Genomic DNA, 72,089 nt, shown 5'->3' on the forward strand with positions numbered 1-72,089 from the left:
GAAAAAGGAATTACATAGAAAGAGCAAGAGGCTACTCAAGATATCATTCAAATGCTGAATGCAAAGGTTGCAAAACCTACACCAATGACACCTATACAAGATGTGATATCTACGCTAGTGCAACAACCAAAAGAGAGATCAAGTGAGAAAGGGAAGAAAATATAACTATCACTTCTGAGTGATACACCCCCAATATCTCAAGCCGTGAATCTTGTAGAAGAAGAAGATGATGAATCCATAGAACTTAATGAGGTAATTACTTTACCTACATATGATTTGAATAGCCTTACATTAGAGAAAATGCATGAACTACAAATATTGTTGAGTTGAAAGGCCAAACAAGAATATATGAAGAGAGAACATAAGAGAAGAAAGGTATTGCATACTGTTAGAGGTATTTTTAATATATTATTTTGGCATTAAAGATGTCAATCTTTAGCATACAATTTTGGATCAACTAGTATATGTTGTTGATAAAATTCAAATATAGGAAATATAAACAAATGATAAGTTGTTACAATGGTCTAAGAGGAGAATTGAGCATAAAGTTTTGAAGAAAGTCTTGCATGAACTTGTATAATGATATGTCAAGTTTTCTAGTGTAAGGAGGGATGAAGTAGCTAGGGCCAAAGGAACATCCAACTATCCAACCACCTCTTTGAGTACACACAATGAAGGAAAAACACAAAAAAAAACACCAAGGAGAGAGAGAACAAATAATTTTATTGATTCATAAAATGTTTAGCATACATGCCCAGTTGTAAGACCTTCTGAGTTATGACCATATACAAAATATAACCCTAAGTAATATATTTAGATTCAAACTCTTAACATATGCTTTGACTCCCCAATCCTCTTAGTTTTATCTCTAAACTAAAACAAATATCTCTACTTATACTTGCCAAAATGGCTTACAAAAGATTCTAGAAGATTACATCAAAGAATGGCCAACCTCAAAAAGGTCAAAACTCATCCCTAGACAAGATCTTATCATTGAATTCAAAATTTAAATTAAATATAAGAGTTGGCTCCAACTAGGAACTAAAATACAGATAACTCAGACAAAGGACCCAAGCATTAGCAATATAGAATTAGTCGATGAATGAAGAAACACTCAATCAACATAGGAAAAACTTAGTTCACATTAATGGAACTTGGTCACCAAAGGAACAAATTGGCTCATACTAATGGAAATTGGTCAGCAAAGGAACAACTTAGTTCATACTAAAGAGCTCGGCAAGGTTTGAAAGAACTCTATCAAAATTGTTTAGAAAAGTGCAGGATAATAAGGCAACCTAGGATGCTCCTACATTAGACAACTAGGGTTGTGTAGGACCAAAAAAATGGGTTAAAAGCATAAAACACTATGAGAAAATCACAAAATCAATCAACATTTATTAGCACCCACTAGTCTACCATGAAAGCCAAACTAATAGAGAAAGCAATAGAAACCCCCTTTTTCGTTTGTACCTCCCATGTTCTTCTTTCTTCTCCAAATGATTGTAGCTCCAAAGTTGCCTATAGTGCACAAAAGGTTGAAGCCAAAGCCTATGATGTGGATCATGCCATGAGAATACTTGAAGTGTGATTTTATGAGAGAGAGAGAATGCAACATGCAAAGAAGTAGAGACTCAAAGACTCAAAGATTTGGATTTTCAAAAATTTAGCATTCAAGGATTCGAGATGAGAGGAAGGGTGTCCATTTTATAATTTTCATGTAGGGTGAGAGCATTGGATTTTTCACCCATAGACATGCGATGTGGCAAGAGATTCCTATGACGCACATGACAGAATATGCCAAATGTAAGATTCTATGACACATGAGAGTCAAATTTGGAAGAGAATCTATGACATGTCATAAGATTCCTCAACCCAATTAATGTTAGAATTATTTAGAATAACTGAGAGGGGGGGGGGGGGGGTGAATCAGTTATTCAAAGTCCAAAATTCCCTATTAATACCTTTTTACTACTTTTAATGAATCCATATACTTTTCATCCATCCAATACTTAAATCAATCATATAAGCAAGTTACAGTAAATCAATATGCAATGACAAAACATCCAAAATCAACACATGACGCAATGATTTATGTGGAAACCCAATTTGGGAAAAATGACCAGTAACATGCTACTTGATTTTCACTCTTCTGAAGTGATGCCCTGTTAAAAGCCTGCCCTGTTAAAGGCTTACAACACACTATTAAATGTGACCCTGTTAGAGGATTTCACCAAACTGTTAGGAATGGGCCTGGTTAAAGGTCTTTAGAACATTCACTTGGAATGTCACCCTGTTAAAGGATTTATCTTATGGCTATTAAACCAACCTAAGTCCATAGGATTTAGACTTACTGTTACAATTGCTAGAAAGTAATGATAATAGTCTTTTGATCTGATGTAACTTACAACATACTTTACAAATTTCAGATCACACTTTCAATTCAATCCTTATGCTTGGCTTCAATCACTTCAGATCTAACTACTTGTCTCCCTTTCAAGCTTCGTCTCCTTGAGTCTTCTTACTCATTCTACCAATGCAATCATTCTTGTGGTCATCTATTCAAATAGAGTTCCTATGCTTTCTTCTCCTTAGCACATTCTACAACACTTCATGCTTTTATGCTTGACCACCGCTCTCTCCTTATTCCTATTTTTCACTCTACTTCTTCATTAACTTATGTCTTCTTATATAGAAGTCTGATTTGACTTTTTCTGCTCAATTCTCCCTTTCCAATTTTAGGGTTTCAAGATGGATTAGGTAGGATACAATGTATCTACCCCATATCTTGTTTTCTTCTAGAAACTTTGCCAGTTGTTTCTCTAAAAGAAAAATGTTTTACATGGTGTTCTGTGCCACCAACTCATCATTCTTATCTTCCTTTTAATTCACAAACTTCTAGATAACAACCTTGTCAGCTTAGATATGGCGAATCTTTGATTTCCAAAATAATGCAGCAACTCAGCATTATTAAGTTACTGGTGCTCGACACCTTTGTGTTACTCAGCACCTATACCTGCTCGACACTTGGTTCTGCTCGACACTTGATTCTGCTTGACACTTGGTTCTACTCGACAATTGATTCTGATCGGCACTTGATAATACTTGGCACTTGTTAATACTCAACACTTGTTAATACTCGACACTTGTTACACTCGACACTTGTTAATACTCGACACTTGTTACACTCAACACTTGTTAATACTTGGCACTTGTTACACTCGGCACTTGTTAATACTCGGCACTTGTTAATACTCGACACTTGGTTCCACTCGGCATTAACTAGGAATTTGCTTGGATCTTACTAGCTTGCTCGGCTCCTTCTCTCTAATGAACTTAGTTTGAGCTTTACAAAAGACTTAGCTAAAACCTTAAATCTTTGATATGTTTCACTGTGCCCATTCTTTGTAATATGTCATCAAATACACTTTTTCATCAATGGCTTAGCTGATCCTTGTACTTCATTACAACATCATAACTTCAACCTTTCTCTAGGTGTTCTAGTTACATCTTATTGATTGCTTCCTCCTTGACAATCAATTAATTGATAGTATTTGGATCACTAAAGCAATTGTCATTCCTGCAAGTAGCAAGTTTAACATCAATGAAAAAATAATGATTGAGGACATTCTTTACCAGTTCCATATATTATTCCAGCAACTTTTCTTATGATCATTTCAATAATTTCCAACACTTAAAGCCAAGAATCTATGACGAATAAGCCAAATAGGGACATGCATAAGAGGTAATAATACTTGATTATGACAAATCTTAGCCAAGTGTCAAAGGAGGATCCACAAGGTGTCATATCCAAGTGTCATGACGATGGAATATTTTATGGAATATTTGAATTAACAATCCTCTTATTCCACAAAATAAGAATTAGGAGAAAATGGAATTAATGATGGAAAATGGAACTTAGGAAATTAAGAATTTCCATGGTTTGCAGATGATAAACCAATTAATTAATAAAATTAATTAATTGAGGATGATACTTAAAGGAAGAATAATTAGAAAGAAATAGGATTAAGTTATGGGTTATTTAATCCTATAGAGAAAATTAGTAGATAATTGGCCAAATTGATTAAATGAATGCGACCGTATCCTTTGATGAAAATGTAATGATGATAGATATGGAATAAGATGATGAATAATAGATCAAAGCCATGATTAGATTGATTGATTGAATTTGATAACATGCCAAGGACACATGACATGAATTGGTTGATATGTAACATTTAACCGACATTGTAAATGCTACAAGATTGAAATTGATTGATAAGGTTTGATCATAATAACATCGATGAACACTGTCAATATTATTAAAATGGTTAATGATTCCATGATCTGACATTGAAAGCCTCAACAATGTCAAAGATTGAATGACATGAATGATATTTTGAGCTAGCATTGAGAGCCATGATGGTACTAAGGTCAGATTGATAAGATTGATAAGTTGATAGGTTTCCAAGGCACTGAAAGCCACAACAATGCTTAGGAGTAGATAAATGATGATTGATTTGAGATGTTTGATATGTTTTGAGTTGATTAGGACCAATTTTGAGTTGATTTGCAGTGATTCTGAGTTGATTTGATATGATTTCGAGTTGATATGAAATTGATATGAAAGGGGATACAAATGACAAAATATGGTCAATCTGGCCAAAAGATTGAAGTTAGTAGAATGAGAAAATGGGACAAATTAGTATGAATAAGTGATGAAGTCATAGATGCGAACCATTTTTGAGCGTCTATAGGTTGAATAAATGATTCTCTTGAATCATGCAAGTGTCACAAACTAAGCTAAATCTAACTTAGATTGAGAAATACATGTAGCATCTTTGACTAGTTTATTCTTCCACTTTACCAAGTACTTATAGTAATATTTTCCTCTTGTGCTCTTACCCACTCTTTGATCCAATACCCATTCAACCTCTTCAATTTGCTTCTTAGGATAATCACCAGATACAACAACTTCATCATTTGACTCATAATACTTATGCAAATCAACAATATTGAATATAAGAGATATATCTATGTCATTAGGTAACTCAACTTCATAAGCATTTACATTGTCAAACTTTGTCAAGATCAAGGCCCAAAATTCCTTATCTTCAACTTATTGTATGTTACAATAGGAAATCTACCTTTCTTCAAATGAACCATCACCTCATCACCAACTTAAAAAATATGATGTCTTCTAGACTTATCAATGTTCTCCTTATACATTTGATTAATTTGTTCCAACCTCAACTTCACTTCCTTATGTAAAGACTAAATAAAATCAACAAATTCTTCCCTTGTAACACTTCTCTTTTCTTCACCAACAATATCCCTTAAATATAATATTCCTCTAGGCTGCATTCCAAAAATAATCTCAAAAGGTGGTTTCCCTATACTCCTATTCAAAAAATTATTATATGAAAATTGAGCTTGTGCCAGCTCCCAATTATTTGGTTTCTCTCCAACTAAGCATCTCAATGAATTACCCAAGCTTCTATTCACAACCTCTATCTCTCTATCTATCTATGGATGGAATGTAGAACTAAATCTCAACTAAGTACCCATTTTCTTCCACAAATTCCTCCAAAAGTAACCAAAAAACTTACTGTCTCTATTAGAAATAATAATTCTTGGTAATCTATGCAATCTAAGAATCTCCTTGAAGAAAATTTCAGCAACATGATCAATATCTAATGTCTTCTTACATGGTATAAAACGAGCCATCTTAGAAAATCTATCCACAACAACAAATACATAATCATACCCCTTTACTGTCTTAGGTAATCCAAGAACAAAATCCATACTAATGTCACTCCAAGGTTTCTCAAGAATAGAAATAGGTGTATACAAACTAGTATTTTGACACATTCCTTTTGCAACTTGACAAACTCCTCAACTCCTTACAAACTTATACATATGTGGCCAATAATGCTTATCCTTCAACAAACTCAATGTCTTATCAATTCCAAAATGTCCAGCCAATCCACCACAATGTTTTTCCTTAATCAAATTAACTCTCATAGAAATTATTGGTATACATAACTAAATTACTTTGAATAACATACCTTCTTGAATTAAATACTCATCATAATTACTCATGCGATCTAATAGATTTGGTGCTCTACATTGTCTCCATGCATTAGAAAAATTAGGGTTAGTATCATACAATTCTTTCATCTCATCAAGACCAAGAACTACAACCTTCATCTCAGTCAATGAAGAATGTCTGCTGCTCAATGAATCAATAACTCAATTAGTAACTCAATGTTTATGCTTAATCACAAATGTGAAACTCTACAAGTACTCAAACCACTTAATATGTCTCTGATTTAATTTATACTGAATTCCCAAGTACTGTAAAGCTTTATGATTAGTATACAACATAAAATCCTCAGGAATCAAATAATGTGTCCACTTCTTCAAGGCTTGAACAATAGCATAAAAATCTTGATCATATACAAACTACTTCCTTTTAGCATCATTTAACTTCTCACTAAAGATAATAACTTTTCTACCTTCTTGACTCAATACAACTCCTATTGCACTACTACTTGCATCACATTCAACTTGAAATATCTTATTGAAATTAGGAAAAACCAATATAGGTAACTCAATAACCTTTTGTTTCAAAGTCTCAAAACTCTTATCAGCTCCATTTATCCACTTGAAATCCTTTTTATCTCCTCTCATTGTCTTAGTCATAGCATTACAAATAGAATTGAAATTCTTCATAAACTTCTTGTAGAAACTAGCCAAACCATGAAATGATCTTACCTCACCCACATTTTTAGGTGTAGACCATTCCAAAATTGATTTAATCTGCCCAAGATCCATTCTCATACCATTAGCTAAAATCACAAATCCTCCTCTTGCATTAAAGAACAAATTTTCAAGTTAATCATCAACTTCCCCTCCAATCTCTACAATACTTAGCTAACATGCTTAATATGTTCTTCCTTAGTCTTACTAAATATTAGAATATCATCCAAATAAAAAATCAAAAAATTACCTAAGAATCTCTTGAGAAATTCATTCATCAACCTCATGAAAGTAGTAGGTACATTAGTCACACCAAAAGGCATTACCAATCATTCATACAAACCATTCTCTGTCTAGAATGAAGCCTTCTACTCATCACCTTCTTTGATCCTAATTTGATGATAACCACTCTTCAAATCAATCATGGTAAAAAAATTCCCACTCAAACAATCCATTATGTCATCCATCCTTGACACAGGAAACCTATATTTCATTGTGATCTTGTTAATAAATTTGGAATTAGTACACATTCTCGATTCTCCATTCTCCATTCTTCTTAGGTGCTAATACAATAGGTACAACATGTGGACTCAAACTTTCTTTGATCAAACCTTTCTGCAAAAACTCATATACTTGTCTATTAAGCACTTCATTCTCTATATCTATCAATCTATATGGTGCTTTATTTGGAAAACTAGCTCCAAGAATTAGGTCCACACCATGACTTATAGTTCTTCAATACTACTAGCTTCTATTGTCACTTGGTTTCCACTATCTGTTACTCGTTTACTACTAGGGTCTTCCACTTGGATGACACATCTATCACTTAGTTATGACTAGCATAATTTGGTCTTCTCAAAATTATGGAAAAACATACTTGATTCATCTACCTATCCTTTTAAAAATTCTTTCTATTAAATATGCAAATTCTCACAGTAGTACAAATAACCTTATTTGGACTATCAATCAAAGGCAACAATAATTTCTTTCTCCCATTCACCCAAAGAGTATATTGATTCAATCTCCAATCATGCACAATATATCTATCATATTGCTAGGGTCTACCCAAAAAAATATGACAACAATCCATAGGCATAATATCACACACAACCTCATTAAAATAATGTCCAATCTTGAACTTCACAATACATTGTTCACTTACCAATATCTTATGGTCACCTTTGATCCATGAAACATGATAGGGATTAGGATGCTTTAGCCTCTACAACTATAACTTTTTAACTAGCCCTTTTGATGCCAAATTTGTTGAATGCAACATTTTCCAACCATCTTATATCTGGTCTTGAAAAGACTTCTTGTTAGAACAGGCTCCTCATCACTTCCTTTATTACATAAAGTTCTTCTCATCATCAAATTTTCTCTATCCTTAGGTCCACTCAGTGAACCCTCAATATGTCTTTGAAGAATAGAACTTTTGTTACCTTGTTCATTCTCAGAGGTTCTGCACTCAAAGGATCTATTCCCTTCTTTGACATATTTGAAACAATTACTATGAAAACCACCTCTAGAATAAGAATTAAATCTTCCATGGTAAGAACTAGTACCTCCTTGTTAAGAACTACATCCTTTCCACTTGGTCTTTCCTTTTTCATCTTTTTCCCATTCAGATTTACCCTTATCTTGCATAGTATTTTTAGATCTGCCACCTTCTCCATAAAATCTACCTCTACCTCTTTGTATTTTTTCATGATTATTTGTCAAGATCTCCTTAGCTTTCAAGGTACATTGATATGCTTCCTCCACACTTTCTAATTTTAGAAAACTTATTTCATCTTGAATTCTAGATGATAATCCATTTAGGTACCTTGAAACTTTCTCAACATCATCATCCACATGTCTACATTTGATGTAGAATTTATTTAATTCCTTAGTGTACTCCTTCATAGTCATGTCTCTTTGTCTCAAAATTTTCATTTTCCTCAACAAGATAACTTGGTAATAAATAAGAAGGAACTTTGTTTTCACCTTGTTCACCATTTACAACCAAGTCTTGATCATCTCCCTTCCTCTTGTTTTTCTATTAGTTTACAAATTCTCCCACCATAGTGAGGCATGGCCTTTCAACCTAGTAACTACAATTTTCACCGTCCTATTATCAAGAGTATATTCAAACTCAAATAACTTCTCCATATTAGAGATCCAATCCAACACAACATTGGTATCCAATTTTCCATCATAAGGAAAAAATTCTACAATAGGCTTTGAATGTGCCCTAGATAATAATCTCAATAATATTTCCTCATATTGATCTTTTTTAGGTTTTGGATTAGGGTTTGGTGCTCTAGCTTCATCATCACTCACATCATCAAGATATTCTCCTCTCCTTTGGGCTATCTCCACAACATCTAATATGGATTTAATTTGTCTCAATTTATCCAATATGGCATTGTCAATATTTCTTCTACCTCAAGTCATATTTATAATTAGGTTCCTGCAAGATCATAACCCTTTGCAAGTTACAGGTTAAATCCTTAGATCTGCTACCCTATAAAAAAATCAACTTAGGGTTCTACATAATCCAATATTCACAAGGATGAACCTAAATCTTTGATACCACTTGGCGCAAGGAGGGATGAAGGAGCTAGGGAAAAAGGCACACCCAACTATCCAACCATCTCATTGAGTACACACAACAAAAGAAAAACATAAAAAATAACTCCAAGGAGGGTGAAAAAATACTTTATTGATTCATCAAATGTTCAACATACATGCCCAAGTGTAAAGCATTTTGGGTTACAACCAAATACCAAATATAACCCTAAGTAATATATTTAGCTTCAAACTCTCAACATCTTCTCTGACTCCCTAGTCCTCTTAGTTCTACCTCTAAACTAAACTAAATATCTCTACTTATTTATAGTTGACAAAATGACTTATAAAAGATTCTAGAATATTAAATCAAGGAAAGGCTAACCTCAAAATGATCAACACCCATTCCTAGACAAGATCTTATCATTAAATTCACAATCTAAATTAAATACAAGAGTCGAATCCAACTAAGAACTAAAATACAGACAACTCAAACAAAGGAGGACCCAAGTATTAGCAACACAAAATCACTTGAAAAATGAAGAAATGCTCGGTCAACACAGGAAAAAATCAGTTCACACAAATGGAACTTGATCACCAAAGGAACAACTTGGCTTATAATAATGGAACTTGGTCCCAAAATGAACAAATTGGTTCATACTAAAGAGCTTGGGAAGGTTTGAAAGAACTCGATTAGAACTCTTTATATTTGAGATTGTATGATGTAGATTTCTTTACAAAAAATGCTCAATGCTCATTATAGTTATTAAATTCAAGTATGAAGACTAATGTTCAATCATTGAGCAAGAAAAAAAGTTCAACTTCATCTTCATTCATTGAGCTTATATTTAATTAGACAAGATTAGCCGATCTCACAACTAAAGATGTAAAAATATAGACCAAGTTGGCATTAGTTCAACTTCAGTTATTGCCATACATAGAGATAATTCATAATGTTTTTTTTTTTGCCAAGGAAATTTTGTAGAAAGACAAAAAATTTGTACACATTAGAAGATTTATTGACCTAGCTGCCATGCTAGAGACTCAGTTTCAAAATTTGGACAAGGTATAAGACAAATGGAACCAAGGCTATGCCAATATTGTAGCAAGTCATCAGATTTTTTTTGACAAGTTTCAACTCACCTCAATAGCCCTCACTACCATTAGTGACAAAAAAAAGGGGGATATTATAGTGGTAAGACGGAGAAGTAACAAGGGGGAGTCACAAGTCAAAAAGTTATGAACAAGATATTTGTTAGAAAATAAATTTTTTGGTCGCAAGGGAGAATATATTTTGTAAGGAATGATTTCATGACAAAGTGTTTTTGCCACTAATGTCAAAGGGGGAGATTATTGATCTCTAAGCCTATGTTTCTGATTAGTGACCAAACACTTAGTCATTTGCAAGTTATTTACTAGGCAAGATTACAAGGTCTTCATTGTGATTGAGTTATCTAGTAAAGGCCAAACAAGTTATGCTTAGACCAAGTAGAACAATGATTGCCAAGCATTAGTAGAGACTGCAAAGATATGTGAGCCAAGGAATATAGTATGAGCTAAGCAATTTAATTATGATTGAGCATATTGAGAAGTTATCAAGTGCCGAGCACATAAACTTATAGAAGAAGAGAAACAACATACGTGACTAAGCATTAGAAGCACTCAAATGTCAAGCAATGCAGTTTTTTTATGTGAGTTTGTAATGGAACAAACTCATATATGAATGATTTTGGATAAAATTTCTATAAGATTTAATATCTGTAGAGGTAGATCAAATTCTATTTATGTGTCATTAGTAGAAGGTGATGATCCCTAGGCAAACCATTCAACCAATCAGAAAAGGGACATAAATGATAAAAGATGATGAAGTTAAATGGTTGATCAAGATCTAGAAGCTTCACATGAAGTCTATTTAAGGAGGATTATAATCCTAGAATTGAGAGAGAAGTAGGATGAAATGCAAAAGGAAACACACATGTGAAGGAGTTGAAGAGTCAATTCTAGCAGAGAAAGCAATCAAAGTAGTGAAGGATTGGACATGTTTATTAGATTAGGAGAATCAAATCAGAGACAAAGGGAAGAGGAGACCCAAGATCAACTTATAGAGCACACTAAGGGTCAAGTATTGAATTAGTTATTTTGCAAATAAGAGAGGGATAGTCTCTTACCACAGTGGTCCTAATAGGCCTGTATATGCTACTTTAGTATGTAGGAAACACTAAATTAAAATAATCAAAAAGCATTTACATACTAATTTAACATAACTTCATGAGAGACGAAGTGAAGTCCTCAAATGAGAATATGAGCCATGGATAGGCTCTCTCAATGAGGATGATCACTTGATGTAGAGGTGTGTCTTACAACTAAGATGGCTTGATTATGTATGTATGCTCAAATGCTCAAATGGGTTTCAATGGAGGATTTTTGATAGATTTTGGTGAATGGATTTGATGTAAAAATGGCTTCTCAAAATGGCATTATGGCTTTACTTTCTAGATTGTGTTAAAATGGCTTGGGAGAGGATTCCTTAAATAGGCAAAGGGCTTGAGGGATCAAGGGCTAGGATGCAAGGATGGGAGAAAGCTTATGGAAGGTTTAGATTGAATGAGAGGAGAGCACATGGATTGTGCTTCCTTACAGCCAAACAGGGAGTGACACATGTCATAGGGTCATTGGTTAGAGCAAGAGGGGTTGAGGGTTCAACAAAGGAGGCTCAAAGCTCATAAAGACCCTCATAATGGCTTGTAAGAGCAACGAATGGTCTTGCTAGAGTCATTTATGGGTTTGTGGGCTTCATAAAGTTTTATTGTTGGGATATTTTGAGGGGATAGACTTTGGCTTGGCTTAGAAAAGTCTTAAGCTTGTTTAGGATTGTGCAAATGATTAAGGGTAGGATTAGAGATGGCTTAGGATTAGATTAGGGATGTTAGAGATGGGCAAGTGTATGGCATTTAATGAGAGTGGGTGAAGGAGGAGATATTTGTTAACTTTGGCTTGGGTTAGCAAGTCTTAACCCATGTTTAGGGAATGTGACAAGGTTAGGAAGGGATTAGGATTAGGATTAAAGATAAGGATTGACATCTTCTAGAAGAGTCTAGGCTTTGGATGAGGATGAAGACTTTCTAGAAGAGTCTAGAACTTCCTAGGATGAGGATAAATAAGGTTTTTAGGAAATAAATAGAGTTTTATTTATCTCAAGGGTTTGGGTTGAGGAGATATTTATTAAAATATTTTTAATAAACATGAGGATTAATATTTAATCTTAATTAAATATTTTGAGTTGGGATTAGGGGTAGGAAATGATGATATTAGCCTTTAATCAAAATTAAAGTAGGATTAGACGATTTTGGAAGAGGTTAGTGGTCTTAAAGAAATTGGCCAAGTTTTGGGCAAAAAAAATTTATTTATTTATTTAGGGATTTTTGGTCAATTTATTAATTAAATAATTAATAAATAAGGAAATAATGTTTAAATAAGATTTAAACATTTTTGGGAGGGATTCCTTAATTAAATATTTTTAATTAAGATAAAGGGATTTAATGGCATAAAAATAAATAAATAAATTAAATAATTAATTAATTAATAAATGATGATGTCATCAGAGACTTTTTTTAGAAAATAAAATTATTATTTTCTAAAGAATTTTTAGGTGTCTACAAGGCCTGTGTAAATCTCCTAACATAGTCTTCACTTTATTTTAAGTGTCAATTCCTCTAACAAGGAAAGACCTAATAGTCTTTTAGTATTTAACAAGAAAAACCTTTCACTGGGTAGATCATATGTTATGGTTAGAATTGTAACCTTAACAGGTTAACTTTATTGTTGCATCAATGAAGATTTGTGGGTTTCATCCCCACCCCAATTTTACCTTCATTTTGAAGTGTTTCTGGGTAACTAAATCATTGTGTTATGTGTTGAACTATTATGGATGTGATGAACTAATTTTATGTTTCACCATTACAATTTTAATGATGAGTTAGGTATGATTTAATGAGAATGATTTTAAAGTCAAAGGTTTAAGATCCTCATTCACCCCCTTCTCAATATCTTTTTTTCGATATATATGTATATATATATATACATATACATGTATATGTATATACATATACATGTATATGTATATACATATACATGTATATGTATATACATATACATGTATATGTATATACATATACATGTATATGTATATACATATACATGTATATGTATATACATATATATGTATATATATATATACATGTATATATATATATATATATATATATTCCAACATGACTGTCATGGCCCCTACTAAAATCCCTAATTTTAATGTTCTCCTAAGAGAAAGATAAGTAGATGATATTAAATAATCTTAATATATGTTGTTTAATATATTAGTATTGATAGTTGATATAATAGTAAGAAAATATAACAATTAATAGAATATGATATAATATTATATATGAATATAATATAATAATATATATCAAGTATCATAGTATTATAGATTAATATAATATATTAATAATAGTACAACAAATATTATTATGATATATGCTAATCTTACAATATACAAAATAAACAATAAATAATATTGAATTGGAAATGATATAATATAAATTAATTCTATAAACAAATATAATAGTTTTTAATTATAACTAATCATAATATTAAAAAAAATTCAAATTAACATAGGGACTTTAGTAGAGTCACATCCCTTCATGCATAGTAACTATATAAATAATTTCAAATAGGATTCTTTGAGGATAGAATATTTTTACAAATTTGAGAGAATCAACATGAGGGACATTATGGTGTTGAAATATTCAAAATGGGAAGAGTACTTTTGAGAGGGGGGGGGGGGTGGGGGGTGAATCAAAAGTACCACACTTTAGCCTTTTCAACTCCTTTAAAACAAATAACTGAAAATAAACTGCATGCATGTAAACATATTAAATAAACATAAAGCAAACACATGCATTAACACACATAAGACTAGATTTGGTAACCCAAAAACCCTTCAAGAATAAGAAGGTAAAATTGGGGTGGGGATAATACCCACAAAAAAATACTATAGCAATAATTTTTTGACCACTTCTGATGGTCTGCCCTGTGAAAGGCCTGCCTTGTTAAAGGCTTTACACTATGTCAATAGTGACCTAGTTAAAGGATTTACAAACACTTTACATGAAAAGTCACCCTGTTAAAGGATTTAGTCACCTCCTTAGAGAATCTACAAAATAGTTGTTAAGTTAACCTATCATCATAAGGTTTTCACTATCTAATACAATGGCTACAGAGTATTATAAATCTTTTGACCTAATTTCTTATAATCTTCAATTGCTAATTTTAGGCATTTGATCTTCTCATTCTGATGTGATCCTTGCTTGATCTGATATCTATTCTTATCCCTTGCTTTGTTTTGATCAATTGGATGTGTAATTGCTACTCAATTCACTAAGTCTTTGATGCCTCTACTATTTGCCCTGTTCTACAATTTTGCTTATCTTCTTAGCAACTTTCTTTACTTCTCTTCAACAACATAAAATCATGGGGTCTAAGCATTCTTATAAAGAATTTATAGAGTTAGAGTTAGGTATGGATCTACGATCCATATTGAATCTTTAATTCTCGCTCATTCCTTGCATTTTTCTCATTGGTTGCATGCCTTTTCATGTTTTTGATTGGCTACATGCTGATTGCATAGATAATGTAAAAGATTCATCCTTATCCTTGTTATCCTTCAAAATCCTTCTATGTCAGCTCCAAAAATGGTTTACATCTGAGTTTGTGAGGGCACAAACTCATATGCTAATTCTATGTTACTTGGCACATACTGGACTATTGGTGCTCGACACATATACTATCCTGCTTTGCTTGACATCTATTGCATTTTGTCTTGCTTGGCACATGTATGACTCTAGCTTACTTAGCATATGTAGTGTTCTCAGTTTCTTGACATCAACTGTGACTCGGCACCTATATATCACTTGACACCTATATAATGCTTGGCACCTAAAGTCACTCGACACCTATTGGAATTCTGACTCGGCACATACTATGGCTCAACATCCATAGTGTACTTAGCTTCAATGTAGAAAGTGGTTAAGTGTGTTGACACTCAAAATGTCAAAACCATTCTAAGACCAACAATCTCCCCCTTTGACATGAAAAACACTTAACTAAACACTACTAATCTGTCCTTATGAGTACCCTTTCCAATCTATTTTGGATATGTACAAAATTTCCAAATTTGTTCAAAAATACCTTATAACTCCCTTGAGCTGATTGTGCCATTTCATTCTTGTACCCCAAAATTCTATGCTAGATGTACCTGATGCTCTTTGTCTTTACCCTATACCTATGTGCTGAGTAGTTTTGTCAACTCTATATGTACTTGCTAGTTTTATTCATATTTCCATCAAAACATTATTTCTCCCCATGAAATAATGTAATTAGAACTTAGTATTCTATTCATATTTCCCTCAAAACATTATTTCTCCCCATGAAAGAATGTTATCAAAACTTAGTATTCTCCCCCTTAGATATATCTTCCTTACTATTATTTCTCCCCTATCTTCCTTATTATTTCTCCCTCCTTTTTGACACTTATGTCAAAGGGCTCTAAGGAGTAATACCATATTTTACCAAAAATGTGCTGCTTACCTCCATTATTATTTTCAGAGTTGCATCCCAATTCTTCAAAGAAATTTCTAATGAATTGTGTTGGATGGAAGTCTCTACAACAAGATGTACAAGTCCATCTAATGTAGAAAGACTAGGATCTTTCTTTAAGACAATTTTAGCATAGACTTGGTCTTTGTGGAGGACCTCCAAATGTGGGGTTATGGAGGATTGAATCTACATTAATTTGGCCTTTATATTGGCCTCTTCACTTGCTAATGTAGCTAACTCTCTTTGAGAGTGAAGTGATTGGAAACAATGCTTCTCACTTTGAGTTGGATCCCTTGGCAGTTGCATGCTAGAAATCTTTAAATTTCTCTCCAAGCTTAATATCCTTTGATTTGTCTCTTGTGTGAAGTTGAAGAAATCACATAGCTTTTTGTACAATGAGAAAATGTTCTCAAGTATAGCTTTGACCTTGTCAATTTTCTTGGCCAATTCTACTTGTTCAAGTGCTATACCAATTGATATTTTCTCATTCACCTTCCCTTGAAATTTCCTTTTAGACCATTCCATAAGTTTAACATTTGTATCCTGGTCTTCACTAGTCACTTGGTCAACTATATCAGATAGTTATTCTATTATGTGCTTTACTTCATCTGGTGACTGCAAGTTGAAGGCATCCATAAAGATGTCCTTAATCTCATGTAGTTCTTGCTTGTGTTTATACTCTTTTATGAGTAGTTCTTGCCTCTTCCTTCAATTTAAAGCATCTTGCATTCCTATGATCTAATCCATGGTGATGGTCTTTGAGTCATAGGTAGGTATGACTATATCTTTATCTAGCTTAAGGTCTCCATAGTGAAGTAACTTGGCCACTCTGGTTGAGCTTGAGCCTAGTGTTGAGATTTGTAAAGGTATAGCTTCAGTGCTTGAATTTTGAAGAGTCTTTGTAGGCGTGCCTATCTTTGGTAGTTCTACTAATGTTTGAATAGTGGCCAGCTCCTTTTCCTTTGATATATCCTCCTTCTCTTTAGACTTCCATTCTTCTATGCTTGGATTCTATAAAGTATCACCTACTGCTGTAGGTGGTGGAAGCATCAAAATTTTAGTACTAGTAGCTATATAGGTGAAAGGTGGTTCTTGTGGTTTCACCTTGTCTCATTTTGGTTTTGCTACTGCCTTTTGTAGCTCATCTACACTCACCAATATAGGGTTTGTGCATAACTATTCCTATAAAGTGGATTGGTGAAGGATCTTGGAGAGATCCTCTATAGTTAGGGGATTGATGTTCTAAGCTAAATTGTGAGGAACATCCATAATAATTATTGTGTCTACAGGTGTGATGATTACATGAGGTGGGCTAAGAGGTGGCATTTGTGTGTCTTGCACACTCTATTCCTCTTCTTGATGCTGTTCAACTATTGCCATATCTTCTTCCTTTTGTGTTTCTTCATCCTCACCTTTTTCTTTTTCCTCCTTAACTTTCTTGTCTTCCTCCTCTTTCTTCTTTTCTTCATCTATTTTTTCTATTGCTTCCTTCTCTTCCTCTAGCTTCTCTTCCTCTCCTTTCTTTGATTCTATTCCTCTTTCCTTGTTACTGGCCTCCACCTTATTTTCTTCCTCTTCCTTGTCATCAGTTAGTTTGTAAATCATTTTCCACAATTGTGTGGATTTATTTACTACATCCTCAATCTTGTTTTGTAGGATGTTGAAGGCTTTATATTTAGGTGCAAATTTTCCACCATGTTTTTTATTAGCCTTTGTTATTTGATCTCTTATTAGGTCAGGCATCACTTGTGCTAAGGTAGATTCTCTAATCTCCTTTTCTATTTTTAGACAATAATGCCATTTATTTTCAATTATCTCATATAACTTTCTAGGCATGGTATTGTCTAGAGGTTTATTCTTAAATTTAGCCATCATGGCATATACTGATTCCTCTATTCTATTTTGTTCTTCTCTACTTAACTTGTTGAAATCAAGACTTTTTAGATCATTTAAATCTACATTCCTAAAATTTTTACAAATTTTGTCTAAGGTAGATATGGGAGGATGACTTACCACTCTGAATTGGCTGATATCCTCTAACTCTGTTCTTTCCTCATCATCTGTGATTGGCTGTGCCACATATTTTTTTTCTCTTCTTTGGCACTTCATCAATCTATTTAGTGGCCTTCTTCTTCTCTTTGTTTCCTCTTTAACCTTTTGTATGGATGCCCTTGTGGTAGCTCTTGTTGTTGGTGCTGGCTTGGCTTGTGTAGGCTTAGTGACCTTCTTGGGCTTGGGTTTAGCTGGAGGCTAAATTTTAGCCTTTCTTTTCTTTTTCTCAACTAGTGTAGGTGTTTCCTTGGCTTCTTCTTCCTCAAAACTTTCCTCCTTGTCTTCTCCTAAGCCCTAGGTCAACTCCATTGGGCCTTGCCCTTGCTCTTCTTCTTCTTCACTTTCTCCTCCTCCTCCTCCTCCTCCTTCTTCTTCATCACCTGCTTCTCCTTCAATATTTGCTCCAAATTTCTTCTTTATCTTCTTTACTAATTTATCTTTCCTCTTAATAATAGAGGCTATCTTCAGTTTAGTTTCAACTTTGGATTTGACAACATCTTATGTGCTAAAGTGAGGAGTCTCCTTATCTATCTCTTCTGCAAGAAATGTTGTGATTGTTCCTAAAGTTTCATCTATATCAAGCTCATATCCCAATGGCCTTAGCCATCTTACTCTTAGATGTAGGTATAATCAATGTCAACCAAAAAGCATATGTCATTGATGTGTTTTTCCACTAGGGAAATTGGTATTCTCACCCTTTGCTTCATGGATTTCTTAAAATCTTCAAAATAACTTGTCATTTGGACCTCAAAATTGTCACCCATCTGATCAATGAACTCATTGATTTGTGTAATTGTAGTTTTGTTAGGGTTCTAATTCACCTTTCCAATAGAAGGAAACTCTTCCATAACATAAAAGAATATACACATAAGAACTAAACCAAATTTGCATTGAGCACCTTTTGATCTCCTTATTGCTCCTAGATTTTCATTTATTTGTTGCAACATTAGTTTTGACAGATCATATGTGTGATCTTTCTTTACTAGTTTGTAAGCTACATCAACATCTATACATGGCATACTGTTCAATCTGCTAGATTAATAGAATTTATGAGAAATCACTCTCATTGCAAAATCTAGAAGAGGATCAGTTATAGTATCAATAGTCATACCCGTCTTATTACATTTGGCTCCTGTATTCCTTTCAATGATCTGCTTGGAATCATTGCATAGGGTCCTAGGGTGATCTAGGGTTGGGAAATCTATAACCCTACGTACTATCCTTTTTGTAATCTTTATTGGTCCTGTTTCCAACCACAAACATCCATTGTAAATTCTGCTAAGGACAATCCGTAACCATTCAATTTTGAAACTTGTAGGGTAAACTAGGGCATTGGTCAAACCCTTTTTCTCGACTATTTGGAATTCATCCTTCAAAATTTTGTTTTCATACAGTTTTTCATAGGCTTGGAATATCTCAAGATCACTTACTGCACCTATCTTGTACCATGAGAACTTTTGGTGGAATGATGGACAATGTGCCAACTGGATCATTTCTGTAGGTGACTTTAGGGATTGGCCTAAACTTGAGTTGTTTTACCTCATTACTAACTAATTGGACCTCATGACCTTCCTTTCCTTTGGGGTTTCTTGAACTAGAAGCCATTATACCGAACTAGGGTTTTAATGTATTAAAAACTTTAACACTACATAGCTCGACACTTGATAAGTACCTTAGATCGTTGAAATGTATGTTGAATCACTATTGAGATCAATGCAAATGGCTTCAAGGTTGCTATATTATTACTCCTACACTCCTTTTTGTCTTTTCTCTATGTTTGAGTGGCATGAAAATGATCAAAATTTGACTTTATACCTATCAAAACCTAGCAGTAAATGCTTAGTACATACAACTATAAACTCGACACTTGAACATTTCAACATGACTCAGCGTCCATTGTATTTTTTTTACTCAACTTCCACTAGATTTCCACTTCACTTGGCATCAATTATCAACTCAGTCACTATTAGAAACTTGGCATCTATTGGAGCTTTACTAAACATCTAAGGACAATTCGATAGTATTTGCAAAAACTTCAAATTTTGACTTGGCATCTTTGCTCATGCAGATTTCTTCCTTGCAATACTTCTTTGTCTTGGAATTGATGTATGATATAACTTTGTATATCAGTTTCATACACCTATTCTTGCTTAGTTGAATGAGATGTGATCACTTAACCTCTTGGGTGACGTGGTCTCTCCATTTGATGTCTTACACTCATCTTTCTTCTTCCAAGTCTTGTTCATTTGCCCTCTTATTTGTTCAACATCAACCTTCTCTTTTCCTTTGTTGACTTCTGTCTTGGGTGCTTTTGACTTTTTTGGGCAATTCTTGCTGATATGACAAGTTTTCAAGCAACTAAAAAATGTAGTTTGACTTAACCATCTACTATAATTACCTCTAAAATGTGTCTTTATGCAATTTTCAGGAATGTGTCCATACTCTTGACAATAGTGTCAGCTATACCTAGTGTTGTAATCCCAGTTGTAGTGATGACCATGGTTGGCTTCTTTGGCAGGCTAATTAGGTATCCACATAGGCTTTGATCTACATTCAAATGCTTTATATCCATACTTTTTATAGTTGTAGCAATGACCTTCAAATCTTGGTGTCCTCATGATCTTGGTTCTACATTCATGTGCTTGATGTCCTTGCTTTTTGTGCTTGTGAAAAAGCTTGCATTTGTAGGCTTATCATGCCGATGAATTTTCTTGCTCCTACATACATTAGAGGTATGTCCCTTGTTACCACAAAAATGACAAGTAGGTTTAGTATTCTTACCTTTGTTACTATTCTCCTTGCTTAGTGCTAGTGTAACCAAGTCCTAAAGTATCATTACTAGTCCTTGGTGATTTTAGTAGTTGCTCAAAGTACTTGATAGCCTCACTGGGTTTATTGAAGCTTTCTTCTATCTCCTCTCTTTTCAATTCATTCTGAAATTTCTCATTTTGCATTCTCAAAGTGGAAATCTCAATGTCCTTTATGTTTAGCTCATGATGAGCATTCATCATCTAACTTAAGGTGTCTAGCTGCATGTTTGAGATTCTTTCAAACTCAATTGTCTTTTCCTCCAGTCTATTAGTAAGATTTCTCTTGTCATCTTCTATCATGACCTTGTCTTCAATGACTCTCTTCTTTTTTTTTCAGTTACTTCACAAAGCATTGTGGCTTGTGATTCTTGTTCAAGTTTGAGTATTCTAATTTCTTTAGCTTGTGCTCTATTTTTCTCCATTAGTTCTGCTATTGCTGCATCAAATTCCTTGGAATCTCCATTGGAAAACACTTGTGTGCTATCAATCTCCTTGTAGTTTATGTCATTTTTAGCTATGGCTATATCCTTCCTTATTTTAAAGGACTTTCTCAATTCCTCTCTATCTTCTTCCAATTTGTGTAGAGTGAGGTGCACATCAATCACCTAATTGTCTATGATCTTCCCAAGTTTGAAGACTTCCATCTTCAAACTTTTCTTTAACCTGATAGGCTTCTCCTTGTGAGAACCTATGCTCTAATACCAATTGTTGAAATATTCAAAATGGAAAGAGTACTTCTTGGAGTGGGGGTGGGGGGGGGGGGGGGGGGGGGGTGAATTAGAAGTACCAAACTTTAGCCTTTTCAACTCCTTTAAAATAAATAACTAAAAGTAAACTGCATGCATGCAAACATATTAAATAAACATAAAGCAAACACATGCATTAACACACATAACACCAGATTTGGTAACCGAGAAACCCTCTAGAAATAAGAAGGTAAAACTAGGGTGGGGATGATACCCACAAAAATTACTGTAACAATAATTGTCTGACCACTTCTAATGGTTTGCCTTGTAAAAGGCCTGCCCTATTAAAGGCTTTAGACTATATGAATAGTGACCTAGTTAAAGGATTTACAAACACTTTACATGAAGTGTCACCTTGTTAAAGGATTTAGTCACGTCCTCAAAGGATCTACAAAATAGCTATTAAGCTAACCTATCATCATAGGGTTTTCACTATCTAATATAATGGCTAGAGAGTATTAGAAATCTTTCGACCTGATTGCTTACAATCTTCAATTGCTGATTTTAGGCACTTGATCTTCTCATTCTAATGTGATCCTTTCTTGATCTAATATCTATTCATATCCCTTGCTTTTTTTTTGATCAATTAGATGTGTAATTTTTGCTCAATTCACTAAGTCTATGATGCCCCTATTGTTTGCCCTATTCTACAATTTTTCTTATCTGCTTAGCAACTTTCTTTACTTATCTTTAGCAACATAAAATTGTGGTATCTAAGCCCTCTTATAAAGACTTTGTAGACTTAGAGTTAGGTATGGATCTACGATCCATATTGAATCTTGAATTCTCGCTCATTCCTTGCATTTTTCTCATTGGTTGCATGCCTTTTCATTTTTTTGATTGACTGCATGCTGATTGTAAAGGAAATGTAAAATATTTTTCCTTATCCTTGTCATCCTTTGAAATCCTTCTATGTTGGCTCCAAAAATGGTTTACATCTAAGTTTGTGAGGGCACAAACTCATATGTTGATTTTGTGTTACTCAACACATACTAGACTATTGGTGCTTGACACATATACTATCCTACTTTTCTTAGCATCTATTGCATTCTACCTTGCTCAGCATATGTATGACTCTAGCTTACTCAACATATATATTATTTTGAATTTCTTGGCATCAACTATGACTCAACACCTATATATCACTCAACATCTGTATAATTCTCTACACCTAAAGTCACTCGACACTTGTTGGAATTCTAACTCAGCACATACTTTAGCTCAACATACATAGTGTACTCATCTTCAATGTAGAAAGTGGTTAAGTGTGTTGACACTCAAAATGGAAAAACCATTCTAAGACTGACATATGAACCATGCAACTAACCTATTTCATAAGAAGAATTCTCTGCCACTAGTACTTTTAATTTCATGTACATTACAAACCCAATCTATTATTGTAAAATATAGTAATGTGAAATCATCACTTTTCCCATATGATAACCCATGATTATTTGTACCCTTCAAGTATTTGAATATCTTTTTAAAACTGGCAACTTGTGTTTCCTTCTATTCTACTTGAAATATCACAATAATACTAACAAAATTAGATATATTTGGTCTAGTGTGTATTAGGTATTGCTGTTTAATAATAATTGATTTGTACCTTATTTAATTTTCATTAAGTGAATCATCACTTTTTCTCAACTTATATTGAGTTCTCATAGGAGTTCTAATTGGTTGTGAATTATCCATCCCAAATTTATTCCACATAGCTTTCATAGATTGAGATTATGATCTAAAAATTTCTTTCTTTGATTGTTATATATTTAAAATACTAAATAATTTCATCCCTCCTATCATAGATATTTAAAATTGTTTCCACATCTCACTTATAGACTTTTTGTTGAACTTGTCATTACCTACTGAAACCAGGTTTCAATAAGTATTTATCGATTCTATCATACTAGGATCTTGGTGGTTGTTATAATAAGAATCTCATGTAACCACCTCATTTTCATTTGAAACTTCTTTATTCTATTTAATTAATCCATTTTAATCCTATTTCCATTGCGTAACCATTATCTAATTTTCTTCTACATTATCTAATTCAATCTAAATTTTTTAATCCATTTTAACATTAGCATTTCAAAAATCTTCCTTGACATATTATTATAAAATTCGTATGCTCTTATTTTGGATCAAGGAAAATTTATAGGATTTATGGAGAAACTAAAGGGTAAGTAACTCATCTATTACTAGGCAGTATATCAAAACTTGGAAGAACGACAACTTTCTGGTTAGAAAGCAGAGAATGGAAGTCACTGAGGATATCATTGCCAAAGCCACTGGCCTATACATGGAAGGGATTAACTTTTATAGAGATAGGAAGATGTCTAATAGAGATGTTAATGAGTTTGTGGAGTGGACCAAGGAGAGAAATAGGTTGGTCAAAATTAGCAATTCTTTCTTTATCCTTCATTCTATTTCTAGACCTTGGAGGTTTACTGTGTGTGTTATGATTGAGTATATTATACCCTAGATGGCCATTTTACTAAGATTTATGGTCACCACTTCATGCTAGATAATAAATTTAGTCATAGGGTTAGGATTAACTTCCCCTTTTACCTTTGGTAGTCTTTGGATAATACCATTTTAACCCTTCAGAATGACTCAAATGGGGATCATGCTTGTCATGAGGGTTTGATGGTGTTGGTTATGAATTTTCTTAAACTAAAAAAAGTGTACACACCCTGTATAAGAAAAAATACTATGGAATGTGAAACTGGGGAGAGTGAATCAAATGAGGTCTATGAAGAGAAAAAAAAAGGAGGAAGTAGAGTTGGTAGAGAACAAGAGAAAGAATCCTACCCCTAGGGGTTCATCATCTAAGAGAAGGAAAATAAATGAGGTAGATTACAAGATAGAGACTGAGACTGATGAGGAAAAAGGGAAGAAGAATAAGGGTAAAACTAGTAGCAAAATTAAAATAATAAATAATAGGAAGAAAAATGAAAGATGCATGAATATCCCTTTGGATGATGAACCCCTGATCTATAAAATTGAGAAGGATCTAAAAGGTAAGGAGATTATGCTTCAAGGGAAGGTTGAGGATAAAAATAGTAAGGATGTTGATGCAATGAAAGATAATTTGGATCTAAATGAGGGAAATTTGAATTAGAGTAGTGCCTAGGATGATCAAGGGTATATGAAGGGTGTCTTAGGAAACCCTGGGGAGATGAGAAGGTACCTTAATTGTATGAAGGAGAAAATGAAGGATATTAGGATTTTGAGCATTTTAACAAAACAAATAAGGGTGAGATGACTGTAGGCCATCATCTGCATAGGTTCTTGGAGGTGATTAGGAATGCTAAAGAAGTTAAGAATTTAATGAAGAGACTCTTGACTTTTGAAGCTAAAAATAAAGCTACTGATCAAATGGTGAAGGATGCACAGAAGAAGATGGACATTTTGGAGAATAGAGTTGAGGGCACAAAGAATGTTTTGAAAATTTTTTTTGATCAAAGTTTCTCCATATTAAAAGCTATTGCGAAGAATATCAAGAATTTTTCGGACAAGATGGAGTAGGGGAGAAATCAGACTATAAAAGAGATGAAAGATGATCAAGGTCCCAAAAAATGCACATGAGAAAACTTGAAGAAAATAGAGGTTATTGATGATAGACAGATCAAAAAGCTGAGGGCCTCTACTATGAACATGAATATTTTATCTCATTAGACATTCGACCTATTGAAGACTTTATTGGTATCATGTTGTTGTCTCTCTACTACCTTTTTATTCTACATATCATATTAGGGCCTTCTAATCTATCTTGTTTAGTTTTTTGGTGTTGATGTATAGTTTCTCCTTGGCTTTTACTATTTATCTTGTGTTCTGTCACTTGCTTGGTTCTTTATAAAATTTTGGGTCCTTTCAAAACCTATTTTTACTTAAATCAAAACATTTGTATGCCCTTCTCATGGTAGAATATCCAAGAAATATTCCTTCACCACTTCTAGGATCAAACTTTCCTAAATCTTTATCTTTCTTAATATAACATATTTTTCTAAAAAATCTTGAAATACTTCAGAGAAGGGATATGACCATTTCCATGCTTAATCTGAACTTGGTTCACTATGTAGAAAATAGTAGTAATTTCTTCTCTCAAGTACATTTGTAGTACATTTCTTTCCTTCATCATAGTTCTTTCTATTATATAATCTTAAAATATGATAATTTTCTTTGTAAGAACTTTTGGACCTCCCTTTAATGATCTCCTAGGTTCATGAACTCACTTATGCTCAGAATGGTGCCTTCCCTTGCATTTGTACCTATTTTTGATGACCCTTTTTGCATTTGTAACACCTAAGAAGGAATCTCAAGGCTCAAATTCCTTAAAGTCAAGAAAAAGGTCTTCCTTAACCCTATATTCAAGGAGGATATCTATTGGACTAACTTCCAACTTTCCCCTTCAAGATTCATGACATGGCTTAACCTCCACCTATGTTCTATAAGTCTAGTGGCTGTATTGGGCATTGACAAGTCAATCTTTTAGTGAGAAAAAACTCTAGACTATAAAAAGTGGTATCAAAGCTTGGTCATAGGTTCAAATATCCTTAGATAACACTAAGGGGGGAATTTTTGGAATAACCACCAACCTTCCCCTTTAGGAGTCATGACATGGCTTAACTGCCTCTTGTGTTCTATAAGTCTAGTGGTTGTATCGGGCATTGAAAGGTCAATCTTTTGGTGTAAAAAAAACTCTAGCTTCTAATAAGATCATCCATAACTACTTGGTATGTGATGACATCATTTTTAAGTTGAGGGATTTATCTTGGTTTTTGGGCCTAGTTACGGGGTTTGTAGTTCAATTTTTAACCTAGTGTAGTCAACCCTTTTAATTTTGATTCTAAAATCTACATGGAAGGATCCTTACTCAATTTTGAAATCCAACACATGAATAAACCAAATCCACCCTTCATGTGAGATATTGCAAGCATCCATTATCATCCTCAAGCATCCACTTGCAAGAAAGATCGATCTAAGCCATCATCCACTCAAGAAAGATTCTAAGGAGCATTCAAGTTTTTAATCCTTTAATCATTCAAGAGAATATATATTCATGGATCTATGATTTGAAATTGGTGGATCTATTTGTATTTGTGGAGACATCCTACATTGACATCTTCAAACAAGCATTGGTACATCTTTGTGGATAGTGGATCCAAATCCATTAATGAAGGTTTGATAAGTGAGATGAATATATATTTTTATTTCTTTTTACATGCTTGATCTCTTTAAGGTTTATTCATAAACTAGGGATTGAATGGAGAAATACCCTCTCACCAACAAAAAGCCCTTTTCTTTCTTTTAGGTGCATCTTTATAGGTTTTAGGGTTGTAAGACTTGAATATGCAAATTCGAGTTTTAGGTTTCAATCAAAGTTCCAAAATTTAAGGTTTCTATGTCGATAAGGTCAAGGTGAAATTTGAGCTTGAAAAACATCATTCTTCACCTCATCTCAACCTAGACCTGGCAAGTCATCCCTTTCCTCATGCCCTCATATTTTTTGATCCAAAAGATATAAGTTTTTAAGTCCTAGATCTTGATCAATTTTAGTTTTAGTTATAGTTTTTCACTTGATTCTTGGATTTTATTCTATCCAACTTATTGACCCTCAAGGTGACTTAATTTATGAATTTATCAATTCATGATGGTTACTTTGATGTATTAGGCCCAATTTTTTTTATGTGCATAACTTCCATACATTCTCTTTCCTTACTTGCATCTCTTAATTTGGTCAATGCACTTGCACTTAATAATCTCATAATTAAATCAATCTATAACATTGAAAATAAGGAAAATCATCTTGTTATATAATTTTCTTGAGTCTTGACTCTACCCCTTTTACACTCTATACATTTCTAACATTGGTGTTAGATATTAATTTGTATAATTGGGGGTTCACCTTCATCATATATTTTAGTGAACCAACCCCTTTCACACTTTATACCTATTTGATATTGGTGTTAGACCTTACATTTCATAATTGGGTATTTACATTCATCATACATTATGGTGACCCCACCCGTTTCACACTTTATACCTTATTGATATTGGTGTTGTTGAAATTATGGTCAATTTTTCTATTTGTGACTCACACTTAATCAATATATAGTTCCTACCAAGTTTCTTAGTAGCTATCGAGCTTCAAAACCTATCTATAGTTTATGCCAAATGTAGTAGTGTTTACCAAATTGTTTAGTATAAGTGATGGAAACTATAATGTTAACCAAGTTCCATAGCATTAATTAAGTTTCATAGTATTAAATGAGTTCCATAGTATTAACCATGATCTCCCGTATCTATTGAGCTAAAAGTTTTAGTAATATGAATCTAGTATTGGCTGAGCCATGGAGTGTCAATTGAGTGATTCAATAAATGCTAAGTTTCATAGTATTCACTAAGTTACACAATGTTGACCAAGTTAAAGATAATTGGAAGTGATTAGTATGAACCAAGTCTCTTCATCAACCAAGTGCTAGACAATGCCGAGCATTGACAATTGGTTGCTGAGTATCAGAATATCATCGAGTTTGTCTTTAGAACTTGAGTTATAATAGTTGGGCTGACTTTATGTATTTTGGTGAAACTTGTATTGTAGTCAACTACTTATAGTTGTAATTTGGATTGGTATATATGTAATGTATTATATCATATCCAAATATGAATAAGTACGAGTATATGATGAGAAGAAGTACGAATTAAAGAAGGCCACAATAAGTATAAGGGACAACAAAGTATTATCTATCACAACAAGGTAATCATTACAATTCAAGGAATATCAACTACCAAATCAGAGTTTTAGATTAGAGATTAGCCACTGGTTCATCCTATCAAGTACATTAGTCAAAATACTTTAATAGGGTAGACTTAATAGTCTTTGATAAATCGCTTTACCCAGTACATACTTCATTGTATGTTTTGTAAATCCTTTGACAAGGTGAACCTCATAGTCCTTATTGCCCCTAATAGGGAAGATCATCATAAGTGATCAATTTTAATCCTTAAAGGAAAACTTTATACTACAGTACTAAATCTTGTGGGTATCATCCCTGCCCTAGTTTTACATTCTATTTGGAAGGCTTCAGGGTCACCATATCTTGTGTGAAATTTCTATGAATGTTTCTTTTCTTTCATGCATGTAATTAGATCAAAATATTATATGAAGGATTAATTAGTGAAATAAGATTAAATTTTATTGATTCTTTATTCACCTCCCCTCTTAGTAACCTTGCTTACCTCATATTTCTAACAATTGGTATCATAGAATTGTGGTTCTCATAGAAGAAGTTTAGTAGCTTGAGCAAAGATAAGAGAAAATGGAGATATATAGACTAGATAAGGCTATTGACAATGAAAAGTTGGATCTTGAATTGGCCACTGGGAAACTAAAGAAAGAAAATGAGAAAATCTATCAATCATTGAAAATAAGGAAATATCTTGCAGTACAAATGAATGACAATACCTACACTAAGGAAAGAATTGAAGATATCTATCTAGAAAGAAATTTAGGAAAAGTTGATGAAGTAATCAAAGACCTATTAGAAAAGAATTATAATCTTCAAGAAGAAGTTAGAAAGATGAAAATAGAACAAGAAATCCAATCAATAAGATTACATGAAGTCATGAAAGAAAAATTCAAAGCCAAAGAAGAGATAGAAGAAAAGAACAATGAAATTCAACATCCATCCCTTCAACAAATAGACTTCATTGATTAGTTCACAAATGCAAATGAAAAACTTATGAATCTTAGGTCAGAAAATTAAAGATTATAGAATGATCTAAATAATGAAAATAAAACCAATGAAAGGAACTTGAAATCTTAAGAAAGCATGAATTGGTTGAATAAAAAAAGTTAGTATAGACACAAAAAGAAAAGTTGGGATAGGATACATAGAAGAAGGTAAATCATCCAAGCAAGGAGCTTGAAAGAAACAAAGACCTACTTGCAATCATTATGGTAAGATAGGTCATAAATTAAAAAAATGTTGGAGTAATGGTAAAGAAAAATTCAATGGAAAGTGTTAAAGCTATAATCATGATCATAGAGCAAGTGATTGCAAGGAGAAACCTAAGTTTGAAGGTAAATGTCATAATTTTAAGAAAAAAGGACACAAATATTTCAAGCAAGGTGGGATAGGATACACAAAAGAAGGTGAATCATCCAAACAAGGAGCTCAAAAGAAACAAAGACCTACTTGCAATCATTATGGTAAGATAGGTCATACATTGTAAAGAAAAATTCAATGAAAAGTGTTACAACTATAATAAGCATGGTCATAGAGCAAGTGATTGCTAAGTTTGAAGGTAAATGTCACAATTATAAGAAACAAGGACACAAATATTTTGAATGCAAAACCAAGATATTTAATCCAACAAAAAAAATTTTGAAAGCAATATTTGGATGGGACTACAACATTTGGTGTAGATGCCACTACTATGGTGGATTTGGGCACATTGGAGCAAACTATGTAAAACATCATATGAGTAAAATAGATACCACTAAAAGACATTTTATTTGTACAAAACTTGGACATCTTGCCAAGAACTATATGAACATAGGAAGAATTAAAGATGAAAAGAAAGCCAAAGTTGATAATATTAGAAAGTAGATGAAGCAAAAATGAATACCAAAATCTCCTAATAATGCAAGTCTGAGTCATGAAGCAGATGTCACTCAAGAGTTGGGTGACTTAATCAATTCAACTTGAATTCCCATAGCAATAACCAGAACTAAGAATCTAAAGCAAACATCTCTCATCAATTCTATCTAGCGAGAAGAAGATATCCATATCAAAATTTAAGATGTAAAAGGACACTAAGTTTTCAAAGACCATACTATGTAAGGTCAGGAGACACTGAAATATTATATGTAGGTAATGAGAGATAATGATTCTATTGAGCTATGAATGTCTACTGAGCATTAAAAGATGAAACAAGTTGAAGACAACTTTTCATCAAGTGAATAAATGTACCAAGCATTAATGGTGATTGTAAAGAGGAAATTCATTAAAAAGTAGAAAGTGAATGTATTTTTTCACTATGAATTTTCAGAGCTAGTTGAGTTGAGCAATTTTAGAGTGATTTGAGTGTTTTCTATTGAAGATATTTTGAGTTTTCCAAAATCCTACCAAGCATGGCATCTTCTAGCAGCAAAACCAAAAAGGGGTTAGAAATGTTGGATTGAGGAGTCCATTACAAGGCACCAAACTTCAAATTTAGTTTGACAATTATAGAAGGGCTAGACCCAGCTGGTGCACAATCACAAGTTCTACCCAAGGTACTACTGATACACAATATTTATTCATATTATAAATTTTCTATTCAAGATCTAGGCACACATTAGATGAATGAAGCATTGAATAAGTTATGTGTGAATGAGATTCTAAAACCCAAGCATCAACATCTAGAAGCTAAGGGCTTAACACATATTTCACATATGCCAAGGAACTTTTAGTCAAAGTGGATAAGATTTATCCTGAGCTGAGTTTACAATGGAAAGTTACAGTTAGATGAACCCATTCTAATCACAAGGAAAATGATTCACAAAATTATGGGTCTTCCAATGTTGGACAAAGGAAAAATGACCAAAATCCTAGGTTGAGTGCAACTAGATAAAGAAAACTCTTGCTGAGTGGGATGGTAGAGGAATGAAGCTCAACAATGTAACTAACATTGAACTAAATTTTTTCATCCATATCATTGTTCACAAAATCTATAGCTCCAATCATCTCAACAATGTATCTTATGAAGCATTTGATCTGGCTCTCAAGGTAGTGAAGAATAACATGTCATTTGATCTTGCCTAGTTGTTGTTTAATCAGTTCAATAAGATCATGGAGAGCATCAGAGGTTCCAAGAATAATTTGTGTAAGTTTGGTTCACTCTTCACTTGTTTATTTTTTCTTTGTGCAAAAATTCTTCCCTTCTAAAGGATCAGTAGTACGAAGAATGTCCCTATTTTATATCAAATAAATGAGTATATAGTAGAAATGGGTGAAAATTTTGATAACATCATGGAAAATTACTTTGAAATATTCAAAGAAAAGATGTAGAATAGGTATATGATACCTATGAAGCTTGTAGAAGATTTCAAGGATGATATTTATTTTATGGTAGATTATGATAAGGTATATATTTAGGCATTTAGGCCCAAAATAGCATGGGTTAAACCTTTGGAGTATGAGGTTAACATAGATGAAACCAAAGATATTATTGAGGCTTTGCTGAATGAGCTTGTGGATCCTAAAATACCATATTTTGGGACTTATGAAGAAGCCAAGGCAAGAATAGAAGTTGAAATTAAGCTTCCTCAAGTAGTTGTCAAACGGAAAAGAGGATATCAAAGATGAAATAAGAAAGTTCTACTTTCCTCTTGACAAAAGGAAAAGGTAATGATGTGGAAGAAGATAATGTAGAGGATGAAGATGAGGAATCCAAATCTGAGGAAGAAGAACCTATAATAAAGAAAGGTCAGGTTATCATAAGAAGGGCACCAAAATCTGGGAAGAAATTGAACTTAGGTGAGGAGGCTGCCGAGTAGATTATCTTCAAAAAGCCTTCACCCATACTTCAAGAAAAGTTAATGGAATTGGAAGGAGGAGCTGGAATGGAAAATTTCAAATCTTTTAGATATGAAACTAGGAATATAGATAATAAAATGTAGATTGAGGATATGATGATGACAAAATTGGGAAAATGGAACTACTCACCTAATCAACTTGTACAACAAATTCCTAATGAGCTTATGCAAACAATCATACTTAGATGGGAGCATGCAAAGAAGACTGCAAAAGACATATTTGAATAGACTCTAAGGAAACTCATGTCAAGTATCAATAAAAAGGAGATGAAAGAATCTTTGAAGAAAAATGAAGAAATCCTCACTCTTAAATTCAACACGTGTATGATATTGATAAAAGACATTGAATATGTAGTGATGGCAGTCACAACTACATGGAAAAACATTTACAACCTGCATCAACTTAGTAATTTTGTTATTAATGTTAATGAAAAAGATGATGATGATGAGAAAGAGAATGTGGAAGTAAAAGATGATGTAAATTTGGATGATGAGAAGGAAGAAGAAGAACATGAAGCAACTGGAAGAAGTCTTCCAGAGATTCAAAGTATTGAGGAAACTGATGCATTAAAAATTGAAACAATAGTAATGGCTTCATTTCCTCATTCTTTGAGAAATGCCTTAGTGTAATCTAGCTTTGAGAAATCTTCTACCAAGTTGGTTGTGTCTACCACTACAATACTATGCACCCAACCAAGCTCTAGACCTGTTCAATTGGATATTCCATGAACAAAAGTGGTAAGCACTTCATTTACTAAGTAGCAAGCACTTCCATCATCAAGTTTTATCATGCAAAAACAAGGTATTTCTACTATCAATACTATATCTACATTTTTTGTTAGCCCCTCTATCTCTACTATAGTTTCTATTCCACATATAGCTAGTACAGTGACAGTAGAGAACAAGTCTCAACCAAGTACTGAAGTTTCAAACAAGGGTAAAGGTAAAGAGGAAGATATTGATCTAGATAAGGATATAGTTATTCTAAATTAGGATATCTCTACTCTAAATCCTGATCAAATGGACATCATGGGTGAATTATTACAAAAGAGAGCTAAGCAACATAAGATTAGAGAATAAAAGAGAAAGGAAACCCAAGTGATTGAAGATGTAAAGGACATATTTATAAATGCACTTAGTATTCAGGTCAATTGTTCACAACCTATTTTGAATCAGTTAGTAGTTGTCCAAAAATTCAATGAAGACTTGAATGGAAATGATAAGTTACTACAAAGAATAGAAAGAAAATTTGAGAACAAGGTATTGGAACAAGTGATGCAAAAAATTGTAATTAACCAAGTATAATTGTCTACTATTCTTGTTTCATTGGATACATCCATCAATAATGTCACATAATTATTTGTTAAGTTGTGTGACACATCTATCTTCACACAAGGAATTAAATATAAACTATCAAATATAGATGAAGATATGAAGGCAAGTGCACATTAGTTATCACTTGACCCAAGCTACAACTTTGCTTGTTATTCAAAGATCAGATTTATAACATATTTGCAAGCAGAATTGTTAAAGGAAGAAGCCAAGATCAGGGCCACACTTGCAAAAATCTAAGCCATGATTCTTCCAAGCATGGATGCATTGTAGAAACACATTACACATGATAAGACACTCATCCATGATAATAACTTCTCCATAGCTGATCACATGATGGAGCTATCAATAAAAGTTCAGATTGCGTTGCATGCAAGCAAGGTGTTATAAGAAAATTGGGACAAGATAATGGCATTAATCCTGAAGGTACACTCTAAATTCTTGTCACATTTTGGTATTAACATTTAGATACACCTTTGGCATTTATGTCAAAAAGGGGGAGAAGTATAGATGAATATACACATATATAAATAGGGAGAAGTATATGTGAAGATATGTAAAGAATACATATATGGGGGAGTAGTAATCCAAGTATATTTATGGGAGAACAATATTGAATAGATATGTAGAAAAAATCTTTACAAAAGCAATTTTGAAAAATAAAAAAAAATAGAGTATGTTACTGAGTTGTAGAGACAAAATGGAGATAAAGAAAGTTTTGACTTATAATTTTGAGTATTTAGTTTTTGGATGATAAGTGTTTTTGTCACTAATGGAAAAGGGAGAGATTTTTGACATTATGGCCAAATTTTCTATTAGTAACTCACACTTAGTCAATATACAATTTCTACCAAGTTTCTTAGTTGCTATTGAGCTTCAGAACCTATGTACAATTTATGTTGAGTGTAGCAATGTTTAGCGAGTTGTTTAGTACAAGTGATGGAAACTCTAGTGTTAACTGAGTTCCTTAACATTAACTAAGTTCCATAGTATTAACTGAGTTCCAAAGTGTTAACCATGATCTCCAATGTCTACCAAGCTAGAAGTGTTAGTAATATAAATCTCATGTTGACTGAGCCATGGAGTTTCAATTGAGTGATTCAATATATATCGAGTTTTGTAGTATTCACTGAGTCACACAATGTTGAACAAGTTCAAGATGCTTGGAAGTGATCAGTATAAATTGAGCCTCTTCATCAATGGAGTTCAAGATGATGTCATGTGTTGATAGTGGTTTTCAAGTATCAGAACATCATCTAGTTTATCCTTAGAGCCTGAGTTACAATAGTTGGGCCGATTTTGTGTATTTTAGTGAAACTTGTATTGTAGCTAACTATAGAAAGTTGTAATTTGGATTGGTATATATGTAATTCATTGTATCATATCCAAATATGAATAAGTGTAAGAATATGATGAAAAAAATTGTGAATTAAAGAAGGCCACAAGCAATATAAGGGACAACAAAGTATTATCTATCATAGCAAGGTGATAATTACAAATCAAGGAATCTCAACCAGCAAATTAGAGTTGCAAATTAGAGACCAACCATTGGTTCACCCTAATAGGTGCATTAGTCAAAATCCTTTAACATAGTAGACTTCATAGTATTTGATAAATCTCTTTACTGAGTGCATGCTTCATTGAATGTTTTGTAAAAAATTTGACAAGGTGGACTGCATAGTCCTTATTGCTCCTAATAGGGAAAATCATCAAAAGTGATCAATGGTAAGCCTTAATAGGCCAAATTTATACTAAAATTATAAAGCTTGTGAGTATCATCCCCACTCCAATTTTACTTTCTATTTGGAAGGTTTCTAGGTCACCATATCTTGTGTCAAAATTCTATGAATGTTTATTTGCTTTCATTCTTTCATGCATGCAATTAGATCATAATATTATATGAAGGATTAATTGGTTAAATACGATTAAGTTTTATTGGTTCTTGATTCACTCCCCTCTTAGTAACCTTACCTATCTCATATTTCCAATAGGTGTTAGATCTTACTTTATATAATTGGGTGTTCACCTTCATCATACATTTTGGTGAACCTACCTCTTTCACACTTTATACCTTTTTGATATTGGTGTTAGATCATACTTTGTATAATTGTGTATGCACCTTCATCAATACATTTTGGTAAATTTGACATCATATCCTCCATTTTGATTTCTAGTGTTAGTCTCCCTTATTTAGTTAGATTTAATTGGTTTTATTATATGCATCTAGTTACATTTCTTTTGCATCTTGAAAACTATAAAATCATAAAAAATAACTCATTTAGTAATTAGCTTCACCTTTGTTGTCCATGCATTTATGGTTTCACAATTGTCACATAAAATATTAATAAAAATTTAATTTAATTAAATGTTGGGGAATTTTAATTAATTATTTAATTTAATTTATTTACCTGCTTTTTTTGTGTAGTTGAATAACAAATATATGGAATGATCTTATTTGGTTTAGGAAAGGGTCCAATTACACTGTTACATGATTCAATAGTCTAATTTATAAGTCACTTTCATAAAAGTGCTTATATTAGGAAAAATGAGTTTTAATTATTACTTCTCATTTTGAATTTGATAGTGGAGAAATTCCTCCAAAACCCTTTGGGAGAATTTCTTGTCTTGTTCATTGTGGGGTTTGACTTGTTGGATCATCACGAGGATTTGCTTATTGGATTTGGAGCAGGATTCTCCATCTTTACCAAGATTTTCATTATCCTTCAAGTCTTCTTTATTTTCTTCTTGCATTTCCCATTTTTAAGATTTTAGTTAGATATAGGGCTCTCAAATTTTTATTATTTGACTCCATTTATTCATATTTTGTTTCTTGATAAATGGTAGAAGGTTAACAACTAGTGCTTGTAGACACCTAAATTTGATTACACTGCTTTGGTAATCCTATTTAGCTATTTTTAAAAAGCATCATTAATTAAATTCTTATTTAATTAATCCTTTGCCATCCCCTAGCTGATTAATTTAATTAATCATCTATAGTCCTAAATTGATAAATTAAATAACCTATTATTTATCAATTAAATCCTATTCTCCTATCTAATTTCAAATCCCAAATTTATTTAATCACTTTAAATAAAAACCCTAAAATCTAATAAACCCCTAACCTATCCCTAATCCTCCATTTAGCCTAATCCACCCCATCCACCCATACTAACCTAGCTTAGCTACTAACTCATCCATCCTCATGAATACCATCCACTTGCACATCTCTAACATCCTTAATCTAATCCTAACCCAAGCCTAATCGCCGCCTCACCCCCCCCACCCCCCAACCATCAACCTTGTCACATTCCCTAAGTGAGCTTAAGACTTTCCTAAGGCAAACCAAAGTCTCCTCCCTCAAAATATCCCAACCATAAAACTTTATCCCAACCACAAAGCCTTCAATGCTCTTACATGCTCTTAAAATCTCTTACAAGCCATTATGAGGGCCATTTAAGGCCTTGAGCCTCCTTTGTTGACTCATCCTTGCCCTTTCCTCCACCCAATGACCTTGTGACATGTGCCACTCCCTGATTGGTGCTAAACAAGCACAATCCATGTGCTCTCCTTTGAATACATCCTAGCCCTCCCTAAAGTTTTCATCTCTCCTTGCATCTTAACCCTCCATCCCTCAAGCCCTTGGCCTATAAATTGGATCCCCTCCCAAGCCATTTTATCACAATCCTTAAGCTAAAGTTACCATGTCAGTTTGAGAAGTCAAATCCATACTTTTACATATACCCACACCAAAACTCCCAAATCCATCTCCATTGAAGCATTTTGAAGCTTGAGCATACATCCCAAATCCATATCAAAGGACACATCTACTAATCAAGTGATCATCCTCATTGAGAGAGCCTATCCATGGCTCATATTCTCATTTGAGGACCTCACTTTGTCTCATCTAAAGTTTATATTGATTTTGTTGGTTAATGCTTTGGTCTTTCAATGGATTAGTATTTCTTGCTAACATATTAGTGTAAACATTTTGGCACACCCAGTGGGACCACACATTTGGGTCTATCTAATAATGTTTTTGGGTTTTTTATGATAAACTAACCAAATTTAACATGGTTTGCTTGTGTGTTTTCGCAAAAGGTTTGCTAATATTTTTGTAGGTACGCAGGTTCCCCATTCAAAATTGCACCCTCGGCCATATAATCAGTTTTCATTTTTGAGACTTGAAAAACATGCTATTTTTGTGATCCCGTGACCTTGAAAACATGATCCTGCGATCGCAGGAATGTGGCTATTCTCCGGCGGGAACACAAATTTGTCTTGTAAGAATGCAATTTTTGACCAGTCAAAACTTTGAAACCCATTTTCACATTTGACCTCTCGAACTTGCCAAAGAATTACCTTGCCAGAACGAGGCTAAATTAACCTATGGGATCGCTTTCTCATGGAATCGCACTGTAATTTTTAACTTGCAGCCTAATTTCCTACACTTTTTTCACCAATTTTTTGTACTCGTGAGAATGCTATTTTACTTGTGGGAATGCTATCTAAACTCATGAGAATGCTGGTCTACCTACGAGTTTGTGATCCTGCTTATTCTCCCTACGTTCCCACATGTGGGATCACTATCCTACCAAACTCATGGGATCACTCTGCAACCTTTTAACCCCCGGCCTCATAATCTTGCAATTTTATTTTTTATCAGTCCCGTGCCATTTTCTCACAACTTTTTCTCACATTCTCGCAGCTACGGGATAGCTACCTAAACTCCTGGGTTCGCACTGTTAGCTGATTTGCCCAAAATTTTGATAGTTTATCATTGTAGGTTTCATACTGACTTATTTTTTGCAAGTTTTGTCACCATATATTTAACCTTATAATCATAATCATATCTATAAAAAAAAGAAAAAAAGATAAAAAGAAAAAAGAAAAAGAGTATAAATCAAAATTTGACTTTTAGTGGATCCGTAGCATATGGACTATTCTAAGAATTTTTACGCATATAAAAAATAACAAAAAAAGTTTTAAAATAAAATAAAATTTCCACCATAGTTAAGCTTTCATTTTGGAGATTTTTGGTGACTAATCAAATCAAATCACTTTTTTGTAGCATTGCAGGTTGGAGCATCTTAACAAACCTAATCATATTTTTCGTAGGTTTTTCTTAGAATGAACTTGCATGTTGAAACACATCTTTCATTGAATGAATGTTGCTCAAATCAGTCTCGAATGCCATGGATTAAAATCAACTTTTTATTGGAATGCATTCTTAAAACAACAAACACAATCTTGAATGCCAAGGATTAGTTAATCATTGCAATATCTCACACTTCCAATTTGGGCATAAAACACTCTAACACAATCTTGAATTCCTAACAATCAATGAACATTGCATGATTTTGTCACATTTCAATGATGCTCACATTTCTTTTGTTAACAAACTCTTGATTTCCATTATGCTGACGACACTGCCAAGTTGGAATGAACATTGAATGTTATAAACACGAGTGTCTTCAATCATAGCTTACAAAATGTAAATCATCAATTGGAATGAATGCATGTCTTTTGAACCCAAGATCACGTATCTAGTCTTGTTTTACACTTTTTAGGAGGCCTACTTGGGGATTTCATCACCCCTTGGGATGACCTCAACTCCAGCGTTCTGACAGAGTATAAAGATCGAGAGGTGAATCCAAAGACACCTCTCTTGGGATCAAGATTTTGTCAGTCGAGCTAAGCCTCAAGGAACTTTATACCCTTGAGAAGTGACAGAGGAGAAGTGGGTTACCGCTCCTCCCGACTGTGTGACATATTTTTGGTTTCATCTATAGATTTGGGCCTCATGTACCTTATGTATATCGAGGACACTCCTAGCTAATCCTATATATCCTAGCAAACTTTATAGGGCTATTGGTGTGTTTTATGTGCTTGAGTGTTCAAAATCCTCCCCATGTTTCAAAAACAATCAAGACCTTTTGCTACAGAGATCACTTGTCTATCCTTTGAAATAGTTGTTAGCAAGTCCATTCGCAACAACCGAACCATTGGTCAATCCTTCAAACCAAATGAAAGGAACACTTAGCGTAGTCACTGCCTCATCAAAAGATCATCCAAGCTCCCTTAGTTCTTTGCCTTAGAACAATCCCAAATCCAAGGTTCATCCAAATCATCTCCCAAGCTAGCTAGCACCAAAATCCACAATCCAAAATCACACCCAAGCCTTTAAAGAGTTGTTGTCACTCTACCAAAATTTTCTATCCAATCAATCCTACCAATCAACCAATCTCACCAAGGTTATCCCTCTAACAGAGCATTGTCTAGGGTAATCCAGCTTTGTCACTTGTATCCCTCATCACCTTGAGTTAAAGGTTGGGATCCACAAGTGGTCAATCTCGTGTCATGCCCATAGGATCATTAGTCTATCCTCAAGTTGACATAGCCACCACCAAATCCAACACATAGGAAAGCAAAACTCTCACTTTTTGACATCATACCCTTGAAGTCTTCCATCCATAGGAAAGCCAAAGAATCTCTAGCCAATCCTCCTTAGGTCTGTCATGCAGCTTTGACTCTCCCTAGAAAATCTTTCATCAGCCAATCCAAAATCTATGCTTAATCCAAATCCAACCATGAGCTTCCGTGTTCATCCATATGCAAGACCCCATCCCCATCCAACCCATCATCAAAACATGAAATCCCAATCCTATTATGGTGATTTTTGTCATCCCACCTTTTCTCCCACCTCATCCTATTCCAATTATGATGATGATCTTGTTGACTATGATGGATATATTGAAAGCCTTAGAGATATTCCTCCAAACATCCTCCAAAATCCAAACATTCCTCCAAACTACTCCATCCTTCCTCCAAACATACCCACTAGTACTCCTTACCATGCCTTTGACAAGGGAAATCCATTATTATCTTCATCCTTACCTCTTTCCTATATTGTGCCCACATATTCCTCTTATACATCAGTTATATCTCAATCTTCATCTACCTTCATCTCCCAGCCTCCACCATTCCAGAACAATTCTAGTAGCTACATCCCTAGTCCAAACCCCATTCCAAATCCTCCAACCAATCCTAGTCCTACAACATATCACCCCAATTTCCTTACTCCTCCTAGTCCAACACACTCGTCTCCAAGGAATTTTACAAGGAAGCCCAAAGCAACTCCCTCTCCCACCCCCATCACTCCTCTTACATCGTCTTATCGCTACCATCCCTATCTCATCCACCCCACTTATCAAACCCCTTTCATCTCCTACCTCCCATCCATCAAATCCTTCCAAATCCCATCCACATCTCCTCCTCCTAGCATTACCCAAATCCCATATAATGAACCCAATGAGTCCATCCTCCATCAAACCATCCCCATTGCAAAACCTCCTACCCATCCATCTACCTCACTTAAAGAGACCATCCATACTTCTCCTATCATACCATCCACTCCCATCCATTCCTATCATGATCTTGTCCAAAAGCATGTTGAAATATCCCCTAATACAAAAGAAGATCCTGCCATCCCATGTATTCCCCTACATGATCCACTTTTACCATCCCCTCCATATCTGAATCCCACCATCACACCTACTCCATCTCAAAATCCATTTCCATCAACTCATCCTTATCAAGATCCTCTCCTTCCATCCCCTTTGCTCCATAATCATACATCTCCCATAATCCATGATGATAGATCCATCGAAGAAGAACTAACTATCATATATGAAGCTTCAACTCTTTTAGCTAATAATGGACTCACATCTTGTGTTTCAAATAATGAACATCATATTGAAGAGAGAAATAAAAGTGTATCTCTAGATGTTGGTATCCCCTCTATCCCTGCATGTTCCCAAGTCCTTCCATCTTTACCCCAAAGTTCCCATCCATCTTATTATGCATCTATTTTGGACCCTTATCTTAATCCTTATCCCCAACCCTCCATTTTGGGTCCATATACCCCTTATCCAAATCCCTCACCCTTTCCATCCATTTTGGGTCCTTATATACCTAATATGAATCCTTTATCCCCCCCATCTATTTTGGGACCTACACCTTCCCCATTTACATCTATTTTGGGCCCATATCCTTCATTCCCTCCATCCATTTTGAGCAATTATATCTATCCATATCCTATGTTCCAATCTATCCTTCCATCCTCTCAAATCCACTAGCTAGATCATCAAAGGCACTCATCCTTGAATCCCTCCCAACCTTCAACCTCTATCTTTCCATCCACAATCCCTCCATCTCCTCCATGCTTTTGTTCCCATCCCGTGGCTAATAAAAGCATATTGGATGCCAAAATGAAAAAGCATAAATCCAAAAATCCACAAAAATCCAAGTCTCAACATGTCTCTTCTAAAATACATGTTCAAGAAGAGAAACATTTGATCCAAATCAAAGAAAAAGTCAAGAGGTCACAAAGGCCCAAGCTGAAAAAGTCAAAAGTCATGTGGATACCCAAGATGCTCATAAAAGAAATGCATCTCAAAGAAAAATCTCAATTGGCATCCATTCATGCTACTCAAAAAGCCTCATCCATCCATCCTTTATCCACATCCCCCCATATGCATCCTTCATCCCCCAATCCACTTTTAGTCCATATGCTTCTTATCCTAAATTTCCCATTCTCCATCTTCCAACTCTACTTTTAGTCCTTATATTTCTCTTCCTCCATTTTCTCCTCAACCTTGCTCAACACCATCTTTCCCTCTACTTTATTACCTCTCAAGGTGTGTGCCAATGATGATCTTTCCATTTTCCTCATCCTTTTACCCACAAGCCTTATGTCTTCCCATCCATTATTTTCCAAACTCCCACCCACCATTCAACTTGTTCAATCCAATCCTTTTCCATCCATCCTACCAACATCTATGAGTAAAAAACCAAAAAATCAAAAAAGTCAAAAAAGTCAAAAAAAAAAAAAAAAAAAAAAAAAAAAAAACCAAAAATAAAAAGTGTCCATTGGTGAAAACTTTGCAATTCAAGCACCTTGGACAAGTACCATGGTGAAAACTCATCCCACCATACCAACCACATCCTATCCCTTTCACCCACCATCCTCTTTTGGATCTTGATAGGAATAAATTCCACCACTAGATACATGCTTTTGGTCATCCCTTAACATCCATTTTCCATCAAAGTTTGTATCCACCTATCCTTTATCTACCCATTCTTTCATCCATCCAATCCCTCCATTGGCCTCATCCACCCATCCTCCTTATCCTCTACCTCATTAACCTTTCCTATCCTAGCTTCCATCTCTCTCCCTCATCCTCTTGTTGACCAATATTCAATCCTACCACATCCCTCATACAAAATCCTCTTGAATAGCATCTTATAACTGGGGGCACTCTATTCCTTGGAGACCATGTCATGTCTATCTTTCCATCCTTATCTTTTTGCATTCCTCTACCCAAATCCCTCTATCCACTATTCTCTTTTTCATCTATCCTTGCATCTCCCAACATTACCTCCATCTTTCCATCCCCTGGTATATCCCTTATCATTGGTATTTAGCCCTCTGCTATCCCTCATCCTGAGCTTCCATTCTCTATCATCTCATCCTAAGCTTTTTATCCACTCTCTTCTCATCTTGAGCCTTCTTACTCCCACTATCTTAAGCTTTTCACAAACCATCTTCTCCTTTTGAGCTTTTCATCCCTTATATCTCCTTATCCCATGCTTTTCCTCTACCTCCCTATCTCAAGCTTTTCATCCACTATCTTCCACTATCTCTTCATCTTTATCTTTCTTGTTGCTATCCTACCATGATGAGCTTTTGTATCATAATCCCTTGTACATCCTTTGATCTATCAGTTGTATATTCCTTGCGCTTTGGTCCTTATCTTGGTTCCATTGTATACCTCTCATCTCTTTGTGTCAGTTCATGCTTGATCACAACTTGTAGTTCTCTTGGTTAGGTGCTTTAGAAAATCCTTGTATGAGATCCCTTGTCATCAAAATGTTGTCCTAAAAGAGTTCTTCTTGCCTAGCTCACCCTAGTCCTTGATATTCTTGATAGATCCTTGTAGGATGCATCCTTCCTCTCGTTTGATCTTGGTCCATCAGTATCCAGTCCTACCGATCTCTTTGGCAAAAGGTTAACTTTTTTATGGATTTACATTTTCTTTCAATTTATTTTCTTTTCAAGATTTCAAGTTTGGTTCTTAACGTATCTCTTCCAAGTGATTTGGGTTGTTCCCTCCTCATGGTCACTATGATCTTTTATATCATGGTGTGCTACAAATGGGGAAATTCAAGTGCAAGGTCTTGATCAGGTCTTTTGTTTTTTATCCTTTTCTGCTTGTGGGTTATCCAGTGTTGGTTCCACGCTACTTCCTCTGGGATTCATGTGCGATACTGGGGCAATCCTTGCATGTTTTTTTTGAGTTAGTTTTTCAGTCCTATGGAAAGTTGGTGAAATGACCTTGATGTTCTTGGCAATTAACCAATTGTCCTATAGCAAATCTAGTGCTCAACTACATTTTGGTACTTCTCTTTGAAGTATCCCCCTGTTCAAAAAACCTTCAATGGATTCCCTTCATCTCCATTATACCCCATCCATATCCAACATTCATCTCTCTTACTCCTGCTTGTGCATTAGTTATCTCTCAGAATCAATCATCACTCTTAGCTTTAGGGATCCATAATCCTAGTCTTAGGTATCCACCAATCCAATCAATCCAACAAGCCTTATCTTTTGAGATCCACAATCCTAGTCCCAGGGATCTTTGAAACCCATCTTCCATCAATTTGACTCTTTGAAATCCTATTGCATCAGCTTTATCTTCCCATCATCCCTCCCCTCCTCCTGATTTCCTTTTATAGTGCTCCACCCCTTCATCCCCCCCAATCTTGGATCGTCTTAGGCTTGCTTCTGCTTGTGCATCTGATCTCTCTTTATCCTTCTCCCGTAGTGAGAGTTTGAGCTAATTCAGCCCCTTCTCTTTGCTATTCTGTATCTCTACTCATCTCGAATTCTTTTGCTTTTCAAGAAGTCATCGAGCCTTGTCTTCTCTCTCCATCGCCTTCTTGAGGGGGCATCTCTATGTCCAGTCTCTCCTCTTCTTATCCGAGACTGGGGCAACCTTGTTGCTAAAACATCTTCCTCGTGTCGTCTCTATTCGAACTTCTTTGAAATAGTGTTGTCTCAACACTATGTCAAAGAGGGGCAAAATGTAGACACCTAAATTTTATTACACTACTTTGGTAATCCTATTTAGCTATCTCTAAAAAGAATCATTAATTAAATTCCTATTTAATTAATCCTTTGCCATCCCCTAGCTGATTAATTTAATTAATCATCTATGGTCCTAAATTGATAAATCAAATAACCTATTATTTATCAATTAAATCCTATTCTCCTAAATCCCAAATTTATTTAATCACTTTAAATAAAAATCCTCAAAATCTAATAAACCCCTAACCTATCCATAATCCTCTATTTAGCCTAATCCACCCCATCCACCCATACTAACCTAGCTTAGCCACTGACTCACCCACCCTCATGAATACTATCCACTTGCACATCTCTAACATCCTTAATCTAATCCTAACCCAAGACTAATCCCCCCCCCCCCCCCCCGCCCCCCCCCAACCTTGTCACATTCCCTAAGTGAGCTTAAGACTTTCCTAAGCCAAACCAAAGTCTCCCCCCTCAAAATATCCCAACCATAAAACTTTATCCCAACCACAAAGCCTTCAATGGTCTTACATGCCCTTAAAAGCTCTTACAAGCCATTATGAGGGCCATTTAAGGCCTTGAGCCTCCTTTTTTGACTCATCCTTACCCTTTCCTCCACCTAATGACCTTGTGACATGTGTCAATTGCTGATTGGTGCTAAACAAGCACAATCCATGTGCTTCCCTTTGAATACATCCTAGCCCTCCCTAAAGCTTTCATCTCTCCTTACATCTTAACCCTCCATCCCTCAAGCCCTTGGCCTATAAATTGGATCTCCTCCCAATCCATTTTATCACAGTCCTTAAGCTAAAGTTACCATGTCAGTTTGAGAAGTCAAATCAATACTTTTACATATACCCACACCAAAACTCCCAAATCCATCTCCATTGAAGCATTTCAAAGCTTGAGCATACATCCCAAATCCATATCAAAGGACACATCTACTAATCAAGTGATCATCCTCATTGAGAGAGCCTATCCATGGCTCATATTCTCATTTGACGACCTCACTTTGTCTCATCTAAAGTTTATATTGATTTTGTTGGTTAATGCTTTGGTCTTTCAATGGATTAGTATTTCTTGCTAACATATTAGTGTACACAGTGCTCCCCTCTATTTTTATGTTATTCCTATAATACCCCAAAATTGGCTTATTGCCACAATCACCAATTCTGGTCTATTTCTGATCGATTCTAAAGTCCTATGTCACTAAGCAATTCTTATTCTGCTACTCGCTACTTGACTTAATTGTCAAATGCAAAAAACCTAAATCTGCATTCATCATACTCTTTATTTAATTCCTAAAGTCTTGATTCATATTAGTCACATTAAACCTACTGATTACAATTTAATTTAATTTAAAGTATTTACACTTTAATTAAATTAAATTATGTCCTAAGACTAATGTACTAAGGAATTAAATTAATTTAATATAATAAATATGCCTAATTTTAATTAATTAAATAAAATTATTTAATTAAATGGAAAGTTATTTCTAATTAATTAAGCAAAGTTATTTAATTAAATAGGAAGTAATTCCTAATTAATTAAATGAAGTTATTTAATTAAATAGAAAAGTATCTCTAATTAATTAAATGGAAATATTTAATTAAATAGAAAAGGTATTTATGAGAGCATATCTCATTTTATTAAATTAAATATCTCTCCAAAATCTCTCTTCAGTTCAAAAAAGGGAAATTCCTAGTTCACTACTGATCAAATCACTTACTCTAACACTAAAGTCTATCTGAGTTGACTGACTCTTACACTCAGGTCTAAGCCAGTTAACTCCCTTTGATTTGGGAATCTTCCTTTATGACTAAACTTCATCTTCAATCTTGACTGTTGATTGAAATTGATCTCAACCATCAGAGGTTTCTAGGAAAGTCTATTTAAGAGACCCTCATTTCTTCATTTTAGAGGATGAATGAGAATTTGCATCAAATTGCTGCCAAATTGCATACTCATTTAAGCTTATTACACTCCCATAAATTTTCATTGTTAGCTTAATTCTCATCTAGATCTAATATGCATACATCTTTAGCATAGTTTCTTTTATATGTTCTTAGACTAGTTTGCATATCTCATTTTAGAATTAATTTGCATATTCACATAGATTAGTTGCATCTTATTTTCAAATCCTTCATTCTTAGAGGGTCTAGTTGCTCACACCTCGATTTTGAGGATATTAATAGGCAAAATCCCTTTAGATAGAAGGCAATAGGTAAACTTGTTGGATGATTTTTGGATGGACAATCCAATGTTCATTCTGGGATGAATCCTCATATAAAGACTATGTTGAAGTGTGTGTGTGAAGCGTAAGGCCACATTCCGCATATACATTTTTGGCGCCCATCGTGGGGTTGAGAAAATCAATTTCTCTAGCCTTACTTTTCATTTTTAAAATCATTTTTGTGTTCTTTGTCTGTACAATTTCATACAGGTTTTGAATCCTTGCGCTATACTATTCATTTTTGTGTGAAGATTCTGAATCTTTGTGCAAAGATTCTTTGAATGTCACATGCGAAAGTACCTGAGTGCGTTAAACTTTGCACAACACCTGTTTCTTCGCACGAGCCATAAAGAAATTTTGCACGAGCTAAAAATAGTTTTGCATGGCTCTGTCAGAGATCTCGCGCGAGATCTTGTAACAACTTTAATTTTGAGCATTTTTTTTGATATACAGATTATCTGATTTCACTAATGTGTTTTATTTATAATCAGTTTCTCTGATTTCTTGTAACTTAAGTATTTTTTGCAAGATGTTTGCCAAAGATTCCTTTTAAAACCCACTTGAAAATAGATTGATAGTTTGATTGCAGGACGATTGTTGAAGATACGCTTGTTAAAGATCAATATTTTCAAACCCAAAAAATAATGTGTGTCTTCTCTTATTGCTTTCAAAACTAGTCTAATTAGGGGTTTGTGAACTTCCTAGGGTGCAATATGGAAGAATAGGGGAATATGCTCTTTACTTCTTAGAGGTCATGACCAAGAGTGAATTAGAAACCTAGGTGCTTTCAAAAGACAACATTTCGAAGAAGGCAAGTAGCTTGGTGGTTCTCCAAATCTTGTTCTCTTCTATGATAAGACAATGATTTCCTTTAAGGGAATCAAAATTTTTAAGGAAGAATGAGTTTGGATTGATTAAGCCAAGTCAGTAATTAATTTGTCTTGCATGTTTGGGCGAGGAAATAAGTTAGAGGATTATGCTCTTTTCCCTTGAGGGAAATTAGAAACTTGGACCCTTAGATCTAAACCACCAGTCTGTGTTTATCCTTTAGAGGACCTGCCAGAGTGATCCAACCTCCAAGAACAACCCAAGTGAGCACACTCCTTTTGCCAAAGATTCCAACTCACTATAATCTAGACTCTTTGTAGAGTGAAAGACTCCAAAGCCGGATTAATTTCTTCCCCTTGTTTCTTGATATCAATATCAAGGGGAGGCTCTATTTGTGCACTGGTCGGCGCTGGCCCCTGGCTTGCTAAGAAAGTAGTGTGCACTTTCAGATGTTGGTGTGGGATGCTGGCGTCAACTTCACTTGCAGAGTCACTTGGGATTAATTCAAATAAAAGCCAAGTAAAAGCCTCTTAGCTAGAAGCCACTCGGTTCACCTCCGAAAGGAGGAATAATATTTGTGCAAGGAGGGGGAAGAACCTCTTCTGTAGAACTCACCATAGGCATGCTACTAGATGTTTGAAGGTCGTATACATGCTCATCCCCTACCACAAGGGTACTTTTTCAGCGTATACTATTGAGTCCTTTGAATATACCAAAAACACGGGTGCCCTCTAGGGGGTGACATAGTTGTGTGAGGTACACGCATATACATAAGATGTGGGACAAAGGTTTTGCCTTCTCTACCAATTTTTCTTTCGAGGGATAAAAGTGTGTTTGTTCTTGAGTCATCAACAAAGTTCAAACTATTTACAACAAACAAAGGTCAAGACTCCCCTATCTTGTCGAGTTGCTTTGTCCTCGACAAGACTATTTTTGACTACTGTTTGATTTTCGCTATCCTATTTAAACACCTTGCTTGGATTGAAAACTTGAAACTTTGTCCAAACATCTTACAAGGTCAATCTCACTATCCATCCATTTGAACCTATCTCAAAAATTTGTCTACTCTATCTGAAAAGTCTAGAAATCTTGTCAAAATTAGTTGCTATTGTAAAACTGGTCTGCCTTCTCGTGCAAAAACTTTTTCAGTCTCATGCAAAATCATTTTGTCCTCGTGAAAATTTAAAATACTTTCATGAGTCTTCGTATGACCCTCTAAACTTCCTTGCATGATATTAAACTACTATCATTGACTTTCATGCAATCCAAGAAACTTCTTCGCGCGGCTCAGAAAACTTCCTCGCGCAACCTGTATAGGTTTCTCATGCGAGATCTTGTGTCAGCATTTCCACTTTTTGATCTATTTTAGCTATCTGTGGCCTACATGTTGCCCTTTTTTGCATTCATTTTTCACTCTTTGTTTGCGAATAGTCCTGAAATAGTGACACTTTTCTTTGCTAAGGGCTTGTATCTTGCACTTTGATTAGTCTTGTCTCATAAGTTATTTTGTTTATCCTTGTCTTAATGCTTGTCATACTTTGTGTCACATTGATCATAATCTTTGGCTGTTCTAGCCTTTAAATCAGACCATTTGTTCCTTAGTGAACAAAATTCTTACTATTATCTTGTCCTTTTTGAGACTCATTCTTAGTATAGTCCTTGTCCAGGTTCTAGCTTCTTGTCCTTGTCTATGACTATCACAACCAGAAGTGGCAACGTGTTCTATCCCCATAACATTAGATGTGGTCGTGCTAGGGGTCATAATCATGGTAGAGGTCATTTACCTTTCATTACACAATCTATATCTACTTTTTCTAGTGAGGCATCTTCATGATCCCCCTCACCTACCAGGTCACCTCGAATTTAGCAAACATTTTCCATAAATTTGCAACAAATTAGGAATCCTTTGTACCAAGAGGATATTGAGATAAATAGAGGTCCTATATTAACAAACACAATGTTTGATCCTTTTTTTAGAAGACCTTTTGAAACACAACACACTAAAACTAAACATGTTCCTATAATGATGAATCGTGAACATGAACATAGTAGTCATAGTCAACATCAAGAACCACCTAGGAATGATAAAGAGAAAGAGAAAGACTATGACATTGATGAGGAACAAGAAGAAGTAGAAATCCTCCCTGAACACATAGCAAAATGTCGAAGAGACAAAAACTTTCAAAAGGTCATGGGAATCCTACTCAACGAAGAGAAAGAAAAGTACTTTCTCAAACTTGCCCAAGAGGGAGCTAAACTACCCTCTCATTTCAATGTGGAAACCATTATCACACCCGAAGAAGAAACTGAGACTTCTAAACTCCAAAAATAACTAAAAATTATGCAAGACCAATTGGCTCAGATGATGCATGAGAAAGAGAAACCCACGGAAACATACACATTAGATGCTCTTTGCCCATTTCCATTTGACAAAAACATAAAGATGCTGCCTTTTGCACGAGGTGTAGAGCTACCCAAATATGACAAGTACTTTGGTACTACTGATCTCTAAGATCACTTGTAGGAATTTTTTGCTTTGTCTATGGAGTTTATACATGATCAAACCTACTTCATGTGTTTATTCCCTAGAAGCCTCGGTGGTTAGGCTTTGGAGTGGTTCTCACATTTACCTCCTGGTATTAAGATGTTTGACGAAATTGCCAATCTCTTTGTTCAACAATATTCTCATAACATTCAACATCTTGTCAATATTTGAGATCAATGCAACCTTAAATAGAAAGTTGGTGAACCTTTCCTCACTTTCCTCCAAAGGTGGAGACAACTATATACTAAGTATTCTTGTAAAATTCTAGAAACAGAGAAGCTTGACATTTTCACTGATAACCTCTTACCTTATTTTGGATATAGAGTCCAACTACAAGGTCCACATACCTTTGAAGACATGATTACATAGGCTATCTATATCGAAGAATTTATGGTCAAGAAAGGTGAACTCGCTCTTCAGAGAGACATAAAACAAGGTTCCACTTCCAACAAGGATAAAACCAAACATGTCAACAAGAACTGAGAAATTGTACATGATGGAGTTGTTGACAATGTCACACCCAAACCTGCTAAAGTTGCATTTAATCTCATAGATGGCCTCAAAGCAGCCAAAAATGCTGAGAAACCTCCTCCTGACAATAAGATGTCATGGAAAAAACCAAGAAAGTCTTGGACAACCTACCCCAAACAAGAGTATACACCTTTGGGAGAACCTTTGGTTGTGGTTTACAAAACATTGCTACAACATAAGCTTATTTCACTAATGGATAACCCTCATCCCTATGATCCACAACCATGTCCACCATGGTGGAATGAGACCTCATTCTGTGAGTATCACCAAAACAAGAGACACAAAACTAGCAACTGTATAAAGTTGTTCCATAAAATCTAGGACATGATTGATGCTAGTGATCTTGTGGTAGATGGACATAACAAAAAATCAGATCACAAGGCATTCAAAGAACCTTTTCTAGCTTATGAAAAAGGAGAGACTTCAAAACCACAACCAAAAACAAGGTTAACTATACATATTCCAATGATGACAATGTCATTCACATGGTTGAACTTGTAGATTCTGAATACTATGACATTATTACCATTAAGGGCAAGAAAGATAATGACAAACCCAAGACACCATTTGCCTTGAGGAGCCCTACTTCCAATGAAATGGATAATATGCCTTCACAACACTGTGCTAATGCTGTCACTCACTCTCATACCAAGTTGGTACTCAAAGGCCCTGTGCCTCCTACTTCAGATCTTGAACAACACAAAGACAAAGCCCTTGCTGGTCCATCTGGAAAAGGTGCAAAACCCACAATGACCTCGATAGCAACTAGTTATAGTGTTCTTGATCAGTTGAAATGAACTAATGCTCAGATTTCCTCTTTGATCTACTTAAAATCTCGCATGCTCATAGGCAAATTCTAGATAAAGCCCTTGCTGAGGTAAATGTTCCTCAAGATCTTGATCTTGAGTGATTCCAATCCATGGTGGGTCACCTGACCTCACCATATCTTATGAATTTTTCTGAGGAAGATGACAACTTGTTGAGTCACCCACACAATCAAGCTCTACACATCAAGGTTATGATGCATCAGACACATGTTCGTCAGGTACTCATTGATAATGGTGTTGGCCTAAATATTGTCTCTGCTGCCCTGCTTAGACAATTGAATTATTCCAAGGACTCTATTGATCCTCGATGCAAGATCACTATCAAAGCATATGACGAAGTGGAATGAAAGTCTCTAGGTCTTGTGGTTTTACCAATTCATGTTAGTCCTATCGAAAGGGATGTCACCTGTCAGGTGCTTGACATCCTCTTGGCCTACAAAATTCTATTAGGACAGCCATGGATACATGAGATGTTCACTGTGCCATCCACATACCACAAATGCATTAAGTTCCCATTTCATGGCTCTGAAGTTACTATTCTTGCCACTACTAGCTACACCTACAATATGCTCAAAGCTGTTGAAACTTTCATCCTTGCTAATTGTGAGTCCATTGATTATCATGACAATAAGCTGAAACAAATTGAGTAGTCATTCAAACTGAAAGAAACTGGTATGGGAGAGTACCACATTAAACCAATGTTGTCATTAACATCTCTCCTAGAATCTCCTTGACATTATGGGAGACCCTTAGAGGTAAAGAGGTTGTTCGTACTGACACCTCAGACCAAGTATAATGGCACTTTTGTCAAGGCTATAGTTCCCTTAGAAGATGAAAGTGAAAATAGATCCATTGCTGCATGGCTTTATAGAGAAGAGGCTCCAATGGACCTAACAGAACAAGTTCAAGAAATTACTCCTAAGAAATATGGGCTTGGTCTTAGGCTTATGAAGTGATTTGGTTACAAGGGAACTAACCCTATTGGGTGCAATAACAATGTCCTAATTGATCCTATCAAAGAAAGAGCTCGAAGTAATCGTGATACAACTGGCCTAGGATTTAAGAAGGTTCCTTTTTATTTGGGACAAAATAAATTCATACCAACACTTAAGAGTTCATCTGAAAATGAGTCACAAGATGAGTCAAATACTCAAGAGGAAGAATTTGATGATGAGGATTCATATCCTCATCCTATCACTTATGATCTCGCTAAATTCTTTGCTAAGCCAGATGACTTTGTGCCATGTGTTAGCACTGTGGATGATACTAGTGATTCTTTTGAGGACAATACTGAACAATTCAAATATCATTTAGAAAAGGGAGAATCTAGTTAGTCATGTCGTGTTGATTATTTGTGTAAGAACCCAAAGGATAAAGGTGACTATGTCCCTATCACTGTTGGGGAGTTCTATAATCTCTCACCATGTAGCAGTGATTCTAAGGAATATGAGTTTGACTCTCTTTCAGAAGTGACTACTGATAAAGACATTAACCAAGTGCATGTCTATCAAAACCAATCGAAGTGGGTGAAACATCTAGGGTTAGGTCACATGGGTCAGATCCAACTAGTGTCCTAGAATTGTCAATTACTAATGTTCATACTCCAAGGCGTTTGAACACACCTGTGGATGAGGACACTGTAGGTCTCAAATTTCTAGTCCAAGCACTTAATGATTATACTATGAACACAATTGAACCATCCACCACTCTCTCACTCACACATCCTGAGCTTATAGACTAGAACCCTAATGCATCTAGCTAAGTCCCCATGTTCTAGAATGACTATGCTCTTGCCTGTTACCTAAACATTATCGAACCCGTACATCTTCCACCAATGAGCAGAGTGTCAACATGACTGAAGCTAACATCAAATATCTCAATCACACAATTAAAAAGAAAAAATGTAAAAGGTCCGATGGTGAAAACCACATTGTGGCAATGTTGAAACTCAAAAAAGTAAAAACAAAAGATGTATCCAAGGGTGAAAACCTCTCTGAGGTGCCCACGGATGAGATATTTGATGTCCTTCCTAGTCACTTTTAGGAGAGATCATCAGTGTTGATAAAGCCAATGCAACCAATTAACCTGGGCATAGAAGAACATCCTCATATGATACATCTGGCACAGTCACTGTCACCAAAAGAGAAGGAACAATTCATTGCCTTTTTCAAGGAAAAGAAAATAATTTTTTCCTAGACATACTCTAACATGCCAAGATTGGATCCTGATCTTATCACACATCATTTTTCCATAGCACCAGGCATCAAACCAGTTAAACAGAAGCTTCAAAAAATGCACCCTCACGTTGCAGTGCTCGTCAAAGTAGAATTGGAGAAAATCCTACAGGCTAGTTTCATCCGTGTAATTGATTATGCTGAATGGATATCCAATATTGTTCCAATTTCCAAGCACAATAAATCTATTAGGGTTTGTACAGACTTCTGTGATCTTAACTTGACACATCCTAAAGACAACTTTCCACTCCCTACTATTAATATGATCGTGGACATGATGATTGGCTATGAGATGTATTCACTTATGGATGGTTTTTTTGGATACAATCAAATAAAAATTGTGCCAGAAGACTAGGAGAAAATGGCTTTCACATGTGCATGGGGAACCTTTTGTTGGAATGTGATGCCATTTGGTTTGAAGAATGCTGGTGCTACATATCAGTGAGTTGTTACTACAATTTTCCATGGCATGATGCATAGAACCATGGAGGACTATGTTGACGATACCTTGGTCAAAAGAGCTAAAAACAATACTCATCTACAAGATTTGAGTCCCATCCTAGATCATATGGAAAAGTTTAGTCTTCAGCTTAATCCTAAGAAATGTGCGTTTGGTGTTACATCAGGAAAGTTGCTGGGATACATTGTTTCTACAAAAGGAATTGAAGTAGATCTAGAGAAAGTACAAGCAATAATGGACATGCCACCACCTCAAAACATCAGTCATATGAGAGGACTATAGGGAAGGCTTCAATCTATTCGCAGGTTTATTTCACAATTGGCAGATAGATCGCAACCCTTCACAAAGACCTTACATTAATGTGTGAAATTCAATTGGAGCAAAGATTGTGAGCAAAGCTTAAGACAGATTAAAAAATATCATGTCAATCTGCCAATCTTGATTCCTACTATTCATGGGAAGCTTTTGCTTTTATACATTTCAGCCACTGAAACATCTTTGGGCATCCTATTAGCTTAGGAAGATAATGACAAAAAAGAAAGATCTATTTACTACGTGAGCCAAACATTGGTCTCTTATGAGAAGAACTACAACATTATTGAGAAGGCTTGCTTGGCAGTTGTCTTTGCTTCCCAAAAGTTGAGACACTACATGCATGCCCACTCTACACGGCTTGTGGCTAAAATAGATCCATTAAAGTACTTGCTTAGTAAGGCAGCTCTTACAGAAAGATTGGCTAAATGGGTTATGATACTCAGTGAGTTTGACATCCAATATGTTGAATGCAAAGCTATCAAGGGATAGGCAATTGTAGATCAACTCACTGAGGCATGCATACAGACTCTTTTGCCAATGAACATTGATTTCCTAGATGAGTCAATTCTGACACTCACACACCACACATGGGTTATGTTCTTCGATGAGTCCTTCACACAATAAGGATCAAGTGGTGGATTACTCTTTATTACACCACAAGGATACTCATTGCCTAAAGCGTACAAGATTTTGTTTCCTTGTACAAACAACATTGTTGAATACGAGGCTTTGACCAATGGCATGAAAATTGTAGCTGAATGGAGAGTGAATTAGTTAGATATCTTTGGTTACTCTTAGCTTATTATCAACTAGGTTAATGATCTGCACCAAACAAAGGATGAGAAAATAATTCCTTACAAGCACATGGTTGATGACTTAAAGAAGTATTTTCCACACATCACTTTTCAGAAAGTTCCTTGAGCAGATAATAAAGTGACTGATGCCATGGCCACTCTGGCCTCTCTGCTACAAATGCCTGAAAATGATCTCTGGCATGAGTTCTTGGTGGAAGCCTTACACTACCCAGCCTATGAAATCCCTAATTCTAAGATGATTTGTTCCATTATAAGACAAGAATCATCTTGCTACCATCACATCTATTCCTACCTTCATAATCAAACCATTCCAGAAGGTCTGACTTGGAATGAAAAATGTTATCTAATCTGTAATGCTTCACATTATGTCATTATTACTGACGATCTGTATAGGAGAGGTCTCAACGGAACACTCCTTAGGTGTTTAGAACCAAAAGAGTCCAAACACACACTAATTGACGTTCATGAGGGCATTTGCAAATCTCATTCTAATGGCTTGACACTAGCTTGCAAACTCCTTCGTGCTAGTTACTACTCGCCCAAAATGGAGCAAGAAGCTATCAAGTATGGTAGGTCCTACAAGTAGTCTCAGTTATATGAGAATCTCATCCATGCTCTAGCTAGAGAGCCAATTCCCTCTACTACAACATGGCCATTTCAACAATGGGCCTTTGCCTTGGTGGGATACATCCACCAAACCTCCTCTAATTGACATAAGTTCATTATCATGGTTACAGATTATTTCACGAAATGGGTAGAGGAAGTACCTCTCATAGTTGTTGATGGAAAAATTGTAGCACTTTTCATCACAAACTACATCATCTGTAGATATGGTTTACTGTCCTCAATCATTATTGACAATGGAGGACAATTCAAGAATAAAGACCTCAAGGAACTGTGCAAGAAATTCAAGATCACACAACATTGGTCTTCTATTTATTATCCCTAGGGTAATGGCCAAGTTGAGGCATCCAATAAGGAAACCCTTAAAATTCTTCATCGCACAGTTAGTAAGTCAAGGAGAGACTGGCATCTCCGAATCAACCCAGGCTTGTGGGCATATAGGATAAGCATCAAAACTCCAATGGGCATGAATCCCTTTGCTTTGGTGTATGGAGCAAATTATTGTACTTCCAATAGAGGTTGAGATTCGTACCTTGAGAATCTCTATGAAGGGCCTTATTGCTGATGATGACTATAGGATAGCTCGGCTTCAAGAAATTGTATTATTGGATGAACGACGACAAGTTGCATGTGATCATCTGCGAGCATATCAACAAAGAATGGCCAGAAGCTACAATCGAAGGGTCAAGCCATGTGACTTCTAGCTAGGTGACCTTGTCTTGAGAGAGGACCCCAAGAATCAATAATAGCGAGTACAAAAGGGAAAGTTTGAACCAAACTAGCTTGGTTCGTACATCATTACTATAGTATATGGATCTGGCACCTATCATCTTTCCACAACTGAAGGAGAAGTGCTTAAAGAACTTGTCAACACTCTCCACCTGAAGTGGTTTTACAATTGATCTAATATTAGTAAGCTCTTTGTACATATCTATATGTCCTAAAAAAATCTAAAAATCAGAAAAAGTCCTGGAAAAATTGTTACCCTGGTGAAAACCTAGCAATGGGCACCTTAGTAACACCAAAAAAAGTGAAAAATCTCAAACAAAAAAAATCAAAAAGAGAAAAATAACAAAAAAAAGAAAAAACAAGAAAAGTGCCATTGGTGAAAACCTAGAAATAGGCATCATGGTAGCAAAAAAAAAGAAAAGCTCTGCCAAGAAGGTGAAAACCTAGTAAATAGGTGCCTCTTGTTCCCAATGCTTCATCCTGTAGCACATCTTCTGGCTATTCTGTATAGTCACTTTCATGGTTTTGCTTTCTTGCTTTTCTTGCTTTCTGCTCATGTATCCATGAATTGAGTCTTGTCACAGCTTGGGGGCATTCCCCCTTAGTGTCACTCTTTTTGGGATTCTCCTCATAGAATCTCCTTTGCCACAGTCAGCAGTGGTCCTCACTACATTTGCCTACTGTCACTAGTGTCACTCTTTTTGAGATTTTCCTTATAGAATCTCCTTTGCGAAAGTCACCAGTGGTCCTCATTGCATCTGCCTATTGTAGGTGGTGTCACTCTTTTCAAAGATTCTCCTCATAGAATCTCCTTTGCGACAGTCACTAGTGGTCCTCACTACATCTGCCTACTGTCGCCACTATACCTTGTTTTCAAGATTCTCCTCATAGAATCTCTTTCACAATAGTCAACAATTGTTTTAGCTATGTTTTCCTATTGTTGCTTGGGTCACGTCTCAAGATTCCTTTATGGAAAATCTCTCTTGTTTCAGTCACCAGTCATTCTAGTTGTGTCTGTCTATTGTCACTCAGTCCCCTTTAGGTTCTTCATCTTGAAGATTCCTCTTTGATCTCAGTCACTAGTTGTTCTAATTGCATTTTCTTACTATTGTCACCCTACTAAAGAGATTTCTTTCCAACATGTTCTGGACACTGACACTTGACATCAATCCCAAAAACATTGAACTCAAAAAGATATACTTGTTTGGATATTTTGAGCATTTTCTTTGTTTCCTTTGTTTTTCTTTATCATATCTCCTCAAGCAACTTGATGATGTCATCTTTGAGTAGTGAAATAATGACTAGGATACATGATCTTTTCTTTTCTTTCTATCTATGGTTTAGTTCCAATAGGTTGATCTATTCCTATAAAAGGGGTGCTATAAGAGCCTCCATCTTGTATTGGATGGCCGTGTGTACCTCGACTCCTTTTATATGAATACATCCATAACATTAGTTCTTCTCCTTGTTTGTTGGAGTGAACTCTTCATGCTGTAGTAAATACTGATACTCGTCCTACTAAGTAAATGTATGGGTCACTGCGAGTATATCTGGCACACTTCTGTCTCAGGTTATGAATGCAAGGGTCATTGCAGATAGAATAAATACTGAATACTTAGCAGAAGATGGATCTCCCATGTGTCTAGCATGTTTGTATGCAAGAAACATTCATGTCATCATAGCGTTTATGCTTTGATGCTTATGTTAACTTGCTACATTAAAAGGGACAAATGTTCTGGTCATTTTGGCTTCTTGTGCCTCGAATGCTTACATTTAATCCTAACAAACCAATAACGTATGTTATATTCATATTTTCATGATTACAATGTCAGTGGGAATTGTATGACCTACGAGATTTGTTCTATATCCAGTGATGATTAAATATCGAGGCTCGATAACTAGAACAAGGGTTGCATTTAACATAGTCTTGCATTACATACTTCACTTGCATATGCTACAATTTGGTTGTGATTCTATTTCTCCCCTGTGTGATGAAGGATTGGGGACATCTTCAAACATGTCAAGTTTCTTCACGGTTGCACAAGTGTTTGGTTCATCAATTTGCGCTCCTCAATGGAATACCTATCATTGTCAAGCAACAAACATGCAACACTACGTGAGATGTCAGTCCTTTTCCATATGCATCCCATCCATATACTCATAATATCTAATCTACATGCTCATAATCACATCACATCACTGCACTCATATCAAAGTACAACATGTATCTCATCATCATCATATTGATATCTCATGTACATCAAAGTAAAGAAAAATAGACAATGACATGTACATAGGGATACTCAACTCAAGATTTCATTATATATATATCAAAATAATGGATCAGTACAAAAAATGGGTGCTACTCGAGTGCAATCAATCAAAAATGATACATGTGGTGCTAGAACACTAGTTGATACATAGCCAGAGATCAAAATTAGAGTCAGGCATAGAACATCTAACTCTATCCCATACCCTCACCTCCAGGAGGAGCAGGAGCAGCAGGTGGTAGAGGCTGTGGTGGCATCTCTGGTCTGGTAGGAGGTCGCGTGCCTCCAGACTCTTGTGCATACCAAGAAAAGCACTGAACCTAAAGTGTCTCATCTGGTACCACACTTGTATATGAAGCATAATAGTAAGCTACTCAAGCTCATTGAAAGCAGACCTCATCTTGGGCCAACTCCAATCTCTACTCCATAGTCTTTGTGCACTCTCTCCATCGATCTATCTCTCATTGTCTCTCCACCAGTTGCACATCGTAGACTGTCATTGAAATTTGTAACTCCCAACTATCAGGAGGCCACACGAATCCACTCTCAGTATCACCATACTGTGTCTTGTACCCCAGCTGTAGGTTGATCTTGCATGTCCTCATCAAGCATCTCAAGTGCCTGCCACTGTGGTGGTGCCTACTGCTATGGTGGTGCTTGCGATTGTGGTGGTACCTACTGCTATGGAGCCTCCTACTGTGGGGCCTCCTCCTTTGTCCTCTGCTTGTGACATTGACTCTATCCAGTCGCACTATCCTTGGCACTTAGGTCTGATCCCATCTTCCGTAGAAGAATTTGCATCTGCTATACTTGGTGCTATTGGCATAAAGTTATTTTCCATTAGTGACAACACTCATCTCAAAGTTCACACTGAGTAATACAATTCACACCGAGTAATACAGTTCAAATCGAGTAATACAATGTAGACTGTGCACTAGCAATACATTTCAAATCGAGCACTAGCAACACAATTCAAACCGAGCACTGGCAACACAGTTCAAACCGAGCATCAAAGACACAGTGTCAACCGAGTGAAGTTGCACTTAGTGTTAACCAAGTGAGGAAGCACTCAGTGTTGATCGAGTGAGGAAGCAATCAGTGTTGACCAAGTGAGGAAGCACTCAGTGTTGATCGAGTAAGGAAGCACTCAATGATAACCCAGCTCAGGAGGTTATCAAAGAAGTTAGTTTCTATTGAGTGACACTAGATCTACCGAGTCACCAATGGTTACCAAGTTCCAAGCAACGTTGTATGACTAGTATGAACCGAGCCCCTACCTCTACCAAGTGCATGACGATGCCAAGTAACGTAGTGGATGCCGTGTATCAGAAGGTCATCAAGTCTGTCTGAAGAACCCGAGTTTATTTTACCATTTGGTCGACTCAGTTATATTTTGTCTACTTGTGTTTTGCCGACCTTGCATGAATAATTATTGGAATGGTATATATATATGTAATGTATTATAGACATTGAAGTGACATAGATATTCAAGAAGACATACAAGATATCTGGATGATAGTGCGAATTCATCAATAGAAAAGAATACTCAGCAAGGTCTATTAGGAGCAGAAATGATTTCATCAATCACAAAAGGTGATCTACAATAAAGAACTCAGTCAAGTTGTAAGTTGATCTGTTGGTTCATCCTAACAGGTGAATCATTTTTGTAAATCCTTTAACAGGGTAGACTTAACCGTCTTTATACAAATCTCCTAACAGAGTGCATACTTATAAAGTATGTTTGTAAATCCTCTAACAAGGTGGATCTAGCAATCCTCTGTGCTCCTAACAAGGCAGATCACCAAAAGTGATCATTGTAAGCCTTAACCAGCCAACTTCATACTGTAGTAACCAAGCTTTGTGGGTATCATCCCCACCCCAATTTTACTTTCTATTTTTGGTAGGTTTCTGGGTCACCAAATCTCTGTGCATATATGGTTTTAATATTTAACAATTTTATGCAGCAGGATAGATGAGTAAATATTGTATATGGTTAACTTAAAAGGTTTTATTGTTACTGATTGACCCCTCCCCTCTCAATAACCTATTATATCTTGAATATTTCCAACAATTGGTATCAAAGCTTTTTTGTTCTCATGACAAAGTTTGACAGCTTGAGCAAAGATCTAAGTTATGGAGATATTTAGATTGGAGAAAGTGATTAAAAATGAAAAGCTAGATCTAGAAGTGGCCATGGTTCAACTCAAAGAAGCAACAGAGCATCTTTTTCAATCCCTAAAAAGAAGAAAGGAACTTGCAAGACAAATGAATGACCATCACTATGTTGAAGTAAAGATTGAAGATTTGTTACCATCAAGTAGTTCAGAAGAAGCTGACAAGGAAATCAAAGAACTTCTAGAAAAGAATGGATCTCTGCAAGAAGAGGTAAGAAAGATCAAAAGAGAACAAGAAGTCCAATCCATTAGGTTATGTGAAGTTTTGGAATAGAGAAACAAAGCAAATGAAGACTTAGAGGTAAGGAATAATCTATCCCTTCAGCATGAAGATCTTATAGGAAAACTATCTAATGCAAATGAAGAAATCATGATTCTAAGATCTGAGAATGAAAGTTTGAGAAATTATTTAATCACTGAAAGACAAATCAATGTAAGTTTGCATAGTGATCTAAGAACTGAGAGACAAGTGACCTAATCTCTGAAAGGAAAGTCAATGAAAGAATGATGAAATCCAAAGAAGATATGAAATAATTGAATTTGCAAAATGAGCAGAATCTTCATGGACAGAAAGGTAAAGCTGGTCTTGGATATAATGAAGAAAGTGAATCTTCAAAACAAAGTACCCAAAAGAATCAGAAACCCACTTGTAATCACTGTGGAAAGTTAGGTCATACATCAAACAAATGCTGGAGCAATGGAAAAGAAAAATTCAATGGTAAATGTTTCAATTGCAATCAGCATGGTCACAAAGCAAATGAGTGCAAAGAAAAACCAAAATTTGAAGGCAACTGTCACAAATGCAATAAACATGGTCACAAGGCATTCCAATGCAGATCCAAATCATTCAATCCAGCTGAGTAACTTGTGAAAGCCATATTTGGATGGGACTACAACACCTGGTGCAGATGTCACTATTGTGGAGAATATGGACATACTGGCATAAATTGTGCAAGACATCACTTAAGGAAGAAGGACACTACTGTAAGATGCTATATATGTACAGAACTTGGTCATATAGCCAAAAATTGTATGAATATAGAAATAATTGAAGATGAAAAGAAAATCAAAGCAGACAACATCCAGAAGAAAATGAAGCAACAATGGATTCCTAAATCTACTGAAAAAGATAAGTCAAGCAATGCCAATGTCACTTAAGAAATGAGTGACTCCATCATTTCCAATTAATATTCATAAAAGAAAGTATGGAACTGCATCCTCCAAGAATCATCCTAAGCAGTTCCAAAGGAAGAAAAATGATCAGATCAGTATGCAGATACACTTTGATCCCAAATTGGTTCAAGACTCAATCGAGTTCGGTCGGGTGCAACAAAGTTTCACTCACTGAGTTGTATCTACTGAGCAAGGTCAGTTCATGACCTTACCAAGTTAGGTCGGTACATCAATACTTTGTTTTGATCGCCGAGTTGATAGTATCTACTGAGAAAGTGGATGACAACCTATCATTTCATCTACCATCATACCAAGCATTTGTGATGAATGTTTTATCAAAAAGGGAAAAATTTGATCTCATTCTTCACTACGAACTTTGAGCTAAGTTATCTTTTGCAATTCCAGAGCAAGCTTAAAGAAATTTTGAGTGATTTTTTTAAAAAAAGAGTGAAGAATCTATTAAAAATTTCTCTTCACCTACTGAGCAGCAATGACATCCAAAAGTAGTAGCTCCAATACAAAAAGAGGCTCAGAAATGCTGGTTAGAGGTGTGGAATGGAAGGCGCGGAACTTCAAATTGGCACCAGCAATTGCAGAATCACTCGACCCTAATGGTGCTCAGTCTCAAATTCCTTCGAAGGTACTCCTTATAAATGAAATTCACTCTCATTTCAAATGTTCCACTCAAGAGCTTGGAAACCTAGAAATTGATACTGCCCTAGGTGAAATGAGCATAGATGAAAACTTGAAACTCGAGCATAAGCATCTTGAAACAAACGGGTTAACCCACATTTCACATTTGCCAAGAAATTTTCAAATTAAATGGGTTAGGTATGTACTCAGCCAGGTTCACAATGGACAATTGTTGTTAGAGCAACTAGTTCTTATCACAAAGAAAATGATTAACAAAATTACTGGCCTTCCCATATTGAGCAAAGCTAAGACTACCAAAACCCTAGGTCGAGAAGAATTGCAAAGGCTAACCCAGGCAGAATGGGATGGTAGAGGACTTAAACTCAATACAGTAACTGACGCTAAATTAAGATTTGGTATTCACATCATTGCTCATAAAATTTACTGTTCCAGCCGACCAAACAATGTACCTTGCAAAGCAGTAGATTTAGCATATAAGATAGTAAAGAAGAATGTTGAGTTTGATCTGTCTGAATTGCTTTTGTCTCAATTTAATAAAAATATGGAAAGTATAAGGACTTCAAAGAAAAATTCCTACAAATTCGGTTCACTTTTGATCTGTCTATTTTTCTATGTTCAAAAGTCTTTTCCATCAGAAGGATCAATAGTATGGAAAAAGGATATTCCCATTCTCTATCAAATAAATGAGTTTATTGCAGAGTTAGGTGAAAATTTTGACATTGTTTTGGATAATTAATCTAAAGATTTTAAGGAAAGAATGAACAATAGGTTCTGGATTCCACCAAAACTGGTTGATGAATATAAAGAAGATGTATGCTTTATGGTAGATTGTGACAAGGTATACATACAGGCAGTTAGGCCCCGAGTTGCATGGGTGAAAGCTCTTCCTTATGAGGTTAATATTGATGAAACCAAAGACATCATAGAAGCACTGGTGAATGAACTAGTAGACCCAAAGCAACTAGTCTTTGGAACTTATGATGAAGCTAAAGCCATAATTGAGCTTTCAATCAAAATCCCTCAGGTCATTAGAAAAGGAAAGAGGAAGATTGGAAAGTTAAAAATAGAACTTGGTCCTCTAATGATTACTGAAGGGAAAGGAGAAGATGATGAAGAAAACCGAGTCAGAAAAAGAAGAGGAGCCTTAACGGAAGAAAGGTAAGGTGATTATCACCAAACCTAAAAAGAAAACTACTGCAATCTTCTCCAAAAGAACAAGACAGGGGAAGAAGGAACCTATATTTTTCAAGCCTCTACTCACATTTGAGGCAAGGTTGAAGCAATTAGAAAAAGGTACTAGCTTCACAAACTTCAAAGCATTGAAGTTTGAGACAAGAACATAACAGGAGAAAATGCAGATTGAAGAATTGGTTTTGAATAAAATGGGAAGATGGAAATAATCTCCTGAACAGATTGCCTCTCAGATCCCTAAAGAACTACTGGAGAGGTTGCAACCAAGATGGGAAATTGCAACCAAAACTGTCAAAGATATCTTTGAACAAACCCTGAAAAATCTCCTACCGAGTCTCACTGATGCAGAAGTAAAGAAATCACTGAAAGATCATGAAGGTAATATGATGATTAGATTTCACACTTGTTTGATACTTATCAAAGACATTGAGCATGTTGTCAATGATGCAACAAACAAGTGGAAACATATCTATCATCTACATAAACCCAGTGAGGATATTGTTGAAATCAAGGACAATGACAACAGTGATGATGATACTGAAGATGTTCCAGGGGATCTACACTCAATGATGATAAATGTTGAGGAAGAATTCAAGGAAGATGAAATGGAGGAAGAAGACAAGGAAGATGAAATGGTGGAAGAAGAAACTAATCAAGCTAAGGAGGAAGATGATCCTGTAAAAATTGTAGCCAAAGTTATTGCATCTCTTCCTCACTCTCCACCTAAAGCAGCTACATCAACTATGGAGATAGCCTCTACTAGTGAGATTGTGTGCACAATAGCTTCATCAATTGCTCAATCTTCACTTGTCTCCTCTCAGCTTCGGGCACCATCTATGCAAGTTTCTACCACTTCATTAACTAAGCTACAACCATCTTCATTGACCAAGGCATCATCAGCTACAGTAGTAAGTTCATCAGGCATATCAACTTCTATTGCAGAGTGTTCAGTAAGTATACCCACTAGTACTTCAATTCTGACAACTTCATTTGCTCCAATTTTTGCATCTGTTAGTTCTCCCATACCAACTTGTACATCAATCTTGGGAAGAACATCAATTTTTGATACTGTTAGCACTTCTCTCAGTTTTCCTCTAGCTAGTCCTATTCCAATTTTGTCAGCCAGTCCAGCCTCATCAACTATTGTTTCAGTCTCAAAGGGAAAAGGTGAAGACACTGCAGGAAGAGCAAAAAGATACATGATTTCCACCAAGGTAGTGGATGAGGAAATAGACTTGGATAAGGACATTATCATTCCTAAGATAGATTTGGATAATGCATCAATTGATGAAATGAGAATGGTCAGTCAGCTATTAGATCAGAAGGCAAGGCAAAAACAACTGAGGCATGAGAGAGACCAGGAATATAGTATTATTGAAAGTGCTACGAATATTCTAACAGAGGCTATAGGTGTTGAAGTAGATTCTACTCAACACATTTTGAATTAGTTAGAAGAGGCTATATATAAATTCAATGAGGATACCTCCAGCCAAGAAAAATTGATTGAAAAAGTAGAGAAGAAATTTGACAATAAGGTGCTTGAGCACATTGCTCAGCATATTGCATTAAAACAAGTAGAACTATCTACAATTTTGAGTAATTTTGAACATTCTTTTAATAATGTAACTTCACTTTTTGGAAAAATTTGTGATGTTACCGAGTATACTAAGGAAATCAAAGAAAAGTTGAATAAAATTGATGAGGATATGAAGGTCAGTGCACAAATGTTGTAGCTTGACCACAGTTCAAGTTCATCCCATCATCTCAGAATAAGATTTTTGTCAGAGAAGCAGGTAGAATTGTTGAGAGAGGAAGCAAGGATCAGGTGTACTCTGATTGACATCCAAAATATGATCCTTCCTGTCATGGAGATAATGCAAAAGCACATTTCCCATTCCAAAACATTGATTGATGACAAAAACTTTTTAATTGCAGATCATATGATTGAACTTTTTGTAGAAGTTCAAATAGCACTCTCCACCAACAAACTTTTGCAAGAAAATTGGGATAAGACATTGGCTCTTATTCTCAAGGTAGATTATGAGTTTATCTCCCATTTTTGACTCTCTGTGTAAATATACATAGTTTAATTTGGAATTATTGTCAAAAAGGGGGAAATAGCACACTCTTGGAGATAAAATTGTGGTAATAACTTGTAAATATTGTGCATACTATATGGGGGAGATACATGTAAGAAAGATATGTGTAATAAGACTTGCAAAGATCAATTTTGAAAATTCAGAACTGTATGTCTATTTTTGCACATAATTGTTTTTGTCACTAATGCCAAAGGGGGAGATTGTTGCATAGAGTTATTTGCCATTAGTGACAACACTCATCTCATAGTTCACACCGAGTAATATAGTTCACATTGAGTAATACAGTTCAAACCGAGTAATACAGTACAGACCGTGCACTGGCAACACAGTTCAAATAGAGCACTGGCAACACAGTTCAAATCGAGCACTGGCAACATAGTTCAAACCAAGCACTGGCAACATAGTTCAAACTGAGCATCAAAGACACAGTGTCAACTGAGTGAAGTTGCACTTAGTGTTAATCGAGTGAGGAAGCACTCAGTGTTGACCAAGTGAGGAAGCACTCAGTGTTGATTGAGTGAGGAAGCACTCAGTGTTGACTGAGTAAGGAAGCACTCAGTGATAACCGAGCTCAGGAGGTTATCAAAGAGGTTAGTTTCTACCAAGTGACACTATATCTATCGATTCACCAATGGTTATCGAGTTCCAAGCAAGGTTGTATGACTAGTATGAACCAAGCCCCTACTCTACCGAGTGCATGACGATGCTGAGTAACATAGTGGATGCCACGTATCAGAAGGTCATCAAGTTTTTCTGAAGAAACCGAGTTTATTTTACCATTTGGCTGACTCAGTTATATTTTGTCTACTTGTGTTTGGCCGACCTTGCATGAATAGTGCCCCTATCTCTCAAACATAATGGATAGTGCCTCTATCCCTGCTTGGGGCATTGTATCATAAATGACCTAGGCACCATGAAATGGGATCCTCGATATCTTCCATATATCCTCTGGGGTGATCATCATCTTAGCCATTGGCAAATGAAAAGTGTTCATCTCTGAATGGAAATGCTCCACCAACGCTGTCAGTAAGTCATGATTCACCATCACGGCTGGAATTTGACATAGTGAAGACAAACCCAATCAAGCAATGTGTGCTCGATTAGCATCATCAAGACTCCAGAATAACTCCCCATATGGTGGGTAGTGCGATCTAAATGTGACATCACCAAAGACCTCCTGCATGCACAACAAAAATGACAAACAAAACAATCAGTATTAAGTCAAAACACCAAAAAAAATTAAAATACAATTTTTGAGCACGAAAGTGAAACTTTTAAGCATGACTATCACGGGATTTTGTGCGAAGTTCTTGAAATCTCATGCGAAGTTCATGAAATTTTTCACAAAGTTTACAAAGTCTCGTGCAAAGATCTTAAATCTCACACAAAGAATCACGTTGTCGCACGAGAAAATATCTTTGCACGTGAGAAACAAATTCCCTTCGCACAAAGAATCTCATTTTTGGCAGGAGAGATGAGTGCCTCCCACACAAAGATCCTCCCCATCATGTGTGAACAAACAACACACCCTATTTCTTCACATGAAGAAAGAAGATCTTTGCGTAAAAGAAAATTGGCTTCATGCGAAGGCCGATTGGACCTCCTAAAAATATGCTAATAAATGCAATAAATGACCTAGAAATGCATGAAATAAAAAGTAAGAAGGTAAGGAATTGATGACTCACTAGTGGTCTATAATCTGCTGGCTGGTTATGACGTCTAGAGCACTCGAATTGATGATATCTCACATTAACTACCATGTCTCTCTCAACGCTCAAAATCACTAGAAAATGACACCTTGGACCCTTATATAGGGGTGGACCTAATTTTTGAAAGTGCTCAGATTTGCACAAAAATCACCCCATTGGCTAATTGAACCATTTTTGACATTTTAAGGATAGAATTTGAAATTTGACACACCTAAATGTCTCAAACATGCATTTTTTAAAGTTTTGGGGATGACGCGACCAAACGCTTGTGCACTTTGAATTTATCTGATATCTTGGGATTCCTACAATCCTTTCAACTCTAAATTCTTCATATTTGCAAAATTCATTTAAAAAATCTTCAACTCAAGTCAACTTTGCTTAATTCTAGTCAACTAATGGTCAAACTTGGTCTTCTAGACCTCGAAAGCTCGCTAAACTGACTCTCAATCATCTTCTGATCTCTTCCATATTCTACTAAATCTTGGATTTCTCCAATATCTCTTTATGCTGCTTACATCATATTTTTGGTGTGTCATCTTTCAATTTTGCTTCCGAGGGGGCAGGATGATTATATCATTGAACTAAATGTAACTCAATCTTAATCTCATTGCTTGGGGCATCTGGTTCTCATCTTATGTTCTTATCACTTGGGGCATCTCATCACTCGGGGCATCTTGCTCTCTCTTATCTGGCATCTTTTCCATCTATCTTATCTTTTCATCAAATTGATCAACCTTATAAAAACTCTTCTCAGAGTTCTATGGACAGGTATTGGGACAGTCTAAACCCTGACTCTTGAGGATCAAGCTTTATTTTGGGGATGATTCTATGACTCATGATTAAACCTTGTTATTTTTTATCAATCTTGGTTATCTAGGTGTTCTATCTGGACCTTTGAAGGTTAAGCTCCATTTTGGAGATAATCTTCTAAATGCTTTCAATCTCAGGTATCTAGGTGTTCTATTTGGATCTTTAAAGGTCAAACTTCATTCTGAAGAAACCTTTTAAATGCTAATCAATCTCAAATATCTAGGTGTTCTATCTAGATCCTTAAAGGTCAAACTTCATTCCGAAGAAACCTTTTAAATGCTTATCAAGCTCAGGTATCTAGGTGTTCTATCTAGATCCTTAAAGGTCAAACTTTGTTTTGAAGAAACCTTTTAAATGCTTATCAATCTCAGGTATCTAGGTGTTCTATCTAGATCCTTAAAGGTCAAACTTCATTCTAAAGAAACTTTTAAAATTCTTATCAATCTTAGGTAACTAGGTGTTCTATCTAGATCCTTAAAGGTCAAACTTCATTATGAAGGAACCTTTTAAATGCTTATCAATCTCAGGTATCCAGGTGTTCTATCTGGATCCTTAAAGGTCAAACTTTGTTCTGAAGAAAGCTTTTAAATGCTTATCAATTTTAGGTATCTAGGCGTTCTACTTGGATTCCTTGGGATTAAGCTCTATTCTAGAGATAGTCCTTAAAAGCTTATCAATTGGTCTTCATATCATCAACTTCAGAACCAATCTCATCTTTGCATCATTCTTTTTGATTTTTTTTGAATTGAATGTGCTATTCACAGATTCATTCAAAGAGGGGCAAAATGTAATACCCCAAAATTGGCTTATTGCCACGATCACCAATTCTGATCTATTTTTGCTCGATTCTAAAGTCCTATGTCACTAGGCAATTCTTATTCTGCTACTCGCTACTTGACTTAATTGTCAAATGCAAAAAACCTAAATGTGCATTCATCATACTCTTTATTTAATTCCTAAAGTATTGATTCATATTAGTCACATTAAACCTACTGATTACCATTTAATTTAATTTAAAGTATTTACAGTTTAATTAAATTAAATTATGTCTTAAGGCTAATGTACTAAGGAATTAAATTAATTTAATTTAATAAATACACCTATTTTTAATTAATTAAACAAAATTATTTAATTAAATGGAAAGCTATTTCTAATTAATTAAGCAAAGCTATTTAATTAAATAGGAAGTCATTCCTAATTAATTAAATAAGTTATTTAATTAAATAGAAAAGTATCTCTAATTAATTAAATGGAATTATTTAATTAAATAGAAAAGGTATTTATGAGAGCATATCTCATTTTATTAAATTAAATATCTCTCTAAAATCTCTCTTCAGTTCAAAAAAGGGAAATTCCTCGTTCACTACTGATCAAATTGGAAATAACTCAGATCACTTACTCTGACACTAAAGTCTATCTAAGTTGACTGACTCTTACACTTAAGATCTGAGTTGGTTAACTCCATTTGATTTGGGAATCTTCCTTTATGACTGAACTTCATCTTCAATCCTGACTGTTGATTGAAATCGATCTCAACCGTCGGAGGTTTCTAGGAAAGTCTATTTAAGAGACCCTCATTTCTTCATTTTAGAGGATGAATGAGAATTTGCATCAAATTTCTGCCAAATTGCATACTAATTTAAGCTTATTACACTCTCATAAATTTTCATTGTTAGCTTAATTCTCATCTAGATCTAATATGCATACATCTTTAGCATAGTTTCTTTTATATGTTCTTAGACTAGTTTGCATATCTCATTTTAGAATTAATTTGCATATTCACATATATTAGTTGCATCTTATTTTCAAATCCTTCATTCTTAGAGGGTTTGGTTGCTTGCACCTTGATTCTAAGGATATTAACAGGCAAAATCCCTTTAGATAGAAGGCAACAGGTCGACTTGTTGGATGATTTTTGGATGGAAAATCCAATGTTCATTCTGGGATGAATCCTCATATAAAGACTATGTTGAAGTGTGTGTGTGAAGCATAAGGCCACATTCCACATATACAATTCCATAGTCCAGTTGGTTGAGTAGGTTTAATTATATTATTTAGGTTTTTAAAATGATTTTTTTGGTAATGCTATGTTGTCAAATTTCACATGCATGCTCATAATGGAATTGTTATTAAATTTTTGGGATTTTAAATATATTTTAAAGGTAGGTTTTCAATTTCATCAAAATTTGAGATGTTTAGTTTTTAGGTACTTTTTTGTGCCTTATTTTGCATATTGCCTATATTTGAGTTGGGACATTGTGGCATAATTTTTCAATAAAAAAATGAACTATCCTCTATATTTCCATTCATCCTATATTTTCACTTTGTGTTTTTTGGATTTGTTGGAAAATTTGTACTCTTGATAAGATGCTCATTTGAGTGTACTTTCTTTCTTGGTTCTTTTGATTTTATTTCTCAAATCTAACCCTTGCATTTGGTTTTATCATTCCTTCTCACAGAGTTAGTTGTCCACCCACAAGAATGTGTGTGTGTGCTTATGGAGGGATATTACAAGATCCACAATCCTAGATTTAGATCAATTAATTATTTTTTCATTTTGGGGTTTGGGTTGGAAATTCACATTGTCTTATGACACTCATTGTATAACAAGAAAGGGAATATATGGAGTGACTCTCACAGGTACCCCATCCTAGAACTAGGTTAAAAAATAACATGAAGAGGTTCATATAAACTGATAGCAAAATAAACACATGGTTAATAAAACATAATGTAAGGCAAGAGAACACCAATATTATAGCTGAGAATCCTAAGGAAGCCAGTGCGAGGGTACTATATGAGGCCTAGTACAAGAAAATAAATTACACTATATGTTACCATACCACTATATGAGTTGGGTTAGTACAAGAAAATAAATTACACTCTTCTAGAGTCACTACATAGTTATATATAGTCTATTCTAACTAATGACCTGAAATACTACATTATATTCATGATCTTTATGTACTTGCATCATGCACTTTTTTTTTTCGTGTGTGTCTAGGCCTTAGATGTTGTTGTCTTATGTTACTACGGTCATATTATTATCTATATGAGAATGATGGGGTAGGCCTATGGGTCTACATAGAAGGGAGGCATTTCTACCTAGACCATTGCTAGGGATCAAAGAGTAGGGACAACTATCTTCCAAATGTAGGATTATGTTAACTTATCCCTCCTTCTCTTGTCCTCTTGACTTTGTAAATGTACTTTGACTCTTGGTGTAGATTCTCT

This window comes from Cupressus sempervirens, chromosome 11 (genome assembly GCF_028749045.1).
Source record: "Cupressus sempervirens isolate cs-2001-9-10 chromosome 11, ASM2874904v1, whole genome shotgun sequence".
NCBI classification, from domain to species: domain Eukaryota; kingdom Viridiplantae; phylum Streptophyta; class Pinopsida; order Cupressales; family Cupressaceae; genus Cupressus; species Cupressus sempervirens.